The sequence below is a fragment of the Lolium perenne genome, chromosome 7 (assembly GCF_019359855.2).
Source record: "Lolium perenne isolate Kyuss_39 chromosome 7, Kyuss_2.0, whole genome shotgun sequence".
NCBI classification, from domain to species: Eukaryota; Viridiplantae; Streptophyta; class Magnoliopsida; order Poales; family Poaceae; genus Lolium; species Lolium perenne.
In genome coordinates, this window is record NC_067250.2 from 79,603,444 (window position 1) to 79,672,611 (window position 69,168).

The 69,168-nt window shown below is 43.3% G+C and overlaps 7 protein-coding genes and 1 non-coding gene across 11 annotated transcripts in view; 6 read left to right on the top strand and 2 right to left on the bottom strand.

Annotated features, from left to right (window-relative positions):
* The window catches only part of LOC127316924 (kinesin-like protein KIN-10B), a 5,554-nt gene extending 1,496 nt beyond the window's left edge, over positions 1-4,058 (top strand). The window contains exons 4-22 of the mRNA XM_051347404.1: positions 1-96; positions 182-381; positions 725-984; positions 1,061-1,159; positions 1,251-1,340; positions 1,423-1,456; positions 1,586-1,627; positions 1,707-1,757; positions 1,839-1,916; positions 1,993-2,034; positions 2,113-2,163; positions 2,254-2,334; positions 2,415-2,490; positions 2,570-2,850; positions 2,939-2,985; positions 3,063-3,084; positions 3,154-3,222; positions 3,325-3,366; positions 3,743-4,058. The exon at positions 1-96 is cut by the window's left edge and continues 94 nt beyond it. Coding sequence (XP_051203364.1) covers positions 1-96; positions 182-381; positions 725-984; positions 1,061-1,159; positions 1,251-1,340; positions 1,423-1,456; positions 1,586-1,627; positions 1,707-1,757; positions 1,839-1,916; positions 1,993-2,034; positions 2,113-2,163; positions 2,254-2,334; positions 2,415-2,490; positions 2,570-2,850; positions 2,939-2,985; positions 3,063-3,084; positions 3,154-3,222; positions 3,325-3,366; positions 3,743-3,778 — 1,697 coding nt within the window. The 3' untranslated portion in view covers positions 3,779-4,058. The remainder of the gene's footprint in view (positions 97-181; positions 382-724; positions 985-1,060; positions 1,160-1,250; positions 1,341-1,422; positions 1,457-1,585; positions 1,628-1,706; positions 1,758-1,838; positions 1,917-1,992; positions 2,035-2,112; positions 2,164-2,253; positions 2,335-2,414; positions 2,491-2,569; positions 2,851-2,938; positions 2,986-3,062; positions 3,085-3,153; positions 3,223-3,324; positions 3,367-3,742) is intronic.
* A 2,525-nt stretch (positions 4,059-6,583) lies between these two features.
* On the top strand, positions 6,584-12,021 carry LOC127316925 (chloride channel protein CLC-f). Its single transcript, XM_051347405.2, is given in 10 exon segments — positions 6,584-7,122; positions 8,331-8,733; positions 9,006-9,200; positions 10,032-10,486; positions 10,570-10,674; positions 10,770-10,997; positions 11,091-11,309; positions 11,410-11,642; positions 11,719-11,748; positions 11,750-12,021. Coding segments are annotated over 10 exon segments (2,226 nt in total). The 5' UTR covers positions 6,584-6,798; the 3' UTR covers positions 11,784-12,021.
* Positions 12,022-12,384: 363 nt separating this feature from the next.
* On the bottom strand, positions 12,385-16,492 carry LOC127316926 (probable WRKY transcription factor 2). Its single transcript, XM_051347406.1, has 6 exons — positions 16,059-16,492; positions 14,529-14,983; positions 14,090-14,260; positions 13,388-13,932; positions 13,123-13,305; positions 12,385-12,999 (listed from the first exon to the last, which is right to left on the bottom strand). Exons 2-6 carry the CDS (start codon positions 14,955-14,957, stop codon positions 12,474-12,476), a joined length of 1,854 nt encoding a protein of 617 aa, XP_051203366.1. The 5' UTR covers positions 14,958-14,983; positions 16,059-16,492; the 3' UTR covers positions 12,385-12,473.
* Positions 16,493-26,650: 10,158 nt separating this feature from the next.
* On the top strand, positions 26,651-26,846 carry LOC127318185 (U2 spliceosomal RNA). Its single transcript, XR_007861740.1, has one exon. It is a non-coding gene; the product is annotated as a U2 spliceosomal RNA (small nuclear RNA).
* Positions 26,847-27,927: 1,081 nt separating this feature from the next.
* On the top strand, positions 27,928-32,877 carry LOC127316923 (small ribosomal subunit protein mL103 (rPPR7)). Of its 3 annotated transcripts, none has more exons than XM_051347403.2 (4): positions 27,928-29,490; positions 29,829-29,901; positions 31,331-31,481; positions 32,337-32,877. In XM_051347403.2, the coding sequence occupies exon 1, from the start codon at positions 28,110-28,112 to the stop codon at positions 29,445-29,447; it is 1,338 nt and encodes a 445-aa protein (XP_051203363.1). In that variant the 5' UTR covers positions 27,928-28,109; the 3' UTR covers positions 29,448-29,490; positions 29,829-29,901; positions 31,331-31,481; positions 32,337-32,877. The 3 variants fall into 3 exon arrangements, with proteins under 3 accessions (XP_051203363.1, XP_051203360.1, XP_051203362.1); XM_051347400.2 differs by having other exon boundaries at positions 31,331-31,468; XM_051347402.2 differs by lacking the exon at positions 29,829-29,901 and having other exon boundaries at positions 31,331-31,468.
* Positions 32,878-33,703: 826 nt separating this feature from the next.
* On the top strand, positions 33,704-36,329 carry LOC127316922 (F-box protein At-B). Its single transcript, XM_051347399.2, has 4 exons — positions 33,704-33,956; positions 34,042-34,247; positions 34,472-34,571; positions 34,786-36,329. The coding sequence occupies exons 1-4, from the start codon at positions 33,744-33,746 to the stop codon at positions 36,124-36,126; spliced, it is 1,860 nt and encodes a 619-aa protein (XP_051203359.1). The 5' UTR covers positions 33,704-33,743; the 3' UTR covers positions 36,127-36,329.
* A 2,687-nt stretch (positions 36,330-39,016) lies between these two features.
* On the bottom strand, positions 39,017-43,484 carry LOC127316921 (COP9 signalosome complex subunit 6). Its single transcript, XM_051347398.2, has 9 exons — positions 43,026-43,484; positions 42,854-42,942; positions 41,340-41,433; positions 40,451-40,512; positions 40,266-40,344; positions 40,058-40,150; positions 39,789-39,889; positions 39,648-39,703; positions 39,017-39,430 (listed from the first exon to the last, which is right to left on the bottom strand). The coding sequence occupies exons 1-9, from the start codon at positions 43,390-43,392 to the stop codon at positions 39,346-39,348; spliced, it is 1,026 nt and encodes a 341-aa protein (XP_051203358.1). The 5' UTR covers positions 43,393-43,484; the 3' UTR covers positions 39,017-39,345.
* Positions 43,485-46,490: 3,006 nt separating this feature from the next.
* Positions 46,491-55,804, top strand: LOC127316919 (peroxisome biogenesis protein 5). Of its 2 annotated transcripts, XM_051347396.2 has the most exons (15): positions 46,491-46,737; positions 47,479-47,607; positions 47,678-47,840; positions 47,944-48,137; positions 48,361-48,693; positions 49,613-49,732; positions 50,499-50,669; positions 50,926-51,098; positions 51,331-51,577; positions 52,049-52,133; positions 52,514-52,623; positions 52,869-53,093; positions 54,642-54,707; positions 55,217-55,311; positions 55,403-55,804. In XM_051347396.2, the coding sequence occupies exons 1-15, from the start codon at positions 46,621-46,623 to the stop codon at positions 55,479-55,481; spliced, it is 2,307 nt and encodes a 768-aa protein (XP_051203356.1). In that variant the 5' UTR covers positions 46,491-46,620; the 3' UTR covers positions 55,482-55,804. The 2 variants fall into 2 exon arrangements, with proteins under 2 accessions (XP_051203356.1, XP_051203357.1); XM_051347397.1 differs by lacking the exon at positions 50,499-50,669.
* Positions 55,805-69,168: the final 13,364 nt, after the last annotated feature.

Here is a 69,168-nt window from a genome sequence, read left to right on the forward strand (position 1 = left end):
CTAGGGCGCACCAGGGGCTGATTATTCACATCTCTAGCTTTGATCAGGAAGGCAAAGAATGTGCTATAGCTAAGATGAACTTTCTCAACCTGACAGGTTTGTTCTTCTCATGCGTGCACCTCAGGCATTGGCTCACTCACGTATTCTCTGATAATGCCTTATGTTTTGGTTCTTGCATTAGGCTATGTAGATCCCAAGCAGAAGGGTAATGGTGGAGTGGCTGCTCCATCCAACAGTAACAAGACAATGTATGCCTTGATGAATGTAGTGAAAGCGCTGAATAGCAACCAGAGCTTTGTACCCTATAGGCAGAGCAAAGTTACTCGTATTTTGCAAGATTCTTTATGCAAGACGAGTGGGGCTGTGCTGATCGCATGTTTGGTAAGTTACTTAGCATCTCATATGACTTTATTTTGCTACGAGATGCACCAAAAATAAATTAATGGTGTTTTAATATTGCAAAGACCATGTGTCAACTTAGTCCTGAATGCAAGTTGTAGATATTTGTAAGAACTCCTTTTATTGAGAAGACAGGTGATTATGATCAATTCTTAGTTGCTAGCTGTAAACAGAAGACGTTGTACAAAATATGTTCAGCTACCATTACGTGTGGCTATTTTCTATGTTCTCCTTTATGTTATGCTATCCTACCTGTTGGAATTAATACATGCCAACTGTAACTACCCAATTTTAATCTACTTTTATCTCTTCATGGTCGATGCAGGATGAAATTTCCTGCCAAGATGCAGTTTCTACTCTTAGCTTGGCTGCTCGCTCGAGTCAAGTGGCCAATCAACAAAACAGCAGATCCATGAGTGGCACAAGTTCCAAAAAGAAAATTGTTAACTTATCTGCAAATCCCAAAAACTCATCAAGGCCATTCCTTACTTCTATACTCCAACCAAACCCTGTACTAAAGCATGATCAACCGCAATGGAATAACAGCGCGGCAAAAACATGTCGAACACCCATTGCCAATAAAAGGTTGCATTCTAATCTGGCTAATAACAGATTTGAGGTAGGCGCTTGTGTTAATAACATTTTTTTTATTCCTTACAAGGTCTCAGCCAATCATGCATTCAGCAAAAAAACCTGAAAGTGTGCTCCCTACTCAAATCAAAATGAAGCATAAGGATGCTAAACCCACAATGAGTGGAAGGTACCACTTCATTAAACCCGCAAAAGGCTGGTAATTTATTTGAGATTGGCTCTTGACTAAAATTGTGCGATTTTTATTTATGTCATGAAAGGTCTCAACCAATTGTGCGTTCAACAAAAAATCCGCTCTCTACTTCTATTAAAATGAAGCAAAAAGATGAAAATTCTAAAATGAGTGGAAGGTACGACACTATTCATTAACTCCAGAAAAATTCTTATGCACCCTCTATTATTATGCAAATAACTTGTGTTTTTGTTGTACAGTACCTTGTTATGTCCGAGCACCAATTCATCAAAGGTAAATACCTAAACATATCAGTTGATTGTTTGTTGCAATGTTCCAATGTTCCACGCAGGTAATATGCATGTGTTAAAGTTGCTATTATCATTTTTCTAACCAATAAATTCCGCTCTATGAACTTTCTAGGAAGATACGATGGTCGTTGCACCAGTTGCAGTAAAATTTGAGGTTAGTATGCAGATGCACCTGTGTGATTGGTTATTTGTAACTTACTTTTTTATACTGTTTCCACTGCATCATTCTGCAGGAGGTACAATCATCACAAGGCATTGAAATTCATGCTCCATCAACAGATGAGGTACTTTGGTTCTTTTTGGTAGTCACTAGATATATGATGACCTTATGAAAATAATGCTGTAATGTTTGGCGCAATATTCAGGGATTTGATAAAAGCGATGTTTTAGATATTGTATCATCTGAAATACAAAAGGTGGTCTCAAGTAGTATGGAGGAAGAGGTAAATGGCTGGAGAGTCATTATTCATAAGGTCAGCATATTTCTAACTAATCAATTCCACTCTATGAACTTTGTAGGAAGATGCGATAGTCGTTGCACCAGTTGCAGTAAAAGTCGAGGTTAGTATATGGATGCACTTGTGTGTGATTAGTTGTTAGTTACTTTATTTATACTGTTTCCACTGTATCATTCTGCAGGAGGTACAATTATCAAGAGGCATTGAAATCCAGGCTCCATCAACAGACGAGGTATTTTGGTTTCTTTTCGGTAGTGTAGCGTCACTAGATATATGTTGACCTTATGAATAATGATTGTGATATGTTCGATGCAATATGCAGAGATTTGATAAAGCAAGCAATACTTTAGATGATGTATCATTTAAAACACAAAAGGTGGTCTCAAGTAGTATGGAGGAAGAGGTACATGGCCCGGAGAGCTTTGTTTTAATAGTTATGTATTATGTATCATAAACAAATATCTTCCTTGTCTTTTTATTCAGGACTATTCGTTATCAGGTTTGCATGCAGCAAGTTCATGTACAGACTTGGGTGAGAGCTGTTCTTCTAATGTACCTGGTAAAACACAATTCTTAGTAATTTTTTTTTGGCAAGTTTCTAGATGTCCTGTTAGTTGACAATAGAACATGACCTCCAGATGTCCTTGTCGAGAAGACTCTGGTCAATGTTAATAAACAATCTCCAAAGCTTAGTGACCGCCTGAGAGAGATATCAAACTCATTGAAGCTTCTTAGCGCCCGTCCATTGAGCATAACAGCACAAAAAGTAGGCATGGAAACGCCACAAAAAGTAGGCATGGAATATGTCCAACCGATCAACAGAGATGTACCTGAACCAAAAACTCCTGTGAGGCACTTGAAGTATGAGCAAGGAGAAGATGCAAGTAACTCATTTAAGGCTCGCAGCACCGGGATCAAGGTTACTTGTTTATCACTTGCTTTGCACATCCTTAGCATACATACATGTTCATTGAGTTTTCTTGATGAACTCTATTTTTTTCACACAGAAATCCCTAGTTCAAGAGTGCTTGACTTTTCTGAACAGTGCTACTAAGTGAGTACAATCCAGACTTATCAACTATTTGAGTCTGTTGCTGCTTATCTAATTCATGTTTGTATATCCATTTGCAGGGAGGAATTAAAAAGCTTAAAGGTGTGCTCAGGATCTTTATAATTGCACATCAGATTAATTTTCTCTTACTAACTGTCTGTGAATGTCTAGGGCATTGGAGAAAAAAGGGCAAATTACATAATTGAGTTTCGTGAGAACTCACCGGAGCTATTTAAAGAGGTAGGCGTTATACCTTGATAGAAAGTTTTGACAAAAATTAATCAGTAACTATTATCAATAATATGACCAACTTAAGCCTCTCCTGTAATTTTGCTTTCACAGATAGATGATCTCACAGATATCCTTGGAATGAATAAAAAAGAGGTATCGAAGAATCACGACTTACATTGTTTTTTTCTGTAATGATATATGATCTATGTTGCCCCAGTTTTACTACTCCCTCCGATGCATAATAAGTGCCGTGGTTTTATTTCAAATTTGACTAAAAAATGAACTAAAGCAACGACACTTATTATAGATTGGATTAGTACTTCGACAAATGAGTACTTTGTGAGATTTTTCATCACATTGTCATTGTCTCATTGAAGAAATTACATGTAGATCTGTCATATAATGTATGTATTTTATTTGGTATTTTTAGCTAGACACAATGGTACAACAATTTCAGGTGTATTTAGCTGACAACTTCATAGAAAAAAAGTGATTTTACTGATTGGTAATATGTCATTGTTTTCACCAGATAAGACGGATGATGTCAGGGATCATTGACTCCTAGATCCATGATAACATGTACTGGAGTGGAGGGCTACTTTCTTCTAAATACTAAGTCAAGGGAATGACAGGTATATGAGCAGCGGCTGTTCTTGAGATTGCCACTGCCAGTCATACAGCTACAGAGCTTCTTTTTTCCTCTCCGTCTGAAGTGCAGATCTGTATATTTTGCTTTGGTTTCTTGTGTTGAGCGTGAGAGAATAAAGCTACTGAAGCATGTTGTTGCTTGGTCTCTGTATTCTGATTTGACGGTCCAAATCTCGCCATTTGAATTTGGTCGTTTCCGCGTTGATTTCCTATAAAATCCCTGAATGCGGTATATAAAGATTAGAGGAAAAACTCTAAACACCCGATCTCATGGACAAAGCAAAATAACCGACGGGTAGTGAAATGCTAGATTGCTTTCTTTTTTACCCTTGGCGATTGATCAAACATGTAAATCAATCGTCTCTCACGCTGGATTATTATCCAGAGCCGTCTGAACGGGGTAATAAGGGCTGGACGTTGAAACGTCCATGGAACATACACAAACTGTGAACATGAAAGTAGACGCAAGATGTAGAGGCTTTTTTAAACATGCAATCCACTTTATTTAACTAGAGAGTTCAGAATTACATCAAAGCATATAGGAGATTCTATTCTAAGAGCTTCCTTCGAGCACACTTGTGCTGCAAAATTTTAAATAGAGAAGTTTGAGCCTGGAAAGTTTGACTAATTGCCCTGAGCTCATTCAGAATGTGGACACCAATCCACTCTGTTTGCAAGATATCCTGGGATAGTCGACGTCTCGAAGCAGCCACTTGGGAGCTTTGCGAGGCCATGCATGAACCAAGTTGCAACACAGACCATCATTTTGGGCTAGGAATGCATGCAATGCTTGTGGGACTTGAAGCCAACACCGCTCACCGTCCGCCCCATGATGCCATCATATGCGCCGGTGAACTTGTTACATTATTGTACTATAGTGCTTGGACGCCCGTTCGATATTGCAATGAGTTTATACTTCAATCACTTTGTTGTATGGATGATAGTTCTTGAACTCATGGAAACGAGCATGAATACTTTTCCAATTTGCCGCCCCCTTTTGCCCCACTCCACATATTGGGTCTTGTCCAATGGTGAGCCACGCATCACATATTGGCTCATCTTGTTTGTTAGTGAATGAACAGGTCCTCTTGGCGTGGTGTGTTGCTTCCGAGTTCAATTGCTCAAGCTCGTCTTCAAAGCCCTCTTTGTCACCTTGCTCACCACCTTACACACCAGTTTGCTCACCATCATGCTCATGACCTTGCCCAAATCCTTGCGTACCATGCACCACACCTTCCATAACTTGCCGATGACTTTTGTCTATCTTCATTGATCATTTGTTGCATGAGCTCATTGTTGTAGTATGCCGAGATCGACGATGTTATACCGGCGAACACATCACATGCATCCGCCGCCATGGGCATCATCGACAGATGACCGAAAAGGTTTCGGTCATCATGTGTGCTGCACGCAATGGGAACGCGCACCATCCCCGACGAGTCACCTGGCGGCATCGGTGGCAACTTCCTTCTTCCCCTTCACCCTTGTGTGGAGATTTTGGCACTTCACCCTAGGGCTTCGGATCCTTTTTCAGCAACACCGAGAGGGCGAGCGTGTCCGCAAGGCATAGACAACTAGGGGAGAGGAGAAAGATTCCATGGTGGTCGGCGGCACACATGATTGGGAAAGTGTTTGGCGCATGATTGAGGAAGAAATTCTCCTCCACAAATTATAATGTGTTTTTTAGACCGAAGGTTCGAAATGAGTCCGGCTTTAAATTAACGAAGCCATCAACCGGCTAGAAGAGTATTATAACCAACCGCTGGGGTTACCAACTACATATGAACACACATAGCAACACCACAAATTATAATGTGTTTGGATATAGAGGTTTTGTTTGTGCATAGCAAGATATTCGAAGTGTTGAAATTAAAGTTTGAGTTGTTGAATTTGAAGATTGAACTATCGAAGAAGAAGGATTTGGTGCCGATGCGAGGACGTATTTTACATCGACTGTTGCGGCAGTGACGACGGTGTAAACTATCATGTGTTGTGAGTGGATGTTTTTCGTGAGGTGAAATTTTGGCAATGTGATGTAGTACCACTTTTTGGTGATGTGAATACACCATCTGCAAGAAGAGGCCAATCATGGAGTAGATGCGATCGGTTGCCTAATTCTGAACGTTTAGCATTTGACAGAGAACTTCATGGGCAACACACTCGTGGCGTGGTCGCCACAAGTTGTGCAAACCGGCCGGCTCCACCACTACGCTTCTCCACTTCAAGTGTGGACGTGCCAAACTCCTGAGCCATGACTAGGAACAGCGTGCCACTCTGGAACGTTTATCTTTCCAAATATGTTCATGAGATCATTTCCTTTCAAAATTGTATATAAGTTTGGTTAACAAGGCAAATCACGTTAAGATAACCAACATGTGGTTGAATGGTTGGAAGGGCAGTAACACCCTAGCCCACCAGAGTTCAAACCTCAGGTTTGAGACTTTTATGTCTCATAAAGGTGGAATATTGTTCAGTGGGAGGTGACGTCCCGTCGACAATGAAGAACCTGTGGTGACTTCGTCAATCTCAATATCCACCGAATCAAGTTTATGAACCAGTTTCTCGGAGGTGTTTATAGAGATGAGTGTATGTACGTATTTGTGAGTGTCTGCGTCTGTACTATTTTTCGCAAAAAAAAGTCAAATCGCGAGGTTCTTCAATTTTTACTACTCCTATATAACTCCATTTCTGCAAATATAGACATGCACGAGGGGCAACCTGAAAAACGAGCACGCGCACTTCCCTTTCCTTCCTCCTAACCCAACCTCCGCTCCGCTCACCCCACACACCCGTCTCCCCGCCTCGCCATCGCCAACCAACCGCCGACGAGATCACCGCCGCAAACCCCCACCCAGATCCGCCTCCACCCGACGGCCCCAAGCTTCGCACCCGCACTCCCCATGCGATCGCGCTGAGCTCGATCCCAGCTCGCGCGCCATGGCCGACAGCGACCTCGAGCCGCTGCGCCCCGGCGCCGCGGCGCTGCCGTCCTCCTCCGACCCCGGATCGCCCTACACGCCTCGAGGGAACCGCGTGCGCGAGCTGCTGCGGAATCTTGACCGCCGCCTCTCCAGCCGGGGCCGCCACGGCCACGCGGACGGCGCCGCGGCGTCCCCTTCGGCCGGGGAGGCGGGCACGCCCAGGCGGGAGGAGGAGAGCGACGAGCTCGGGGACGGCGCGCCGCCCGAGTGGGCGCTGCTGCTCGTCGGGTGCCTCCTCGGCCTCGCTACCGGCATCTGCGTCGCCGCGTTCAACCGCGGGGTAAGTGAGAGATCTGCGTGGAGAAAGAAACGTTTTTTTTTAAGTTCTGTTCTATTCTGTTGTTACACGAGATCGTATTCTACCGAGATCTCTAGGTTTTCCAAGTATGAAATTTACTCTCATCTTCTTATTGTGAATGTTTCCGGCAATCTGTTGTGCCAATCTGTTGCGACGATATAGGCTGGTGGTGGTGGATTTCCAGTGAACACTTGGGGTTTTGACTGTGAGTATACATTGGCATGCATTGTAGGGCGCTCATGTCGGTAGCGACACATACATTTGGTGGAAACTTAATAGCGTGATCTTCATGTGAAATCTGTGTGATGTTCAGACCATTATGTCGGACATGTTAGCGTATTGTTCTTCATGTGAAATGCGATGGTACAGCCTAGCTGGTACGATCACAGTCTCTGTTTAGTGCATGACTTGTGATGCTATGGGGTGAGCAGGGGCCAAGGAGCCATGTTCAGTACTTTTGTCTGAATGATGGTTTGCCGGTTTGATATGATTTTGTGCTATTTAGTGCCTTGTCACTGCTCATTTGGGACAACTCCTTGTGTTTGTCTGTACACTCTTTTTATGATGTGGCTTGATGAAAAGGCTACCTGAGTTGTTCTGGATTGATTAGGTTGTCGAGGCCTATTTGAGTTTTACTAAACCGCGTAGAAACCAGAAAAGTGTCTCCTTCTGATGAATTTGCGTGTTCTACCAGTGCATCTCATAATGTCTGTAGTTAAATTAATCGTCAGAGTGACTAGCCTTTCGTGTTCTTTTCAACTGCTATGTGATTGCAGAGCTTATGCTCTGTTTTAGTCTGATATTTTTCAAAAGCATTTGCTTTGGAGAGCTTCTGAGTAGGGGTGTGGTATATTGGGCGAATTCTGGTGTTATTTCAGATCCCCAATAGACTGATAGGCCATCTCCATTTTAAGATACACTGATACACTCAGTGTGACTCTAGTCACCTGCTTGCTTTCTCACCGTTTCTGTCGAGCCAGGTGGAGCTATTAATAATTAGTTTTCGCTGCAGGGCGGGCTTCAAATCTATCAAGCCTTAAAACCAAAGGAAAATGCTTGCTTTGGAAGAACATAGTCATTAAGTAGGAGCTATTCAATCAGAATTAGCTGTTTATTTTTTTTGAATTGAACTAAAAGGTTGGATCTTTTCTGATCGGTTTTTTTGATGAACTTATGTCTGCCCTTTTCAGGTGCATGTCATACATGAATGGGCATGGGCTGGAACTCCCACCGAGGGCGCTGCTTGGCTTCGCCTTCAGAGGCTTGCTGACACTTGGCATAGGATATTATTAATACCAGTGACTGGTGGAGTTGTTGTTGGTATGATGCATGGATTGCTGGAGATATTTGAACAGATAAAGCAATCATTATCATCTCAAAGGGAAGGTATTGATTTCATGGGTGCAATCTTTCCAACAATCAAGGCCATCCAAGCTGCAATTACTTTAGGGACAGGATGTTCATTGGGACCTGAAGGGCCAAGTGTTGATATTGGTAAATCTTGTGCAATTGGCTGTGCTGAAATGATGGAGAACAACAGGGAACGAAGGATTGCTCTTATTGCAGCAGGATCAGCTGCTGGAATTGCTTCAGGTATACCTAAGTAACTATATCTGTTCAAATTCTTCTCATGCCTCTGATAGAATTGAAATAAACGAGAAAGCCTGCTAAGATGCTGGTTGAAGTTAAACAAGAAAGTAAGATGCTACAATTTTGAAGCAAGTGGAACCACAAATCATCTCTGGGAACATTGTAAATCTTTGCTGTTGTGAAGAACTGAATCATTAGTTTGTTGTTAACAATACTCACACCGCTGATTCTCTTGTCCTATATTTCCCCTGACGCTTGTGTTTCTATGTGTTTAGGTTTCAATGCTGCAGTTGCTGGATGTTTTTTTGCTATTGAAACAGTATTGAGGCCCCTTCGAGCAGAGAACTCACCACCGTTTACCACTGCTATGATTATCTTGGCATCGGTTATATCATCAACTGTGTCCAATGTTTTGCTAGGGGAGAAGGCAGCTTTTATTGTCCCGACGTATGAAATAAAATCTGCTGCTGGTATTTTATCTTATTCCGAATTTGGTATTACAGAAAGGTAGCTTTTGCTTTGTCAGTAGATATGCATATGCTCTTATACTTACTATAGTAGGAACGCAGAGTGATCTGGTTTTCGTCTAGCACCCAGTTTCTGTTTTGTATTATTTCTTTGGAGATAATATCAGTTTATTTGGTCTGTGCACCGTGCATATATACAATGGTTTTGCTAGTTTAAGTAACTTTGACAGGGGTTATTATCTATGGTCAATCCTCTTTTCCAATTTGTATGCCACTAGCCCCTTTTGTTTGCAAATATGACATTTTATGTTTCGAACATCAACAGAGTACCTTTGCAACTCGGAAACATGTAAAATTGGAAAATACTAACATGTAAATTGGAAAATACTAACATGTAAATACTAATAATTGTAAAGCTATCCTGGATTAGGTATTAACTGACGATTTCATACCTTTCCAAAAGGCCCAAAACTGGGCATGGTTTATGTTCTGAATTATAAGGAGCATGTATTTACGCTTTACTTGTTTGTGTAGAGTGTAAAAAAAGCAGTAGTTGCAGCACTTTTTTGTTCTCAGTCTTCCATCTGTACAATTATCATGAAATGTGACACTTCCGTGCTTTAGTTGCTGATTTCTCTAATCCCTGCCATTAGCAGTGCCATTCTTTGTAAAAATCACACTCACTTTTAGCGCTTCCTGTTGCTGTGATATTTCTTGTCTTGCCATTAGACATTATATAACTTGTAACTATGATGTTTTTTCTAAGTTTTACCTGTTATGATGTTTAGATTTCAGTCAGCTAAGTATGAAACTGACGAAAGTTATATTCTGCAGAGCTACCACTCTACCTTATTCTAGGCATGCTTTGTGGGGTAGTTAGTGTGGTATTCAGGCAATTGGTCGTTTGGTTTACAAAGACTTTTGACTTGATAAGGAAAAAATTTGGTCTCCCTGCTGTGGTATGTCCAGCTTTAGGTGGTCTTGGAGCTGGTCTAATAGCTCTAAGATACCCTGGAATACTATACTGGGGTTTCACCAACGTTGATGAGATTTTACATACGGGAAAAAGTGCTTCAGCCCCTGGGATTTGGTTGTTAGCTCAGTTGGCTGCTGCAAAAGTTGTTGCGACTGCACTTTGCAAGGGTTCTGGTCTTGTTGGTGGCCTTTATGCCCCAAGCTTGATGATTGGTGCTGCTGTTGGTGCTGTTTTTGGAGGCTCAGCGGCACAATTGATAAACTCTATTATTCCGGGTAACACTGCGGTTGCACACCCTCAAGCTTACGCGCTGGTAAGTTTCATTTTTTTTTAATTAGGCTAGTAGGTTAAAGTTTGATATCACCAAAAATATGTTGACTTTTTTATTCTATTCAGGTTGGAATGGCTGCTACACTAGCCTCCGTTTGTTCGGTTCCATTGACATCTGTACTGCTACTCTTTGAACTGACAAAAGATTACAGAATTCTACTTCCTCTGATGGTAATGTTTCACCTGAGGCACTTGTTATTTTGCTGTAAAAGCATGCAACTTAATATCCGATGTAGCTTAAGTTCACATTTGTTTTCCATTAACAGGGAGCTGTCGGATTAGCAATATGGGTCCCATCTGTTTTAAGTCACTCCAGCAACAAAGAGATATTTGAGGCTACATCTCCTCGGCATGGTTATTCTACACTATTACCTCCTGCTGATAGGAATGAGACAGATGGAAGACGACAAGATGTAGATGATGTCGAACTTGCAATTCTTGAAGATGATTACTATGGTAGTAACAGTGAAGAAATGCTTCTCGATGAGCTGAAGGTTTAATAACTCAATTTCATTTTTTAGCTTTATGTGAATAAATTTGCAGAACTTTGCTGGGCATTTCGTAGTTTTCTAATAACAACTCTTCAGGTATCACGAGCAATGACGAAGCATTTTATTAAGGTTACACCTACAGTCACCATTAAGGAGGCAACATTGCTTATGCATGATAAGCAGCAAGGTTGTGTTCTCGTTTTAGACAATGAAGATTTTCTTGAAGGAATTGTTACAGTTGGTGACATTCGTCGTAAAGGATTTGAATCAAGTGAAGATGCTAACAGTACTGGGGGAAATTCACCTGTTTTGGATGTATGTAAATTCATAAATTTATAGTCTACAACTGAACTTACCATCTGATTACCATTTTCTAAGTCAGCATTACACATATTAACTTGGTGAACCTTTTCAGGTAAATTCTTCTCTTGTTACATCATGTCTCACACGAGGGTTTCAGTACCACGGCAATGAAAGAGGGCTGGTGACCTGCTTTCCGGATACAGATCTGAGCACAGCTAAGGTGCTCATGGAAGTCAAAGGTATCAAGCAACTTCCAGTGGTCAAACGGGGGGCTGGTCGTAGGAATGATGGCAGGCGTAAGGTCCTCGGTCTTCTTCATTACGAGTCAATAGGACGGTGCTTGAGGTAACAGTTTTAGGACTTGTAACTGGCTCAGAGCTCACTGTAAATGCTTTTGGTCTGAACTGTTATGCTTGTGCAGGGAGGAGCTTGAGCGGTGGAAGGCACTATATCAGAGAGAATTTCCAGCAGCCAGCAGCTAATTGACACTGAGCAGGGGGCACTGGACATGCAGAGCTCAAGTTTTGGCTGTACTTAGTGACGAAAATACCAAATACATTAAGTGGCATTTCAGCAGAACTAGTGACTTAGCGTTGTTAACTTGAACACCTCACTTAAATTGAGTCCCCTCGTCAAATGTAAAGTCGTCCTTGGGTTTGCCAGGATACACATTTTGTATCAATTACAGATATTATAAGACATGATGATTCTGGGTTCATGATCATTTACCGAGAACAGGTATTGTTGACCGTTTGCATGAAGTCTGGTTATGGTTGAAACTGTCAATGCTTTTTGTCATGTCTTTTGTTGTGGTAGTGTTTCTTGGGAACATTGCATTTGTGGCAGTAGAGTTGGTAGCGTGCTGCAAAACTGTACGTTGGTTAAAACTGCAATAACATTGACAGAAGAATCTACAGTTTTCTAGGATCCTGGATGGAATAAGTTGATCGACATAGGATCCTGACTGTTTGAACATCAAATCTATGCTCTAATTAAGCTATTTACCTGATCTTTTCTACGGAGTACCTAAAACCAACTGAGTTCTATGTATTCTTTAAAAAAATAATTGTTTCCCTGAAACAAAAAAAAGATAGCCACATGGAAGAGCATGAGAATAAAACCAAATTTGTTTCACATACATGGGGCCTTTTTTTTCATGTCTCATCTTCCTGCTGTTTACAGTTGATGATCCTGAGACAACCTGCCCATCAGCTGTTGGTAAGCTACCGGGCCATTTGCATTTGCTGCTGGCAAGACAGGCCGTGCCGCCGGATTCACGTTCGCCTCCCCTGTCTGCAGCACAGGCCTTGTGTAGCCCTGCATTGCCGGTGGACGGCCAGCCATCTGCACCGGCACCAAAATCCCCAAAGCCGGTACCGGAACCACCATGCCATTTGGAAGCATTCTGAAGGAGAAGCCGGCTGCTTGACCCAACTGACCAGGTGAGCCAAAAGCAGCAGCAGCGGCGCCGCCGAACGGGGCGAGGCTGCCTGGTGCCGGTTCTGGCCTCCGGTGAATGCCACTATTAGGCTGCGGCATGGCTGGTGGCACAACACCAGGCCCGGAGCTTGGATGCCTGACTGCTGGAACTTCATGGGTGTGCTTGCCCTCGTATGTCGTGATCACGGACTTCAGATCGTTCGACTCTCTCTCAACATGCTTGCGCACCGTACAGCCCGGGTGGGTGCATTTGTAGTAGCTCCTGCACACATTTGGATGGGTGTTTCTTCTTCATGTTTAAGTACTGTCCCACTAGAAGGTAAACATCTACGTTTGTTGCCTGCTGAAGGAATGAAATATAAATCGCAACGACAGTAGAACTGACCTTGGATTTGGATTTCCTTTAACAACTTTCTGCCCATACTTGCGCCAACGGTACCCATCGTCAAGGATGTCGACATCACTTGTGGTCTGCACAACGACGCGGGCCTCTCGAACAGCTGTCCACGTCAGAGCCGCTATGTCTATAGTATTGATAGCAGTGGCTGGAGTGGCAGAATCCATCTTTCTGAAATAAAATTCAAAAGAAGAACATTTGGTTTATCAGACTACAGCAGGCTTGTCTTAGATACTCGGTGGATTGGTCTAACCTTCTTTTGGATTTGGTCGCATCTTCATCCCCATCTTTTGGATTTTGGATTTGGTCGGCATCCTCACTTGAGGGTGTTGGCGAGATATCGATAGTTTCTCGGGCCTCTGTAACAGATGTGTCTACAGGTTCTTCCGTGTTGAGAGAAACAGATAGCTTTGTCCCAAGAACTTCACCATGCACATCCTGGAAGTGGTCATCTGGGACATTCTCTGGGCCACCTGGCCGGCTGTCGGGAGGCGGTAAAGGGTGATTGTGAGAACCTTTGTAGACTATTTCCGTTATATCACCATCTTGGCAGCGCTCCACCTTTTTCTTGACAGGGCAATTTTGGTGAGTGCATTTGTAGTAGCTCGTTGGATGGTCACTGTTCTTCACTTGCCTCTTTCCATATTTCCTCCAATTATATCCATCCTCAGCATGGGTAATTATCGGCGCTGAAGAATAGTCGCCATCTCTGTTTCCCTCGCCAACTTCTAGCTCTTTCTCGGGACGGTGATCCCTGTCGCTTGCTGATGGATCATTTTGATTAATAACACTGGAACCCTAGACATTGCGAATTTCGTCAGCTCAATGCATAACTGAACAAGAACTTGATTTTGCATGACAGACTTGCAAGAACAGGAAAACCAGATGTGCTGAATATAGTGGCAGCAAATAAGGGATAAGTCATAAGACAGTTAACTTTGAGCAGATCAATTACCTTGTCCAGAATTGAAGAACAAGGTGGTTTAGACCTCACAATGTGCTTAAAGGAGAAAGTATGATCATCGCATGATAGGTCTTGAGCTTTCTTATGGACTGACGGTGTTGTTGGTCTAGCATTAGTACGCATCAGAAATGGCAATTTGCCAGTGGTAGGAGAAGGTTGTGCCTGTAAAAATCATGACCACTTACAGAAGTTTCAGACAGTAAACACTACAAGAAGAGAAATAATTATATCCAAAAACAACAATAATAGACAATTTGGCTGCTAAGTAAGGAACTGAAAAAAATGCAAAATGCAATTCAAAGCCTATCATACCCAGAAGATAGCTAAAAAACGCAGTAGTTTGAATGTGATCATGTAATGACAAACGTATTTTCTGTAGGTGATCATTACACATAAATTGATATTGACTGAGGCAGGGATAGTAACATACAATGGCGTTGGGAAGAAACACCGGCGACTCAAGAAGTTCCCTTGGGCTCACGCCGGCTGGAATCATGATAGGAGAGCGAATTGATGCGGAATAACCGACACGGGAAGTGTCGATCTTGAGGCCACAAAAACCATTCTTTTCTGCAAGATTGTCATTATTTGGGCTTGATTCCTGAATAGAACCAAGCAGGTTTGGTTCAAAATGTAGAGGGGCCCTTTCAACTTGAGAAGATTCTCCCTGGCTCAAATCAACAAAAGCATTGCTCCTCTCGATTCCATCCTGGGGTTTGTCGCTGCCGCCGTCACCGAAAACATCAGAGAAAGCGTCAGAGCTGAGATCATCATTGAAAAGGCTCAACATTAGTGTCCTTGGGCTGGGTGTGGGAAGCATCCAATCCTCCATTACTGCTCCACGTCTGTTGCTGGTCATTGCGCTAACAACTGTAGAGTCTTAGGCTGAACAGGGAAAGAAAAATACACCGTTTCATTTGAGGCAGTGCATATTTATGGTAATAAAATCAAGAATAGAAGGAACAGTTTACATAGCAACTGCATCATCACAAATTCAAAATCTATGATAAGAAAGATCCCGGGTATTTAAGTACTACATACATATTCGGCTCGGTTAAAATACATCATTTGAGCTTATGAAATGAGCAAGCCAGAACATTGAACTATTGTGCTTGGTCCGACTAGAACCCTAAATTGTGAAACTGATCATATTGAACTCCAAGTTCCAAAGACCGTTTAAAATGAACCCTAGACTGGCTTTGAATTGTGGTTCAGTATTTGAGGCATTCAAAAAGGTAAATAAAATACGGTTGTAGGTAACACTAACCCACAAAAGAAATGTTCAGAAAGTACGGCTAGTTATGTCAAGTTAAATAAATTCAGAGAAATTTAGTTATCGTTTTAGTTTTTTTTTCGAGAATACACACTGGAAGGTGTATTAATCATATAGAAGGGATACCGAAGGGCATACACAAGTACACAACGCCGAAGAATGGATGTTCAGGCTGCAAACAGGAGGTGGCAACTCCTCTGCAAAGCTAGAACTACTCACCTACCTGCAAGTCTGCAACCAGAGTGGCAATGGCTCTGGGAAGGCAAAAGTATCAGTACGAAAAACTAGCTAAGCGTCACCTATCATGCTCCTCCTTAATCTTCACCTTGATCGTCTCTGCTGCCTCATTTGAGTTTTTTCTTATGGAACACAAAAGATCATATTGGTCGCTTAGATCAAAGTTTTATAAAAAGAAAATTAAAAACAAATCATGAATGCCATTGGACTCTAGAGACCGGGAACCAAATATTCAACTATAAATATGGAAAACTTTTTCTGTTATAAAAGACAAGAGGGATCAATTTGCCTCTTGTATATTCATCTCTTGGTACAAAATTCAGGTTGGACCAAAAGCACAGTAGTTCAGGGTTCAAAATGGACTTACTTGTTTTACCACAAAGCCCGTAATAGCTCGATCACACTGAGCAATCATAGAGAACGAATAAATAATTCCAAATGGGCACGCACCTTAAGTGGCTTGATCCCTTCTCCTCTTCTACCAGCAAAACCAAGAATATGAACAGAGGCAAGAAAAAATCTGGCAGAGAATAACGGGAATGGACGGGATCCGTGTGCGGCAGAACAAAGGGGAATCTGTTTGTTATTACGCCCTAAATCAGCAGGCTCACTGCTGAATACTGATAGGTGCTGTGTGTTCCTCTATCTGCGTGTTCTTGATTGTTTTTTTTTTTCCTCCGAGGGCGGAGATATAGGGGGCGGCGGAGAGAAGGGTCGAGAAGTTGGCTGGGGGAGGATAGGGGGCGGTGATGGGCTCGAAATTTCGTGCGCCGAGCTGCGGAGCTGCTGGCCGTGTCGTCTTCGCCGCTAAATTTGCCCCATCTCTTCTAGAAACCCAACATGTGCTCTGTACAACGGCCATTCCCGCGGATTATTGATCTTTTTATGGGGCTTGCCTGCCCTGGCACCTCCAACTAAAACACCTTTGTAATTTTCATGTAAAGTGTAAGACAAGAAGTTGTGCGCGCGTTTACAATTATTAGTACACAATAAAGATGATAAAATTGTCAATATTAGGGCTAATAAATAACAAAGTTTATGGATACATTTTACATCAATCAGTCAACTGCCGCCTCCTCCCACACCCGTTCATGGCACCTCCCCGCGTGTGCCTCCTGCACGGGCGCCTCCCCTAGCTCTAATATTGTAAGGGGACGAGAGGATGAGCATGACGCCACTCTGCGACATACATCATATCATCATGTTGCTCTGCTCGTTATCCATGACGCTCGACTTGTGTGTGTTGACCGATGAAATTAGCTGAGGTTCGTCGGAATTTTGGATGGTGCACTGGAAGTTGGCCGGATTTCGACAAGGTCCGCGACAAAACAGCGTCGACGCGTCCTGGAACTTTTCCCCGCCAATCGTTGACGGGTTTATAGGGCACCGGCAAAATTGCCTCCGAAGCTAGGAATACAAAGTTCTCGTGAAAAGATTCCTGGTGCCCTTTAACAAGTTCGCGAGTTAGCCGAGTTTCACATAATCTAGAATGAACTTTCTTTTTCAACCAGAACCTTAAAAATCAATTATTTTAAGAGTATAACCATTTTTAGGGATCTGTTAGAGATGCTATTGGACATGAGTAGTGCAAAAAAAAAGACATAATTTTTCCCATATTTCTTGCAGATACACCCGCACATTAGTTATAACTTTTTCCCCTAGCATCCAAAGTGATTTCATTTGCTATATCTATATGGCCAGCTATCCAAATAGGTTTTACCTTGTACCCATCCCGCGGCATTGGGAATATTTTTTGCAACCGGCTCAATGGTATGTATCCTAGGTTTAAACTATTTATTAGGGTTGGAGTGGTTGTTGTTATTTGGTTGCTATGACTATGTAGAAATGAGAATGTTTCAATAATAAAAATGCCTCTCTTATGCAGATCATCCATCGGTGCACATCTACAGTCTCTACAACGTGCATACCATTTATTTATGAAGGTGTCTACACGGTTGAAATGTACGGTGAAGGATATTTTTATACAACATAGATGTCAGCGTAATATATGAATTGGTCTCCCATCACCTTAAGCGCTCTTATTTTTATCCGTATCTCATTTATGTTTAGAGGGATATAGCACCCCCTCCATCTAAAAATAGACGTCTTAACTTTCGTATCTATAACTAAGATGTGTCTAGATACGGGCACTTACATTTAGACGGAGGTAGTACTTAAACTTTCAGGTAATAAACTGCTTTTGTAAAAAAAAAAAAAGTGATTTCAGGGGCCATATATGCATACGTTTCCTGCCAGGTTCTCGATTCCCACTTCTACGAACCACCCCAGATATAAAAGATCTGCTTACATTAGAAAGCAGTTCCATCCATTGTTCAGCTTGACACGTCACAATCTTTTTCGATCATGACCGCATGTGCTGTCCGTAGCCTGTACATACAGAGGATAACGGCGGCATGTCCTCTTCTTCCGGAGCTGATCCTAGATTTTGTCCCAACTCGACTCATATGCCAATCTCGGAGTACACAATGGCTTGCAACGCATCATGAGCTGACGACTCACTCGTCTCATCCCTCATCCTTTCGGAGTTCGGTCCATGCATCTGCCTCTTGCCTCGTCGCCATGCTACCAAGTCTAGACAGCAGTAAGGTATGGCAGTTTTTTAATTGAGCTAATTACATGTGCGGTACAACAACTTGCACCTCATGTGCAAATTAGTACAATAAGTTGTAAAATGGGAACCCGTGGTACAAGAACTTGTCATTCCAAATCAATTAAGTCTAATTGACCGAAACTGTGCCACGGTGTAGTTTGCTCCCGATATACAATCTTGCAAGCAGATCCCTGCGGTTGTTTATTTTCATTTTTTAGTCCTCCCACGTCTATGGCCCATGGGTAATGTACGGAAACCAACCGTGCTTTTACATATATTTAGTGTAGGTCCTTACCTTTTTGGCATAACTGAGCGAAACTATCGTGATTGGTATTCAGTTTCCTTTCTTCTCGTTCACGAAGTCGGCGGCCACGGTTGGGCTCGGGCGTCGTCCGCGGCGACGATTCCAGCGACATGCCGCCGCCGGACCTGCACTTCCGCGCGTGGAACGAGGACCCGCCGGAGTACGGTAAGTCACTCATCACCAGGAGCCTTCCGCCCAGCTCGTTTTTCATGTAATGTTTCCGCCGTGGTAGTCGCAGTATGATCGGCGGCGTTGTCCTCGATTTTGTGGCATGAGCAAGCAAAAAGGTGTTATTTTTTCACGTTTGTAGCAGCAGGTGAGTGTTTTCGTGGTGTTTGATGTCCAAATTGGGTATGTTTCGGTGGCATTGCCGTCGGATGTTCCGCCGCCGAGGCGGACAGAGACGAAGTCAGTTTGTAGATTTGGTCAGAGCAAGTGTTCGTCAGAGCTACTGCGGCGAGGGGTAGAAGATACGGCGAGCGTAATGTTTTGGTATAATCGTTGGTACCTCTGATGTCTTCGTTTGTTGCAGAAAATTTAGACAAAGACCTGTGTTTGTATGCAGTTTCAGTTAGTTCAGAGACCTGTACGAGCCGTAGCAGTTTCAGGCTCAGTTAGTTCAGAGACTGTGTGCTACAGGCTGCAGGCCGGGCCTGCACGATCGAAGTAGCAGATTTTCCCTAGCTAGTGTGATAACCTTGCTCAAGTTCAGATACGTCTGTTTCAGGCTTAGTTAGTTCAGAGATTGTTGATGTAATTAGACGTGTACACTGTAGCATCAACGTAGGTGTAGGTTTAGTTTGCATATTTATGTACAAATTGAAATTTTCACTTACACACTCTTCTACTAAGTGCTCATCTGCTCATTCAACACTGACTGGGACCTCATGTGTTAGTTATTCAGCCAATGAAATTTATATTTATAGTATTCGTTTGAGATATTCTTACTGTAAATTTTTTGGATGCAGGTGCTATTTCGAGATTGTTCACTGCTGAAGTAAACCACAATGGTTTTTTCTGTGGGTTAGGTGCCAATTTATCTTATGTGAGCGCAACATTGGATTTCATTGACTTTTGCTCATCTGAAAATTGGTCCATGAATGTGGTGGATGAAATTTTGAATATGGTTGGCTGTGAGAGGGATGGAAAATTGCATGTGTATTGGTGTTTGCCGGAGAAGGAAATATGTGATGGGCTACTTCCTTTGGAGACAGATGAAGACTGTGCTTCTATGCTCAATGTCATCAATACAGAGAAGTGTGTTGTTCTATTCATAGATCATACCAATTTTCTGAAGACTTTGAGAATTGATGCCATTCTTAGGAACAGAAGGGTGACGACTATGCCATCTGTGACCAACCCAGAGGCAGCAATGCCCGAACCTACTGAAAATGGAGGATTTGAAGCGAACCTACTGAAAATGGAGGATTTGAAGCATCAACTTCAGGTGTGGTTGTCTCAGATAAAAGGCAAGCAGAGGAAGGAGATCATGAGTTGGAGGACCATGAGAGAGAGATTATGCAGTCAGAGTAGGAGGATGATGATAGTGATAGTGAGTTCGAATTGTATGATAGTGATTGCAATGCAGAGTCGGGGGATGATGATCTATTTGCCGACAACATAGACAAAGATGTAAATGATAATAATGAACAAGAAGTGGTTGCTGAAATGGAGGATGAAGCCGCACTTGAGGATCATGATCTACATCTACTAAATGAAGAAAGGGAGCTTCTGAAGAAGAAGTTCAGTACATTTGATCCCATAATTGACATGGAGAATCATGTGTTCAAGGTTGGTCTTGTCTTCAGTTCTGTTGAGGAAGCAAGGAAGGCACTACTAGCATACACAGTCAGAGCAAGAAAAAAAATAAGAAAGACAAAGAACAATAGAAGTAGACTAGAAGCAGTTTGTGATGAAGGATGCCCATGGATGATAAAAATTGCAAAAGACACCAGGTGGGAGGGTGGATTTGGTGTGACAGCTTATGTAGGCAAGCATGACTGTGAGAGTGTGTGGGAGATGAGAGCACTAACTGCAAATTTCCTGAAGGAAAAATTCATGACTGAATTTAGGGACAACCAGAAGCTTGGACTTGCAAGTTTTGCTGCAAAAGTGACAAGAGAATACAACATGTGTCCAGATAGATGGAAGTTGAGCAGGGCAAGGAAATCTGCTCTTACAGAAATTCATGGTGATGAGGAGGAACAATTTTGCCAGCTACTAGATTATGGGCAAGAGCTTCGAAGGAGTAATCCTGGATCCAAATTCTTTGTCACTACAAACTCTGTGGGTGATCTTGGTACTGCAGAGCATAAGCAACATTTGGCCACAGTGTAGGATAACGTTGCATAGAAAACAAAAAATTTCCTACCGCGAACACGCAATCCAAGCCAAGATGCAATCTAGAAGACGGTAGCAACGAGGGGCTTATCGAGTCTCACCCTTGAAGAGATTCCAAAGCCTACAAGAGGAGGCTCTTGTTGCTGCGGTAGACGTTCACTTGCCGCTTGCAAAAGCGCGTAGAAGATCTTGATCACGATCGGTTCCGGCGCCACGAACGGGCAGCACCTCCGTACTCGGTCACACGTTCGGTTGTTGATGAAGACGACGTCTTTCTCCCCGTTCCAGTGGGCAGCGGAAGTAGTAGCTCCTCCTTGAATCCGGCAGCACGACGACGTGGTGGCGGTGGCGGTGGAGATTTCCGGCGGAGCTTCGCTAAGCATATGCGGGAGAAGTGGAGGAGGAGAAGAAGCTAGGGTTTGGGGAGAGAGGGGGGTTGGGCGCCGGCCCTCTAAGGGGTGCGGCCAAGGCTGAGCCAAAGAGTGGCTGCCCCCCTCCCTCTCCTCCTCATTATATAGGTGGAAGCCCCAAGAGTTCTAGTCCAAGTCTTCGAATAAGACCCCAACACTAAAACCTCCCATATGTAGGAAACCTACTCAAGGAGGGAGTCCTACCCAAGGTGGGACTCCCACCTTTCCTTGAGGTGGGGTGGCCGGCCACCTTTAGGTGGAGTCCACCTGGGACTCTTCCCTTTAGGGCTGGCCGGCCATGCTAGTGGAGTCTCTTCGGGACTCTACTTTCCAAAGTGCCATTCTTCCGGACTTTTCTAGAACCTTCTAGAACCTGCCATAAATGCACCGGATCATTTCCAAACTTGGAATATGACTTCCTATATATGAATCTTATTCTCCGGACCATTCCGGAACTCCTCGTGATGTCCGGGATCTCATCCGGGACTCCGAACAAATATTCGAACTCCATTCCATATTCAAGTTCTACCATTTCAACATCCAACTTTAAGTGTGTCACCCTACGGTTCGTGAACTATGCGGACATGGTTGAGTACTCACTCCGACCAATAACCAATAGCGGGATCTGGAGATCCATAATGGCTCCCACATATTCAACGATGACTTTAGTGATCGAATGAACCATTCACATACGATACCAATTCCCTTTGTCACGCGATATTTTACTTGTCCGAGGTTTGATCTTCGGTATCACTCTATACCTTGTTCAACCTCGTCTCGACAAGTACTCTTTACTAAATGCCGTGGTATGTGGTCTCTTATGAACTTATTCATATGCTTGCAAGACATTAGACGACATTCCACCGAGAGGGCCCAGAGTATATCTATCCGTCATCGGGATGGACAAATCCCACTGTTGATCCATATGCTTCAACTCATACTTTCCGGATACTTAATCCCACCTTTATAACCACCCATTTACGCAGTGGCGTTTGGTGTAATCAAAGTACCTTTCCGGTATAAGTGATTTACATGATCTCATGGTCATAAGGATTAGGTAACTATGTATCGAAAGCTTATAGCAAATAACTTAATGACGAGATCTTATGCTACGCTTAATTGGGTGTGTCCATTACATCATTCATATAATGATATAACCTTGTTATTAATAACATCCAATGTTCATGATTATGAAACTAATCATCCATTAATCAACAGGCTAGTTTAAGAGGCATACTAGGGACTTCTTTGTTGTCTACATATCACACATGTACTAATGTTTCGGTTAATACAATTATAGCATGATATATAAACATTTATCATAAAGATATAAATAATAACCACTTTATTATTGCCTCTAGGGCATATCTCCTTCACACAGTATATTGGAGTTACGATGCATGTAAGAGAGGATTTTTAGCAGGGTGTAGGCCACTTATCTGCATTGATGGTTGCCACATCAAAACAAGGTACAAAGGTGTGCTTCTGACAGCTGTTGGGATTGACCCAAATGATTGTATTTTCCCCATTGCATTTGGGTTGGCAGAAGTGGAATGTACAAGCAGTTGGGAATGGTTTCTCACCAATTTGAAGGAAGATTTAAACATAACCAACACATCACCATGGACTGTTATGAGTGATAAGCAGAAGGTAATTGTGCAAATGGATATTTAATATGTTGTATTGCTTTGTTTCCTACATTTGTTGGCAATAGGAAAATTAAATGTGAAAGTCATGTTGTTACAGGGGCTAATAAATGCAGTTCAGAAGATATGGCCAGACTCAGAACACAGATTTTGTGTTAGGCATCTGCTTCAAAACTTTCAGAAGGCTGGTCATAGAGGAGAAACTCTGAAAAATGATTTATGGGCCATTGCCAGGTCAACAAGTATTCCCAAATGGCAGAAACATATGGACAAGTTGTTGGCTGATAGTCCCTCTGCACATGAATGGGTGGAGCAACTTGTTCCTAATACATGGATAAAGGCTTTTTTTAAAGATTTCTCCAAATGTGACATGCTTCTCAACAATCATTCAGAGGTGTTTAACAGGTACTAAATAATTCGAGGTTATTTGTTTTGGTTCATGTGTTGCCTCTCATAGTTTTAATAATTAACTTGCTATTTGTTCTTGCACATTTGCAGTTATATAGTAGAAGCTAGAGAATTGCCTTTCTTATCCATGCTAGAATCAATTTTCTACAAGATTCTGCAAAGGATTGTTGGGAAGCAGAAGGATTCCAAAAAATGGACCGGAATAATATGTCCAAAAATAAAGAAGAAACTTGAAAAGTTCACTGAGTGGAGCAAAGAGTGTGGTGTCAAACCTGCAGGTAACTACTTGTACTTGGTCAGTACACATGAACATGAAAAAACTTTCAGTGTTGACATGAAAACAAGGACATGTGACTGCAAGAGATGGCAGTTAACTGGAATTCCATGTCACCATGTGATAGCATGTTGCAGAAATGACAAGATTAATCCTGAAAACTTAGTGCACAGTTGCTATACAGTTGACACCTACAAGAAAGCATATGCCTACAATTTAGCTCCACTTAGAGGCAGAGTTTTCTGGGAAAAAATGAATGGAGTGAAAATTCATCCACCATTGTACACAAAGGTTATGGGTAGGCCCAAGAAAAACAGGAAAAAGGCACCCGAGGAGAAAGTCAAGAAAGGTGTGACAATTTTAACAAAAGCTGGTGTGACTATGCACTGTTCTGTCTGTGGAAAGCCAAATCATAACAAAAAAGGACATGCCAAATTTGTTGAAAGGCAGCTCCAAGAACAATTAGAGATTCATGGTGACGATGGAGATATTGACATTCCAGAGATTCTAGAGGTAAATCAATAAAATGATTTATACATGTCACATTTTTCTTTTTATTGTTCTTGATTTATAGATGAAAATTTCCTTCTCCGTTTAATAATGCAGCATGTGACCCCTCACACTCCAGACCCTACTAGGGATCCTACACACCAAGTGGAAAGCATGGTTTATAAATTAGGGCAGGAGGTAATATTTACCGCATTATCATTGTTTATTACTTTCTGGAATCCTACATTTTGCATTATAATGTTCCTCTATTTTTCCAGGCAAGAGATAATGTGCCTATGTCAAGAGTACTTGGCCCTTTGCCAGAAAATGCATTTGTTGCAGTTGCAAGAGAAAGCATACCAGAGCCAGCTATTAGGGTGACCACTGCTTCTATTAGAGGCAACTTGAGGGGAAGAGGCAGAGGAAGAAGTTGCGCTACAAGAGAACCAGCAAAAAGGAAGGAACTAGCAGGAGAGGTTGGCAGTAGCAGGGGTAGAGGAAGAAGTTGTTCTACAAGAGAACCAACAAAAAGGAAGGAACTAGCACGAGAGGTTGGCAGCAGCAAAGGCAGAGGAACAACGAAAAGGAAGACTACTGTTGAAGCTGCTACAAGTGATGCACAGGAACAAGCAAAAACAAACAGAGGAGGTTACAACACAGGTCAAGGAAGTGTATATTACATGTTGTTTGGTGATGATGTACAACAACCAGGACCAACATCAGTGCCAGACCTGAATGATGAAGTGCTTCCTGACCTGAATGTGCAAGAGTTTGCACTAAGTCAAAACGCACCAGCTCATGATGATCCAGAGTAGGGTTGTGATTTTGATCATTTTCTTAGTTCAGTCATTCAGTTTGATGCTATTTAAGTGGCACTTTCATACTTTACATACTTGTGTTACAAATTACAATGAATCTCATTATAATGTGCTATTGTCACATTCCCTACTGTTGAACCTCATTTGCTATTATCACTGTTATAATTAGCTACTGTCACATTTCCTATTGTAATACAGTGAACCTCATTTCCTATTGTCACTGCTATAATATGGTACTGTTCAACAAAAGGTTATCCATTATATTCAACAGAAAACCATTCTGTTAATGTCACCGGTAATATTGTCATATATAAGTTTGACAAAGTGAATCAAGGGCAGAAAAAAATCAGCTCTCTCTAAAGAAGCTCATACATCAATGCAGATCACCAATTTTAAACAACAAAGCCCTGTAGCATGGCATTTTATTCAACACGAATGAGCCATTCTATTCATCAACAGGTACATTACAATGACAGTGAACTGTTGCTACTGCATGGAACACTACAAGCCCATTTATTTGACACAAACCCCCTAACAAGCAAGGCAGTAACTACATACAATAGTACAACTGTCGCTACTAAAACAAGAATAATCATCTCTCCCATGTCTCTACTTCTCATCTAATCCCTCTGAAATTTCTTCATTTTCTTCTTAGCTTCCTTCAGAACCTGCAAATCCATCTCCACTTCAGTCAGTTTGCTTGCTAACAAGCCTCCCCTGCAACTGCATCTACACTTGAGTCAGTTTGCTAACAAGGGTTGCTCTGGTACTGGTACTGCAGTTCGTCAACCACTGGAAGCTTCAACTTTACCTGAACAACAGAAAAAAATCATAAGAATCTTGGCAGTGTTCAATTGCATTCCAAAGTTCAGTTACACAGACAGAGATCAATGTAAGCTCACCGGTATTCCAGTAGCATCTCTTGTCATCGATGTCGCCTTAGACCAGTACAACTCAACAGTTACCCTCCACTCCTCGCCGTCGCTCATTCCGCCACCGCCGACGATCCAAGCGCCGGCTTCAGATTCAGACCTAAACGTGGTCGCCACCAACGCCATCACGCAACTGCTTCCTCGCCTCCGACGCCGTATCTGCTACCCTCACCGTTGAAACCGTATCCGCTACCCTCTCCGCCGTCGCCGACCGCCTAGCTCGCCGTCGTCGCACACGCCGTCTCCGTGGTCTAGTTATGATTGGGGACTCAGCCGTCCCCGTCGCTCTCTCAGAATCTGTTGACTAAACAAAGCAAGGACCCCATCGTAATGTTTAAAACAAGCAGAGAGGTTTCTGCAAGAATCGTGAGGAAAAGCAGCTCGCCCAGCGCCATCGTGGCATCACACGCGGCAGTTTCCGATAGGTTTTGACTTTTTTGATTCTGAAAATCAAGTTGTTGTACCGCGGTTCCCCATTTCGCAACTTATTGTACTAATCTGCACATGAGGTGCAAGTTGTTGTACTGCGCGTGTAATTAGCTCTTTTTAATTTTTTATTTTTGACCTGGTATGGCAGTTTCAGTGCCAGCCACGGTTACGAAAGTTTGAAAAAGGACAGAGCCAGATGGGCTTTAGCGTTAACTGGATCCAGAGTCCTGGGCTCTCACTTCCTGCCCAAGCCAAAGCAGCAGCACCCACGTCTCCGCCCGCTCGCCACAGCAGAGCGGTTTTAGTCCCACCTCGACTAGCGAGGAGCAGCGCGGCCGGGAGGAGTGCTATATAAGGAGCCGCGCCTCAGCATTGCAACTCATACCTTTCTCGGCCTTTTGGCTAAGATCAAGTGTAGTATCTGTTCTTATCAGGTTAATATCTGATATGTGGGCCATGTGCCCACAACGATATTAAATTTATTTTTTGTGGGGAGGGTCCACCACAGTGGCTTGCCGCTGGGGCCCTCGCGTGTCGCCTTGGCTTTGCACTACTGCCTGGGCCTGGCGCACCCCAACCAAATCAATAGTCAATCTTTCAAATTTTTTGTTCTGTGATCGTGAAGCTGATAGCTGAAGCAAAAAATGTTTAGAAGTAACTTACTCCTAAACATCTGCCGAGTTACAAAGAATCTTTGCCGAGTTTGACATGCATTTGGCTTGGAATCTGGTTAAGTCTGGATTGGCGCTAAGATCTCTTGTCAGGTGCCCACCAGAACTAAGTAAAATTACAAGAAAATACCACAATTAAAATGAATTCACAATTAAAACGAATTCAACATATCAGTACAGATTTTGTTAATTTTTTCAAATCAATACCATCTTAGCAGGAAGCAATAAATCAAGCAAAATTTTGGTAAACAAGGTATTAGTCATCGCAGCCCCAGTGTCAGAGCTGACGAGGCTTTACGATCGTCCCGCGGTACACATCTGTTGGAAGGAGAAGCTAAGATAGAGATGAGGCCCACCTGCCAGTCCCACTCCTTTTTTATTCTTTCCTCTCTCTATAGACGCAGGGGGGAGGACACACTGGCCATACGACTACGGCGTGGAGGAGGCGACGACGCTCCACTGCCGAGGCCTGCTACTGCCACACTCACGCTGATGCGGGCACTGGAGCGACGCGGGCGGTGGCGCGTGGGGTTTGCTGTAGCGGCCCGGGAGGCGACGCACGTGGACGCTGGACGGACGCGGGTGGCGGTGCGCAGGGGCACTAGACCGGCGTGGAGGGTGGGTGGGGTGGTGCTGGAGCGGCACAAGTTGGAACAACTCCGGTTTTTTACATGGAGCTCATCGATTCGAGAATAGCTCGGTCTTAACGACGAGGCCAGGTCCGAGAGTGAGGTCGCGATGGCTAGTACGCTGTTTATCAAATTTTCTCAATTTACTGCTGTTTATCAATGTACTGACTATCAAAGTAGTGATTTGATTTTTTTTTAACAAAACCGGTATTGACGTGTCGTATTCCTCCCAGTTGTGCTAGTTTCTTGTACTGTAAATTTGTTTTTGAGGGGAGAGGGAGGGTGTGCTAAGTTTCCTGTAATTTACTCATGAGAACTTCCAGCCGGCAATTGGCCCATGGGCCAAAAATAGTCCTTTGGACCGCACGGTGGCCGGTGGGTCGCGCCTCCACGCAGCCATCGTGGTGGAACTCTCTCCTCCACTCCCCCAGCTCGCCTCCGCCGCCGTCCACGGCGACCTCCACGCCGCCGTCATAACCTACCGCCACCCGCCCAACCTACCACCACCGCCGCCACCCGGCCCGGGATCGCGCGGATCAGATGCTATCCCTGGGCGCCCTGCGCAAGCTCTGCGCCGCCTTCGACGCCGTCGCGCTCACCGTCATCGCCGCCGGCCTCTCCCACCCGCGCTGCCGCCCCTTCTCCTCCCGCGCGCCCTCCCCGCCGCCGGACTTCCCCACCATTGCCGCCTGCCGCGCCGCGCTCGCCGCTTCCAACACCCGCCCCCAGCCCTCCTCCCCGCCCACCAATGCGGAAAGGCCCTCAGACTCCGACACCCCCGTGCTGGTCAGGATCAAGCGCGAGCGGGACCCAGTGCGACTCTACGACCTCTTCACCGCCAACGCGGACAACCGCGTGCTGGTGGAGAACCGGTTCGCCTTCGAGGACGCGGTGGGGCGGCTGGCAGGTGCTCGACGGAACGACCTCGTCGAGAAGATCCTCGAGCAGCACAGGGCGCTGCCGCAGGGGCGGCGGGAGGGGTTCGTGGTCCGGGTCATCGGCCTCTACGGGAAGGCCCGGATGCCGGAGCACGCGCTGCGGGCGTTCCGGGAGATGGAGCTGCACGGGTGCCCGCGCACCGCCAAGTCGCTCAACGCCACCATGAAGGTGCTGGCGCAGTCGCGGCGCTTCGACGACGTCCTGCAGCTGCTGGACGAGGCCTCCGCCACATACGGGGTCGCGCTGGACGCCGTCTCGTACAACACCGTGGTCAAGATGGCGTGCGACATGGGGGAGCTGCGCGCGGCGTACCGGGTCATGCAGGAGATGGAGAAGGAAGGGGTGCGGCCCGACGCCGTCACGTACACGACGCTCATGGCCGCGTTCTATAAGAGCGGCCAGCGCGAGGTCGGGGACGGCCTGTGGAACCTCATGCGGCTGAGGGGCTGCATGCCCACGCTCGCCAGTTACAATGTCAGGATCCAGTTCCTCATCAACAGGAGACGGGGCTGGCAGGCGAATGACCTGGTGCGGAAAATGTACGCAGCAGGCATAGGGCCGGATGAGATCACGTACAACTTGGTTATCAAGGGGTTCTTTCTGATGGGCGAGCATGAGATGGCGCAGACCGTCTTCGGTGCCATGCATGGGAGGGGATGCAAGCCGAATGATAGGGTTTACCAGACGATGGTGCATTACCTGTGTAAGCGGAGGGACTTCAACCTGGCGTTTAGGTTGTGTAAGGACAGCATGGAGAAGAACTGGTTCCCCAGTGTTGATACCATTCACCATCTGCTGCAAGGCCTCATGAAAATTAGAAAGGACAGGAATGCGCGAGAGATACTGAAGCTCGTTACGGAGAGACAACCTTCCTACTCAGCTGATGAAGTGAAGGCCTTCCAAGACATATTGTCTCATGGGAAGACTGGAAGAAGTTGACTGCCGGATGGGAAGTTTTGCTGTAAATCCGCCACATGTAACTGTAAGGCTGTTGTTGACATTGTCTCATTGATTTTGTTTTTGCGGACAAATTAGAATAATAGGTTGAAAAGGTTTTCAGTGCCTAAATTATTCTTTTTTTAGGAGACCTCAGATAGCATTTTGCTCAGCTGCTTAACTTATGTAAACCACAGGAAAATCTTTACCTGCAATGGAAAATCATGATCACTCTTAAGAAGAATTTGGGCTATATTCTGTCATAGGCTGATGCTTCCAAATTTCTTTACGTACTAGTACTAAAATTGTTTCAGCATAGTGAAATATAGAGGAGTTGTTGATGAATGTTGAAAAAAAAAAGAAATTACATGTGCTGTATTTCAGGTTATATTTGAGCAAAATCTGAGAAGTTGACTGCTGGATGGAAAGTTTTGCTGTAAATCCACCACATGTAACTGTAAGGCTGTTGTTAACATTGTTTCATTCGCTTTCTTAGAAAAAAATAGAATAAATAGATTCAATAGGTTTTCAGTGCTTGAATTATTCTTTAAGAGACCTCAGATAGCATTTACTCAGCTGTTTAACTTGTGTAAATCACAGGAGAACCTTCACATATAATGGAAAATCATGATCACTCTTAAGAAGAATTTGTGCTATGTTCTGTCATAGACTGAAGCTTCCAAATTTCTTAACAGACTTGCGTAAATCACAGGAGAACCTTCACATATAATGGCAAATCATGATCACTCTAAGAAGAATTTGTGTTATGTTTTGTCATAGAGTGAAGCTTCCAAATTTCTTAACAGACTACTCAAAATATTTTATCATTGTGTAAACATAGAGTGTTCATGAATATTGCAAAAAAGAAGACTACTCAAAATGCTGTATTTCAGGTTATGTTGGGCAAATCTAGGAGTTTTCTCTTTTTTTCTATACCAAATTCACCAATAGTACGATAGAAGATTGTCTATCTCTTGCTGCTTACTATCTGTAAGTGTTTCTCGCTTGAGATTGAGAATTTTTTGACATTATTGAAAAGACAAAGGCATTCACAATAAGCTAATTCATTCTGACCGTTTATTGATGAGCCATATGAAAGTTACATTAAGCTAAGTCATTTGGATTGTTTATTGATAAGCTATCTGGAAGTTATGCTAGTCTTCAAGTTCATGAACATGTTTTGTCTGAATGAGCAAAGGCCAACTTAACTGAAATGGATACCTAGCGTTACTCCACACAAGTAGTTCAAGTACCTTGCCAAAACAAATCAACATAATTGGATACAGTAAAATATTTTGGGATCTTAATTTCTTGCACCTAAAGTTTTGTCTTTTGTGCAACTTTCTTGCTGTTTATCAACTATGATTGGAAGATGTAGAAGTTTCAGTGAGCTGTATAAACATGATTGAAAAGATTCACTGGGGCAGTAGGCATGAGCTGTGCATGTTTTCTCTCAATGTTTCAGAGGGGTGAAATAGGTCCATTTTTCCTCAGTTTAGATCCCTGTTAGGCTTTTAACCATACTATTGCCACTTGAATTTAATTACGACCACATTGATTTACTTTGGTTGTGTTAGAAGGCTTCACATGAGTAATCTCAGGAGGGTAGTTCTGCGTTCTTGTGGTTTGTGCGATGTAAGTGAACAACTATGGCTACTCAATTTGTTCAAAAACAACCTAAAGTACCAATTTTAAATGTCTGGTCTTGAATCACAAACGAGTATATTTCTCAGTTTTAGATGATATTTCATCTCCGACAAAAAAAAAGTGATACATAAATAATGGTGAACATGACAATTTGACAGACATGTCTTGTTTAGGGATTCTTTCAGCTCAGTGTGAACTATATAAGTGATTGCTGCTGCAATGGTGTCTTTATTTTGCAGTTGGTACTCTCTCCATGCTTGATTGAAAGGAGAAGGCAGCATAGGAAATAATGATGAAAATACAGAACAGAAGTTGAGGGGAATGGGGTCGCATGGTCATTGAGCAGCATTGTTACCAGAACAATCGGAAGTCACAAGGTAGGAGAAAATGGTATTGCTAGGAACTGAGTCAGTTCTAGATATTTCTTCACTGTATATCTCAACAAACATGGTCATCTTGATATCCACTTCATAGAACTCTCTGTCTCTCGATTCAAATGAAGCAAAATCAATGGGGCTCCATTACCCTTCATATGTCTGTTTTTTTAAGATCATGTCAGTGTTAGCTCTTTGTCCAATATGTCGTCAATTTTAGCTGGTCTCTTTATTACCAATGGGCGCAGATCTTAGATAAATACAAGCATAGTTCCTCTTGCGTCTTCTCAATCTAGCAATGTAACATTAATCACCCATGCAAAGTATTAAAGCATGTTTGGTTGTCTACGGCGCTGCAGTTTTTCTGCTCTATGCATGGTTTTTGAGTTGCTGTATAGTTGCCGAGTCGTTTTCCAAAAATCACGGCAACTCGCGACTATACAGCGACTTATGGCGACTATACAACTCTTTTGGTCGACTATACAGCTTTTTTGGTCGACTGTACATGAGTCGCAGCCTCAGGCGACTCACTTTTGAGTCGCGAATCAAAAACCATGGCTCTATGACAGTAAACTCAAGTGTTTACCGTCTTCTGCCCTTTTTACAGGTAGACGTTTTGAAAAAACTCTATCAAGATTGTTGCTTGGCTCTTTGTCCAATATGTCGTTAATTTTAGCTGGTCTCTTAATTGCCAATGGGCACAGATCTTAGATAAATACAAGCGTAGTTCCTCTTGCGTCTTCTCAATCTAGCAATATAACATTGATCATTAATGCAAAGTATTAAATCACGTTTGGTTGTCTAGGGCGCTGCAGTTCTTTGCTCTAGGACAGTAAACTCAGGTGTTTACCATCTTCTGCCCTTTTTACAGGTAGACGTTTTGAAAAACTATATCAAGATTGTTGCTTGGAGCACTGGAGGGAAAACAAGCGTATGACTGATCGCGGTGAAGGGAACTTCCTGCCCAGATTACCAACAAATGGAGCAAGCTGCAAGTCACAGTTTGTGCTAACAACATAGTCAACCGCAAAAGATTTTTGTACCAACTGCAGGTTGGCATAGCCATATTGATACTCCCTCCGTCCGCAAATAAGTGTACATCTAGGTTTTGTGTTTAGTCAAACTTTTTAAACTTTGACCAAATATATAGGAAAAAATAGTAGCATTTATGACACTAATTTAGTATCCCGAGATTTGTTTTGAAATGTAGTTTCAAATTATACCAAAATCTCATTATATGTTGCTACTTTTTTTCCACGGTTGGTCAAAACTTAAAATGTTTGACTTAGTACAAAAGCTAGAAGTACACTTATTTGTGGACGGAGGGAGTAAGTTAGTATATCATGATGTATCTCACTACAGCTGTAAATTCTTGACATTCTTTGTCCGGTTCATGATCTCATTTGCAGGCACTATTGAAAGAAACAGTACTATGTTCCGTTCTCTCACTGGGAGATTTTCCCGTGTATTAGCCGGAAAGGCCTCCCACTGACATTATGTTGTATTCTCTTCATAAGTCGTAACTGCTAACTCAACGTGTCTGATATAAGTAGAGCAATATACATCAAGAAATAGCACTCTATGCACAGTTTACCACCCCAATTCCAGATATTCGATGAGTTGTCTCTCTTGGCGGAAAATGGCGTCCTTCTCCCTCCAGTCTCGTAAAATCTATGGTTTTGATACTGGCACAACCTTCTAATATAATTTTACCCACCACTTATATATTATAATATGTTCAGAAAAATGAAGAAAAACTAAAAATTCACGCATGTGGTTGCGAAGTGCCACATCTAAATTCACACATATTTAAAGATACTACTACCTCGGTTACATATTATAACCTGTTTTGGTAGACTAGTTTAGCCTACTAAAACATCTTATAATTCGGAACAGAGGAAGTAATAAGACGGAGTTTATTTCTTAGACTACATTTATTTTCACTAAATTGGTTAGAGTTTATTTTTTAGAACTTAGAAAGAGTTAGAAGTATAAGATGGAGGGAGTAATAAATGTCCTTTTACACATTATTATTGATGCTTTAAATGTTAAATAGCAGGCGCTCTTCGCAAAAAAAATAAAAATAGCAGGCGCTAATCTTTTTTTCAAGAACAGCAGGCACTAACTATAAGCCAAATAAATGAATGAACGGTAGACTGAGCTCTGATCCAGGCCCCACATGTCATAGACACATTGCGCCCCGGAGTCGTCGTGGTATATCCGGTGACGTTTCTCCCCGCATCTGCCTTCTAGGTCTGAAAGCAACCGGGAAGGGTCAATGGAGAAGAGACCCCGCGCCGGCGACGGCGGCGGCGGAGAGGCCTCCGGAAGCCTCGGAGGAGGCCTGGTAGACGTGCTACCCGAAGCGCTGCTGGTGGAGGTGGTTGGCCGGGTGGGGCTGGAGGCCGCCTGCTCCGCCGCCGCGTCCTGCCGCGCCCTCCGAGGCGCCGCCGGCGCCGCCTTGTCAGCCGTCACATCCCTAGACCTCTCGGTGAGCCTTCCATCCTCCTTCCCCCCTCTCTCGCGCTCCAGCCAGGTGGTTTCCCCTAAACGACCGGGTCTGGTCGTTCTTGCAGGTGTTCCCGCCCACGAATGCTATCGTGAACAGGATTCTTGACGGCAATGGCGCGCTCCGCAGCCTCACCGTAAATTGCAGCCTCCTCGACGACTCTGCAGCTGCCGCTATCGCAAAGGGGAGCCTCCGGGAGCTCGAGCTGCTGAAGTGCTCCTCGTTCACCCCGTACCTCTTTGCGGTAATTGGTGAGAGATGCGCCAATTTAAGGTGTGTTTTTTCAGCATTTGACAATTATATTTCTTGATGAGATTGAATTAGGCGCTATGAACTGCTGCCTGGCGTTATTGCTTATTTTCGTCTATGCCTCGAGTAGGTGTGATGGACATTTGGGATTTTCTTTTGTGCACCTTTATATCCTGTTCTGTAGAAATGATTGGTTTTGATTTTCATCCAAATCATGTGAAGTCTGAGCGTACTGTGTTTATATTCAGATCAATTAAACTGGAGGTGGCAGATTTAAACGGCAGTGAACATTTTGTGATCTGCCGTAAGTCCCTAGCACACATATTCAAAGGATGTGATTACTTAGAGGTGAGATATCTTTGCCACATATGAACATGATGTCCTCCTTAACTTAGAAAGATGACCACAGCAACATTGTGTATTTTGATAGTTCCTAGGTTGAGTATCTTTGAGTAGTAAAGCATATTGGGTAGCGAATATTAGCAATGGTGTTTCCATAATGAGCTGTTGGAAGATGTTGATTTGGTTGTGTGCTTAATCTGTTCTGAATCTGTCAATGCAGAATATTTCGCTGAAGTTTCCTCTGCGAACTCCAGGCTCTGTGGACTTCGATTCTTTGGTGTCTGCTATTCGTAGCACCACCAAGGTACTATTGCTACAGCCTGTGGCTAATTGGCAGGCAAAGAAACTCTTTCCCATAAGCCCTTCTCTGAAGACACCTTTCAGTGACAGTTTAGAATCACTCTCTTTAGTTCTCGACATCATAACAGACGAACTTGTTACCTTCATCACTGGAAGTCTCCCTCAGTTACTTGAGCTCTGCCTAGAGGACAACCCGGGGAGTGAAACAGATCTGGACACTGATCTGACCAATATTGGGCTACAAGCTCTTGGCATATGCCAGAATTTGACACATTTATCGCTGACGCGTGGTAAGCAGAGTTATTCGTCCACCTTCAGAAGGGTAAATGACTTCGGGATACTGATGCTTGCTGAAGGATGCAAGCAACTCCAAACCATTAGACTTGGTGGGTTTGCCAAAGTGAGAGATGCTGGATATGCAGCCCTTCTCCACTCATGCAAGGACTTGAAGAAATTTGAGGTTAGTACTGCCTCATGCTTGTCAGATTTGACATGCCTGGATCTTGATGAGGCAGCTACAAAGATTACTGAAGTGAGGTTGCTGTCTTGTAGTCTCTTGACCAGTGAAACAGCTATATCTCTCTCATCCTGCACCAACTTGGAGGTTCTTGATCTTTCGGGCTGCAGGAGCATCGCAGACGCTGGCCTGGTTTCCATCTCACAGCTTTCCAAGCTAACTCTATTGGACCTTGCTGGAGCTGACATTACCGATGCAGGTTTATCAGCACTCGGTAATGGGAGGTGCCCAATATCTTCCCTGTGCCTCAGAGGGTGCAGAAGGATCACCAACAATGGTATAGCTTCATTGCTGTTAGGGAGTGGCACCATCAACAAAACTTTGGTTGCACTGGACATTGGGAATATAGCGAGGATATCAGGTAGAGCTGTCACGGTGATTGCCAAGAACTGCGAGCAGATAAGCAGCCTGTGTCTTCGTAACTGCGTCCTCATCACTGATCCATGTCTCGAAACTCTGGGCTCAGTGCAGCACAACTCTGGTAAAAGCCCCCTAAGGATGCTTGATCTGTCGTACTGCTCTAGGCTGTCCCGCAGCTTCCTGAGGCTATTTGATCCGCTGTTTGACCCGCCACTGTTTCGAGGCCTACGGTGGCTCGGTATCGGGAAGAATGTGCTGGAACGTCGTGGCAACAGCCCGACCGTTGCAGAGATCCTGGAGCGCAAGCCAGGGTTGACAATATGTGCCAATAACTGCGAGATGGGCTGCAGGAACCAGTGCCATCCTGACGTTCGTACCCTGTAATGTGCATTCTCGGTAGACATCCTGGTTGTTGTTGAAATTATATGTTTCATTTTGTAACAGTGTTCTTAGCAGGTATTGATCTGTGTGTATCACTGAATATTTCTTAGGACAGGTATGTTGTCTTCTCATGTTGTATTGTAATGAACTGCTGGATCTGTGCTGAGAATTTGGGTAATTAAGCTTTCAGATGATAATTTTGGGAAGCATCAATGTTAGGATCCTGATGGATCTGAGGAGCTGGGATCAGCAAGAACAGAATTTGAGAAGATTTGGGAGATACACTAGGTAAATTGTAAGATATAAAAATTAGAGGAAATAAGAATTGGAAGATAAATTTGAGCTTTTACTTCTTGATTGACTACAACAGGAGGATACAATCCTAGTCTTATAAGGATGTAGCCAGCTTCAGTATGACATCATACTTGAAATACCTAAAATACACTCAGAACTACTTTCTTTTGCGGGGAATGGACCCTCACAGATACTGAACCACTAATAACCCCATATCCTATTACATAATAATCCTATTCCCTGGCATTCCTTCCCTGCAGAATGAATCGGAACATTGCAACAGATTTCTTGACGGGTACACTTAGAGTTAGAGTATAACTAAATGTTGATCTCAATCTCAGTGTGGGATTAATTTCATTACTGCTCATTGGTCAAGCTCATGGCCAAATGATGGAAATACACATAGTCGTGCTGCAACAAATATGTTAAGGGTCAACTCATCAATTGTATCGCTCAATTTGTATAGACCAACCCGTCTAATATATAGATCTATAAAGATCTAAACTTGCGCTTTTGCAAAGCTGCTTGGCATGACGGAACACTAAGCATATAAAGGGATGCCGACGGCTGTGGTAACGTCCATTGAGCGGATGTGGTCTTTTATATGTGGCGACGATGCGAGAAGAGGTGGGAAGAAAGCGCGAAAAAAGGTGAGAAGCCACGGGAAGAAAGTGCGGGAATTAGCGGTGGCGTGCGAACATCGGCGACGCGTGGAGGAGGCGCAACGCCGACATGACGTCTCGTCTACCCCTCCATCGCTATTAAGGCTGCAGTGTTTCGGTGTAAGTCAATGATGCTCGGACCCGCCACTCCTCCCCGCTTTTCTGTCCGGCACGGCTGCAGCGTTCCCTGTGGAGCAGAAATAGTCTCGGAGCACCGGACACCGTATTAGATCACGCCAGACGAAAAGACCTTTTGAGATGGCTGAGGATGTTAAAATAGCCGACGTGTCTCAAAAAACTTTGGTAGCCGATTTGAGGAACGCTCCTACAAACATGTGAGCTGCGGCAGCCGGCAGGGAATCGGTCTTGAGCACGAGGATGGCGGAACCAGAAACAACTCCGCTGCTCGCCCGCACAAAAGCTTCTTGGCGCTCTCGTTCCTCACGGCCATCATCTCGCATCCGGTTGCTTCTTCACTATCTTGATCCCTAGCTCTAAAGGTTGACACTCTTTCCTAAGTTGGACAATTTGCCATGTCTGAGTTATGTATGCTGTGTCTCAACTCTTACAAGTGAAGCTTACTAGTACGGAGTATTACAATACAGTAGGAACATGGTGTTTTTGCACCCGGGAGCAGAGCATATGCTTCTAGTATTTGAAATGAATTTTGAACATGTTATAAAATATGAGTATAAAATATTAAACAATTTTGACAAAAAAATGTCGCACATACATCTCGGTGTTCTATGTGTTTGCAAAATCGTTCCCGAAAAACTGATATTTTTCATGTTATTGTGTAAAAAAAGGCCAAATTTTGTGCTAAAAATAAGCTCTCCATAAGACATTTCTTTGTCCTTTTTATAGAAAACACAAAAAGTGTCGGTCTTCTACGAAACTTGGCATGCACACATTTTTACGAACAATTTTTTTATTCTGATCTTTTTAGGTCCGCATTTCTTTTGAAAAGACACAAATTAGGCAAAGTTTGGTTAAATTTCACTTAGCTTGAATTTTTTAAAAAATGCAAATGATATATGCAACTGAGTGTTTCTTATTCAAATAATAATAAAAGCATATTTCACGGAATTTATTGCTCCCTCTGTTCCGAATTCCTTGTCATAGATTTGTCTAGATACACATGTATTTAGTGTAATCTAGACAAATAAGTGACATCTAAGGCCTCGTTCGCTTGCAGCGGGTTAGATACACCTCGGATCTGAACCCTGCAGGGATTTGGGTGAACCCCAATCATCACCCTAATCCCCCCTAACCCCTATCTCCATATTCGCTGTAAATCCATGCTCCTGTTGCACATTCGGTTAATCCCAACTTCCCAGAAGCAAAATCAGGAAACACAGAGGGTAGGAAAAGCAAGCAGCAGTACACAATGAAAAATCAAGCAGCATGTATTAACACAGACGAAAGGGAGAGATGCTGGAGATTTGAAGTTGGCAGGTCGAGCGGCCAGGGCTTCAGTCCGAGGCTCCGAGCTCCATGGTGGCGTCGGTTTTGAGCAAGGGCACCGAGACTAGGGGAGGACCTCTCCTCCAGTTGGTTCCGCAACCTCCAACCTCTCCCTACCCAAGGGCGCCGCCGACCTCTCCGTCCCCAAGGGCGCTGCCGGCCACCGCTGTTGTTGCCCCCCCTCCCCTCCAATCACGAGAGGGTGGGGGAGAAAAGGCTTCCGTCTTTCTCGTACCGGCTCGGGGTAGATTCCGACGATTGTTTTCTCCCCCATGTAATCAACAAGTTTGGCGGGGTTCGGGCCGGGAACTCAGCCCGGGCAGGGCTAACCGAACGCACCTAACAGGCTGACAGGGTTTACTCCCCGGCCTGTCCATGGGGGGTTGGGCCACGAACCCGGCGGGGTAGGGACTAACCGAAGAAAGCCTAATTGGGGACACGGGGAGTAGTTTGGTTAAGCAAAACCAAGTCAATCAATAAACCAGGAAAATACCCAGATAGATTCAATTGAGCAGCATATATTTAGATAAACTTTACATGTCTAACTTACGGGACAAGAGGGATAAAGAACCACCCAGGCACAAAATCAACAATATCAACATGATTGCCGTGTCACTGACTGAACCAATAGAGGATAAGAATTAAGCTTGAAAAGTCCCAGGCACTGCCGGATAGAGTAACTAACGACCGCACGCACAAACTGCGTCTACATACCGAAAACTATTTTCCAAAAGCTCAGCAGATAACCAGCAGTGAGGCATTCACAGATAACAAGAGCATCAGAAACACGGCAGGAAAGGATCTACATGAAAGCACCCCGTCCTCCTCTCCTTGCAGTGGTTCTCTCATAAGTAGTGTTGAACTTCTCGACCAACTCATTCATTGTGCTGCAAGCCAACAAGGAGTATTATCACCATCAACATCAATATAGGTGCAAGTGCAGTCTGGAACCAGAACTATGATCTGAGTAAACATAAGAATACAATATGCAGAAAAGGAACTGTATCTGAGAAACTGTACAGGTAAAATTCTTTTCATATTTTGTTGCACATGCAATATTCTTCCTTATTATCAATAAGTTTCTTTGAAGAAACAGAGGCATACCTTGAACAGTTGGTGAACATTGCAAGGTAAGTCATGAGGAGGGTGTCATTGTATTCCTGAGAACAAAGAGATATCATCATACCATAAGATGCAAAGTTAAGTTATAGAGCTAATACACAACAAAATGGAGCATTAGCTTACAGTCAAGAAGTCGTCTTGGAATTTCTCCGATTCCATAGCTGGTAGTCTCCTGACAAGGCTTGAGACTTGCCTAAGAAGTGAATTATCCAGTGGAATATCACCTGCAGTGACAGAAAAGGCTTGGTACAATTGACATGTACTCATATAAATAGTTAAAAGACACCAAAATTGTTGGCAACTAAGCTGAGAGACTTTAAAGCACATGGATGAACATCAGCCATATTTTGGAGAAAAGATTTACAACATTAGATCGGTGGCAAAAGACAGACCCTTTTGCATGGAACCAAGGTATTGCTGGATGACACGAACCCGGCTGTTGAGCATCTTGATGGCACTGTGTATTCCTGTAAGATGAGCAGCCACTGCTCAAACATATATGTTAGTATTATGTGTTCGAAAATGATACCTTGCGTGGTAGAAAGTACTGCACAGCCCTGAACTATAATAATTTAAAATGAGTTAAGCAAAAATCCTTACACTGAGTTGCTGCAGAGCTACCATCAGATGGTTTGAGATGGGCAACATGATCTACAGATATCCTCTCTGCCTCTACAGTCTGAAACCAAACATATGTTTGACAAGTGTTAATACAATAGTACAGAACTAGAAAAACAAATTCATAGCTAGATCAACACGGAGATTAGTGAAGGAAAAAAACCAACCTCAATTGTGTAATTTGATCTGACAAAGATGAGCTGCGGACCACCATCGATAACATGCAACTCTAGAAATAATAGAAAAGGTGATATATTAAGGAATTGGCAGCCCATATGGAGAAACTGAACCAAGATAAGAACGTCGTGCAATAAATAAGCTCCAAAAGTAGTTACAGAAATATCAGTAACAATAATATTGAGGGCTACCCATACTATGCTACTGATGGCTACAAACTGTTATTTATATATTGAAAGACAATAATCATAAAGAAGTGCAAATCTGATGTGCACTCAATACAAGACACCTATAAAAACATTGAAGTTGTATTGTTGTGGACATGGCCAGCCAGGCCAGTGCACAACAGCAGGAAATGGCTCAAGGAATCCAAAACCAGCAACAGCCACCAGAGCTCGTAATCCAGGAGAATTAGGAAGTGAACACCACCGTTAATAAGAATAGTATGTTAGACATTTGGTTGACCAAAAGGGCTACAGTCAGCATAGAATAAGAGTTGAATCACAGGTAACTTGGTTGAGCCATTCCTATATAGGTAATGTACCTCCAGAGAATTAGCGAGATAGAATATATGAACTGGATTTTCTTTTAAGTTTCTTAAGGGTGAAGTTAGGAAGATATTTCTTCATCTATTTGCTACCTCCCAAAGCCCTCAGTCTTTTTTTTTTGTGTGGAGAACTGCTAGTGTTCTCATTATTCTCGTTCCAATCTATCCGTATCTTCCACTTCCAAAACACTAATTTCAGTTCAAGCCATTCCATCTGGCTATCCTTTGTACGGGAATCACATCATAGATAAGACAATCCACAGTAGAACCAAGAAACAAGTCAACTGCAACACACCGAATGACTATACAAACTGTAGATCACATTCACGTACCACTCTCATATATTGTCACAGGGAGATCCTTCTGGGAGTGGTTGATTGCAGGATTCAAGAGAAGATAAACAGGGCTTTCATTAATGTCCATCAGCTGGATAATAGAAAAAAAAACCGTTACAGAGAGGCGAAGACATTAAATATAGCATATCATATCCATGTTGATAAAAAATATTCCTGCTAAAATTAAATTGCCAGTATGGTCTCCAACTTTCCATTTTTTGGGTGTGCACTTGAACACAGCTCACCACAGCATGCTAGAGTTTGACTAGCTATTCACCATCGCAACATAAGTAATACTGCCAGTGTTCCAAATTAAGTGTTGTGGCTTTGGTTAAATTTAGTATAGATACGGATGTATCTGGATGCGATTCAGTGTGTAGATTCACTTAATTTAGAACGGAGGGAGTATCTTATCGCTGACCGCGACATTAACCATTTTGACATACAACATATAGTAAAAAAGATTGCACATCTACGGTTAATTTGATGCAGTTTCAAAGGCAACACTGGTTCATCGATGTAGCATAAAAGTATGCAACAGTTGTAGCCTTTATTTTCAGGCTCGACTGAGAACAGGTGCAGTGTGCAACTTGCACAAAAGACAAACGAATCTATCTATGTAAACCAAGGATTACAAGTCGCTGAGTCGCAACTTGCCGCTGGGGTACCGACTCACAGACTAGTGGTGACTAGTCTCGACTAGCGCTAGACTTGTCGACGTGTAGTCGAGCTGTAACTACTAAAAAGATACTAATTAAATAGGCTACTGATAGTAGTATACTACAATATATTTATGGCATAGGGTAGTGGCGAGTAACCTAATACCGTGACAATCACGTCCAGTGGGCAGGGCCTCCACTTCTGTGGTGACATAGCCGAGCTGGCGGCTGCCAGGTGAGAGACAGCACAAGGGAAAAGGTGGCCAGAGGAAAGGCAGCTGGGCAGGATGGGTCTGTTTCGGTCTGGAGGGGTATGGTTTCACGGGCAGGCCTTTTTGTCCCAGCCGAGAAGCCGCTTGACTCAAAAACAGAGACTAGTCGTGATTTGTCGTCAACAAGTCGTGTTGCTCCAGGTTGTCGACATTGAGGTTGTGACAGGCCGACAAGCCGCGACAAGTCGAGCGACTCATAATCCTTGATGTAAACAAATATATCCTAAAGGCTACAATTGAACCTCATCAGAAGCCTAGCAGGGGAATTGGTTTACAGATAGCAATATGTAGCCGTCAACTGCTCCACACCCACTATAACACAACAACATGAGAACTCCCAACCTTACATATGCATGTCGACTTTCCAAATAAATATAAATTATGGTGTATGCACTGTAATAATACAAATTATGGTGCCCCCCACTCTCTTCTACCTCCAATTTCACATGCCAGCAATAAAAAACAGTAAATCACACCAAATCACAGATACTTTTTTTTTTGCAACAAGAGCAAACAGCAAGCACATTGTCATCAGTCTTAATGATTAGGAACTTGAAGACAAGAGATCCCAAGTACTCACAGCCTTGTGGACAAGCATGTCGGTGTCCTGCACATCGCTTCCGGTCGAGTACCAGCCCAGCACATAGAAATCAGGGAAGACCTTCTTATCTGCAGAGCGCACAACCGCACCAATCAGAAATAATTCCGCTGGCAAGCGCCAGCAAACCCTAAAATCGCACGGGTCGGCTTACAGAGCTCGAGCTTCTTCTCGAGGAAGGCGCGCTCGAGCGTGCCGGTGACGGGGTCGATGACGAGCTCGAAGCTGTTGAAGATCTCGACGGTGCGGCCGCGCTGCACCCCGATCACGCACCCGAAGACCCTGGGCGGGACCGCGGGCTCCGAGGAGGGCGCGTCGGCGGAGCAGGAGGCCTGCGCCTTGCCCGCCGAGGCGGGCTCCGCGGAGAAGGCGGCCTGCGCCTTGACGCGGGTGTAGTGGTCGGAGACGTTCACGATGACGAGCGGGTGGAGCTTGAAGGTGAGGCCGCTGCTGGCGGTGGCGGCGGCGGCGGCGGCGGGGGCCGGCTGGGCGGCCGCCGCTGCGTCGGAGGGCGCCGACATCGTCGGGGGAGAAGACGGGCGGTTACCCTAGGTGCGTGGCGCCGGCGGCGAGGTGGGCGACGGCGGTCTGCGATGGGGGTTTTTGCGGTGTGCTTTTGGTGTGTTTGTTTGCCTAGGTTTCGGCCTTGTATACGGGCGTGGTCTCCTGTTGGGTCCGGATTGGGTAACCTGGGCTCGATGGGCTCAAAGTATTGGCCCACGTAAACTAGGCTGGCAAGTACTAGTATTAGAGTCATACTCAATTCCCTAGTTTTCTTTTTGAAAATGACAAGTGAGAAAAAAAAGTATGGAGCAAGAAAAAAGTATTTTTTTTCACTTTTTAAATTGAAATGATATTTCTCTGGTCATGATACCACAATGAAAGGCCTTCTATGCCACATACCTTCCCTCTCTAAACGACCCATTAAAAATTTCAATACAAACATTTTTCTCCAATATGGGTTGAAATCCAATAGCTGATTTTAAAAAGTAAAATCAAACAATCAAATTCTCTACTATCTAACTCTATCGGGGGCACTGTAACCTTCCATTGTGATGGCTGTAAAGAAAGACTAGTATGTCTTGGCGCTCGTCCGTGGTCAAAGTGAGTTATGAGATATAGTAGAGTAAGTTTAGATTATTATTTTTTACTTTTGAATGAATCCAGAAGCAGGATTCATCTGAGCTTTCTTGTACAAGTAATGTAAGCTAATGAAAAAGTAGAAATGCTTTAATTAGATACTAAATATGGTCCTTTGAACCTAACATCTATGTATAAACACAAGCACCTGGCCATGTATCTTAACATCGCTCGCACATGCATATGCTATCCTAAGAGGTGTAGATCACAACCGACAGGTAACCCATAGTAGGACTGAAAATAGATGAAGGGCCAAAAAACATACCCATTCTACCGAAATTGCATAATAGAGAGGAAAACCAAGACATTCGACATGTTGGAAGCAGCTAACCAGACAAAGTGAAAATATGAAGGCCAATGTTAATTGCATGGTACAAAATGTTTATTTACTGAAGAGCTAAGGCTATCTATAACCATACCTACAAGTGTGATTGTACATTCCGTTAACAAGTTGCCATGAGTTGTATGGGGACTCATCTGTGGTGCCCGAGCTCTTGAAGTTGGGTGGTGGTAAGGTTATGTCTCCTTCCGTTGATGAAGTGAGGCATGTGGTTCCTTCTGGTGTTGGAGTTGCTAAGTCAAGTTTGCTGGCAACGGTGCCCGGAGGTGTTGTTGCTAGAGAGGTTTGCGATTTTCTCGCCACCTTAGCTGCTACCTACCCTGGATCCGCAGTAGACTGATGGGTGCCTCCAATATCATGGCATGTCTTTGTCGGCGCAGTGTTGGTGTGTCGTGGTTGGAGTTCGTTCGTGTAGGCTTGTCGTCCTTTCTGTTGGCTAGTGTGGGTGCGCCCTGTTGTTTCGGGTCGTTGTTACGGTTGGTTGTAAGTGTGGACGCGGTTTGCGTGGGTTTGGCCATGTTGTAGGTTTTCGCTCGGTTTTCTCCTAAAAACTGAGCACTCTCTTCTTAATTAATGGATGAGGCAAAGCTTTTGCCTCCGTTTAAAAAAAAAAGCTTGGTTGACCGCTTTCATTTATGGCAACTATTTTCAATCCCTGCTTAGAAATAGCAACGTAGAGCTGTCTATGGGAAAATATCAGCTTTGGCGAATACATAGTCATCGCATAGCAAAGGAAAACTGAGCACTAATGATATTGTAGTGTAAAAGACATGAAAACTAGGTAATGGTAGCCTTACAGTGTAAAAGGTCACCTCGAGAGGGTTGGATTTACAACGAGCTTGGACCGTTCCCCTCCTCCCGCTACAGTAGAGGTAGGCGATTTCTGAAACCCCCTTCTGCTTCCACCTCGCCGCCGGCGATTCGTGTGATTCCCCACCCTCCGGCGGCCGCCCCGGCGGCGGGAGGATGGGGAATCGCCGGATCCCGGTGTGTACATAGTGTAGGTAGCAGTAGGTTGCTAGCCGGCGGCGCTGGGGAGTTGGTGGCGTGGCCGGAGTGGCTTTTGCAGGCGGTGGTCCTCTCCTTCGCGGTCGGTGCTCCGGTGGAGGCCAGCGGCGGATCTGCCGTCTTTGCTTCGCTCGTGTCTCGTCGGAGGCGTGGTGCGTCTCGTCCCCGTGCCGGGGGCCGTGTGGTGGAGGCTCCGGCTTTTGAAGATCTTGAAGGTTCGGGTGGTGTTGAACAAGATGGCGGCGGCGTCTGTCGCGCAGGGTGGAGGTGCTTGCGCACCGAGGAGCGTCGACTTCCGCGTCGTGAAGGGGATCCTCCCAGTCCAAGCGTTCGGAGGAGTTGCGGCGGGTTTCGCCGGCGTGGTGGCTTGCTCGATGAGGACGACGAAGCCAGAGCTCAGAGGGGTGTCTTTGTAATTTTTCAGTTTTCTGAGCTTGTCTGTAAGACTCTTGTTTAATGCATTCTGGTCCTTCTTCGCAAAAAAAAAAAAAGGTCACCTCGAGAACAAAGCATTAAGAACTATTCGGAACTAGTATAATCTATGCTCCTAAATATAAGACGTTGTGACGGTTCAAATTGAACTTTCAAAAGATCTTATATTTAGGAACGAAGGGTATCTTTGTTACTCCAAGATAACTCAACTAACATAAAAACATAATTTTTTTATATATGAAAATTTTACACACTTTTATTTGTAATACTCCATGTTTTGTTGTCATCAAATTGCAAGAAAAGCGTGACGAAAACCAACCTGAGGTTGCTGAGGTTGGGTGGTTAGGATGGCGGTTGTACCTCCAGCTCACCATAGTTCAAACCCTAGATTTGACATCTGTGTGTCTCATAAAGTTGGAATATTCATTTAGTGGGAGGCAACGTTCCCATCGACATCGAAATGCCTATGGTGACTTCGTCAATTTCAAAATTCAATCCGCCGACTCAATCTTCCAAGGGTACTCATAGAGGTATAGTGTACGTGTGTGCGTTCATAGTGGTAAGTGTATGCGCGTGTATGTAAGCGTTTGTTTTAAAAAAAGCCTGACAGAAAAATCCCTGTTTTTTCTTACGTGTGAACGAAAAAACCTGTACATAAAAAATCAGGCGCGACGCGACCTGGACTTATCGGGTCCAACACCAACAGCTTACTCCTCCTGCCCCACACCCGCCGCAGCCCGCAGCGCAGCACGACTCCTCCCACATCTCCTCCGTCCGACCGCCTCCCGTCGCCGGCGATCGGAGCACCGCCCCCCGCTGCCGGCGGGAGATGGGGACGCGCCACCTCATCACCGGCCAGAACAACTGCGCCCCCGACGGGGCCTCCTCCTCCAACCCATTCGGCGCCCTCGCCAACGCGCTCCTCGGCCAGTCCAACAAGGCGGAGGTAAATAAACCCTACCCGTATCTCAGCCTCTCGAGCTCACATGATTAATCCCTGCTGCTGCGGTGATGCCTGGACCTGGATCAATTGGCGTTCTTTAGGTTTTTACATGCTACTTCTGCTGTGCGAGGCTAGTGCGCGCTGTATCCGAAGTCTGTATATGCGTTGACCGATATGGTCGATTCGTGGGTTGTGCTTTGGCATGTCTCTGATTGTGTGGTGTGTGGGTTTGGACTGTCTAGACGGGCCAGAGCGACTAATTGTTCAAGGTTATATCTTTATGTTCGTTCCCCTTTAACTTACTATGAAACCGTGTTCAAGGTTATGGCGAGATACTTGAGTGATTTGTAAATTTCAAGCTGCAAATTAGTTTGTTTTATTATCGGCAGGCTCCTCTTGCTCCCGTGCCATGCTGTCATATCCTTAAAAAAAGGAAAGAAGCGAGTAGGGTTAAAAGAGTTCAACACACTACAATTCTAACCTATAAGTATGCCCATGTCACCAGTTTTAAGTCTTCCGTGAATTTATTTCTCTGAGAATTTCTGATTGGCCTACTAATTATGAAATTACTGGTCATCTGTCATATATGAAGGCGTTTTTTTGGCCCGACCAGTTTCCATATTCCTTTGTTAATAATATGCGTGGATTGAATTGGACATACGGGATGGTGAAAATCAAAATGTATTGAAAAATCATAAGCTGAACTCCAAGAAAAAAATGTTTATAAACATTTTCTTTCTGCAGTCACTAAAGGGGCTTCCTGGCGCTTCGGCTAATGTTCCGACTACGTCTGACTATGGCACAGCCGCTCCGCTGTCTACCATCCCGGGTTCTGAGAATGAGTTCAGGCAAGATCAACGACCATTTGCACGGGTAATGCTGATTCTGAACACTGTCCTTTGTCTGCTTTTGGCCTTTCCTAACTGTAATCGAGCACTTGCAGGTTACTGACTTCACTCGCGGGGGTCCTGCTAATGATTGGGTAGAATCTTTTCGTCCTCCGGGGCAGTCTGCATTTGGAGGGCCGGATGCAAGCTTTGCGGAGTTTGATCAAATTTATAACAATGCAGGCCCTACCTTTGGACCAGTTGGACCAGCCTTGGATGGTAGATTTCTGTGTCATAGCCTTTCTGTTTGCTGAATTGTTGTCTTTTCAGCACATGGTACCTGAATACAGCACATCCCGCTGACTCCTAACGTATGTTCTAGGTCCACCACAAAGGGTCTTATCTGGTGTCCTGCATTCATTTCTTTCAAGTGGCCGAGCTGGTGTGCCATTTCAACCTGTCCCAATACCAGTTCTTGGTTTGTCTGAAGGTGACAAACAATGTATACGTGATCGTAGCTGCATAATGGCACGCCATATTTTGGCTGATCAACCTGAAGAATATATACAAGCACAGGTTAACTTGCAATCTTCCTACCTTTTGTGACTATGGAGACTGCCTTAGACCATACCAAGTTGTTCAAGCACTTAGTTCTTTCCTTTTTTCCATTAGATTAGCACGTAGCTTCCTTTTAACTTGCTTCACATTCTAAGTTCTGTGTGCTGTTTATGTTTTTTTTTTATCAATGTTTCTTAGGAAAAAATATGTTCCTGAATATAACACTTATTATTTATATCAGGTAAACACATTGCTGCATTCTCTTGATATTGACAATAGTTATCGAACGAAAAATCCCCTGCATGGGCCATATCCAGAGATGGAGGAGTACTGGAATCAATCCCAAAGTGCTTTGCGATCTGGCCCAATGCACAATGCTGCAAATAATTGGGCTGCTGAGTTCGGCAAGCAAAATAATAACCCTGAGGGTTGGGTTACTGAGTTCGGCAAGCAAAACAACAATCCTGAGGGTTGGATTACTGAGTTCGGCAAGCAAAATAATAATCCTGAGGGTTGGGCACGCTCGTTTGAGCAGCAATATGGTCCCAATGGTTGGGCCTCTGAGTTTGAACAGGTCAGAGCCTTATAAATACCCATGGCATTTTCACACGCATCAATTCAGAAGCATTTTCTTTGTTATTCATACTAATCATTTGAGCACACAAGACATCCTAGAAACAAGTTTGACCATGCTGAAGATATCGTTTGACCTTAGGCCCATACACCTATGCTGTAATTGCTGCAGTTTTATCTGAGTAATACTTTCATTATTATATCAGATAGGATCTGAATTTGGATACTGACTTTTCTTCTGGATGTATCTTTGTCCATACGATTCTATATCATAATTGAAGGCTTAATATTCAATTGAATATGGTCCAGTAAATGATGATATCTGGCTGTCCATGTAACCAAATGCAATTCTGAATTTTATTTGTATCCACCATGTGCCTAAATCTGCAGTATTCTTGAGTATGTTCCACTTGTAATAATAATATTATGTTAACCTTGTAGAATTATTTCTTTTCTTTTTCTTGAGTAAATAGCAAATATCCAAGAGGAAACGCAATCCAAGAAAAAAACAGTAAGATAATGGATCCAAGTTTGTATGAGAAAGATATGCAGGTTTTGTATGCCAGCTACGGCTACCTGATTGTATTCTGATCTTTCCTCAACTCTACCCGTTAAGCTAGATATTATGATATCTTTGAGTACTTCAGTATATTGCATTTGGAAATAAATCTAGAATAGTCTCATGTAAATATAGATTTTTCTTTTACTTCATGTGGTTATTCTAGAAAGGTGACAAAAGATCAAATTCTTTGAACATGTGTCAACTATTGACTAGATTTATTTAGTGAACAAAGCTAAGACTTGTAATTTTACGAATGATAATCTCTGTACTTGTCATATTTCGATATCCTTCTGCAGCAATGTATTCGTTTATGTGATACCTGGCTTAAATTGTGCCGTGTGCTTTTATTTTGTTTCAGCATCAGTCTCAGATGGCCATGGGTCAGATGGGAGGGGCGAACATGGCGAATCTTGCAGCTATGCAGCAATCCCGTATGCTTGCAGAAACATTATCAAGTAACAATGACCCAAAGTTTCAGGTATATAGGATGACCTGACTTGTTCCATATAATTTTGTTTTGTTTGCACATTGTGTTTACCCGTAGTGAAAATTTGCTTGAACCATAACTCATCCATACTTATTTGTAGCCTAGGTGTCGATTTATGTACATGGCTTACTTTTTTTTTTCTTCACAAGGAACTATCCTGCTCGTTTATATCTGCAGTGATATGATTGCATCTTGATATGTTAGGCTAAACGTAAATATTCTTGAACAAGTCCAGCATGCCTTAATTACAATGAATCCTCCAAAAATCAGAGCAGACCTCCTAAAATAGGACGTTGCTTTCCAAGTGATAGAGGAGAGCCTGTATTGGATATGCAGAGATGACCTAGAATTTGCTGATAACTGATGCATTGTGTACTCATATCAGTGTACGATGCCACTATTGATTATCGTGTCATATCTTCTTATCTGTTCTCCAACAGTTCTGTTTATGCCAAAAATGCTATTTTTTGCAGTGGCAAGTTGAATGATATTAAATCCTATTTATTTACTATCTATGTTATGCCAGATACTCTACGGGCACACTCTATTTCATTTCATGTTTCAAACGCAAATGTTGTGGATAATGGATTATGTATTCACGTGAACTCTTTCTTAAGTCTGTCTCTTACCAATAATACGAATGTTTCTAGACATTAAGTCAACCAACTGTATTTCTTCTACCCTTGTTATGCTATAGCATATAGGGAAAGCGTGATCATCCTGTCTTAAGCACCTGATGATACTTTTTTTTTGGAAGAATTCAAAATTCTTCCAGTTTGTTTCAAAGATGAGCCGTGGTGAACTTATTATAGAAGATAATGAAGTAAAACAAGGTTCAGCATCCCAATCCAGTGGCTGGGCTGATGAATTTCAAACACAGTACAATGCTAATGCCAACACTTGGGCAGATCAGTTTGCGCATGAAGAGGTAATACCAGAGAGCTGGATGCATGTAAATAATTGTATGGCGTGCTAAATGGGGGGTTAGTACCAGAGAGATGGATGTCTGTAAATCAATGTATGGCGTACTTAATTGGATTCTAGCTTTCTGCGGGCAATGTAAATAAAATAGGAAACTGGTTTATCATGGTATTGTATTATTATGTAGCAATATCACACTGACTCATCTTTCACACTTTATATCTGCTAGGCTCTGATCATTTTGCCTCATGATATTTCTCCAGCTTTCACAAGGCGCAGATAAGTGGGTTAATGAGTTCTCTAGTGAACAAAATCAGGGTGGGCTCAATGAGAAGTGGGTTGATGAGTTCTCCAAATTGCATGTGGATGATGAGTGGGCAGAGGAGTTCAGTGGAGGGGCTTTTGGTGAAAGCTCTGCTGATCCATGGGCAGACGAGTAAGTACAAGTCCCCTTGTTTCTCCATGTCTTTGCTAATAGTATTAACATTGAGTCGACCTCTGTTGCTTCTTTCTTGATAGGTTGTCTGACCAATCTTTATGTCAGATTACCAAAAATCTTAGGGTTTGGTTAATATTGACTAAGGCTAATTTATTTCTACTGTTATGTTCTGGTTTACAGAAGCCCTTATGCATAGGCCGTTAACTATTATTGTGCAAATTGCTTGTAGGTTTCAGAACCAATTGTCAGCTTCCAAACAAAGTTCGGGTGCTGCTCGAGGGGTTTATGTTTTCTCTGAGATGAATCCATATGTTGGTCACCCTAATCCAATGCAGGAAGGACAGGAGCTCTTTCGGAAGGGTCTCTTAAGTGAAGCTGCTCTTGCTTTAGAGGCTGAAGTTTTGAAGAATCCTGAAAATGCTGAAGGTTGGAGGTTGCTTGGAGTAACACATGCCGAAAATGACGATGACCAACAGGTAATTGTGCCTCGCTCATTAATGTTCGATGTTGTGACATTTTCTGATATTCACATGCCAAGTATTAGAGTACATGTTTGGCATTATCGTCGTACTGATTGATCTCATTATGGTAATCCAGCATGGATGTATTGGTTGTGTTTGTGCATCACGATTATTCAAGACTGAGCTTTAGTTATATCATCTTCGAGAATGTCGTTTTACCAAGTCTGAAAGGCCAATGCCCCATATTCAGGGTGTCTGAATTCGACAGTTGTTACGTGATTTTTCTGATGCATTATGCTCATTCTTGTGACTAGTGAAGCAAACCATACTCTAGTGAAGTTTTGTATACCTTGCAAGATCTACATATGAATATCTACAAAATATAAAAATACTTGCAAATTCTGAAAACCATAAGATCTATGGGCTGGGCTCCATGCTTCTTTGCTTAAGGAGTCTGCAACTTTTTAACTTGTTTCTTTCTTTCAGGCCATTGCAGCAATGCTGCGGGCACAGGAGGCTAATCCTACAAACCTGGAAGTTCTTCTTGCTCTTGGTGTCAGTCACACAAACGGTGGGTGTTATTTATGAAAGTAATTCAGTATCCTGCTTAATCTGCTGATGCTCTTATAAGAAATGAAGTGATAGAAATTGGGATTGGGAGTAAACAGGTATCTGCTTTGTGCCAGATATTTTTACCAGGAACTGTAGATGACTGAACTAATCAATCTTCCAGATTTTTTCTTTTCTTTTCTGTAATAGTTAAAGAAAGCTTTTCCATGCTCCAAGCCTTCTCTCTAGTGTTTAATAATTGTGCTCATATCATGTTCTAATATAATATACCAAAGCTCTATTAAAGCATGGGATTTGAAGAATAGGACTTTTAAATGTACATACTTTATATTTGTATATACTAACATGAGAGGATTTATTTCTTCTATGCTATTGCTGCAGAGTTGGAGCAGGGAGAAGCATTGAGATATCTTTCGAGGTGGCTTCAGAATCATCCAAAATATGGGGGTCTTGCCCCTCAAAACCAAATTGATTCACCTTATGGTCCAGATGTAAGTGAGTGCTTTATATTTCATAATGTGGATGTTAAGTTTAATGTATTTGTTAAATCCTTCCGTCTCCAGCTTCCAAATGGTATTATGTATAACTATCTCAGTTTTGTGATCTAGCACTCTGTTGACTAAATTATTTTACCTTTCAGCAAGGTATATTATTAGCCGCGACCATGTGTAATGTTCAATTTGTTTTCTGATGTTACTAAAATATTATTTTGGCATACTAAAATACTTTCCACCAGGTTGTTAGATTGTTCAATGAAGCTGCTCAGATGTCGCCTGAGGATGCTGATGTTCATATAGTTCTGGGTGTCTTGTACAATTTATCAAGAGAATATGATAAAGCTATAGCTTCATTTAAGACGGCATTACAGCTGAAACCACAAGACTATTCTCTCTGGAACAAGCTTGGTGCAACCCAAGCAAATAGCATCCAGAGTGCTGATGCTGTGCTGGCATATCAGCAGGTAATTAGTTGTTGGAACATGCTTGAACTTACAAATTTGGTGAAAGTTTTGTCCTGTTTATTAGTGTATTTATATGCTTGGTTTAAGAAGTATAGCATTTTAATTATATCATGAGCTCCGGCTATTCCTTCTGAAGGAATATTCTGGCAGTTGCACTCGCTTATGTGCAAACTGCAAAAACTAACACTATGATCTCTTGTCTGACAGAAATCATTTCAATATGTGATGTCTCTATACATCAATATATGTTTGACTTGTTGAAATGATTAATCAATGGACAGATTGACACATGGGAACTAATGTCGAATTCACAAAGTTGGGCTTGTATCTCCTGTGGAAATGTCGATAAAGTTTCTGCATCAGTGACAGCAACATTGTGTTTGCTTCAATAGTTCAAGTTTTTCACGAAAACGCAAAAGACTTGCGTTTCGATGCATTGATAGATAGAAAGAAAGGTTATATGTACATGTCCATGAGAGGACGAACACCCCGCAGTACAACTCGACCCAAGAAAGGAGACCTAGTCTAGGGGAGGATCTGGCGGACACCCCGGGCTCCCGCGTTCGCCCACTGTCGCGCTTCAGTCATGATGTCGCCGAGCAGGGAAGGCATCGAAGGCTGTGCGTTGTCAAAGATCGCAGCATTCCTGTGCTTCCAGATCCACCACGCCGTGAGCATGATGATCGACGAAGTACCTTTACGCAACTGGCGAGGGGCGGTACGCACCACCAGCGACCACCACTCCGCGAAGTCCCCCTCCGACGAAGGAGGTCCAGCGGTGGATCGGATCCATGAGAGGACCTCGAACCAGACCGTCCTGGAGAATGAACACCCAGTGAGAAGGTGTGTCATAGTCTCCTCGGATTGGTCACAGAGCGGGCATCTGGGCGCATGTGGCAGACCACGTCGCGCCAGCCTTTCACCCGTCCAGCACCTGTCAAGGCAGGCCAACCATATGAAAAATTTCACCCTAGGGGGCGCCCAGGATCTCCAATTCAGCTCCCAAGATGGTGAGGTGATCCCCCCCTGAAAGAGGGCCTCATAGCAAGAATGGGAGGTGTATTGGCCATCCGTCGTCCAAACCCAAGTCGTCGTATCCTGTTCCTCCGAAAGCTGGACGTCCCTTAGCCTGCTCCATAATTGCACATATTGCCATAGTGCAAGGGCAGTAGGTGCTCCAGCCATGTCGGGGATCCAGGTGCGGTCTACCAGTGCCTGACGCACCGTACGCACCTTCAATAGTTCAAGTTACATGCTAGAATATCCGATGGGATGTAATCAGATCATTTGTAATGCGAAGTGATGCCATTAATTTGTTATCCCATCCTACAAACACATGTTTTTTGCAGCCTTCACTTATTTTATTAGTAAAAAGTGTATGACCTCCAAACCATCTTAGTATGCATTACAGAAAATACTATAGAGTAATGAGTAGCATGTCTTCATTATTATTGTTGTTGATTGTGGTGTACAAATACCCTAGAGTTTATTTAAGGAGTGCAAGCGTAGTGCCTGGAACTAATTCCAAATTGTCTGTTCTTATTTTAGGCTCTAGACTTGAAGCCCAACTATGTCCGTGCATGGGCTAATATGGGGATCAGCTACGCCAACCAGGTAATTCTTGTGAAGCACAACCATCAGTTGCTTATTTTACTGGCTGTGCGATTGCATTTTTCACAAATACCTTGTGATGCGAAATAAGAAAACACATACTGAGTTAACATTATTTGACTGGTCCACTGACATGCTTGCTATCATTATATAAGTGAGTTTGCATGCTTTTACTTTTAGTATTAAAGTGGTCGTGTCTTGTTATCACATTTTCTCATCAGTATCATGAAAATTCTGGGTATTTTTTGTACAATGAGTTACCATAATGTTTATAAAGGTGATGTGAACTATTCCTCTGTTCCAAAGTATAAGACGTTTTGGTAGGCTGATATTTTGGGACGGAGGTACTACTAATTTACCAACTTCTGAATGATGAACACTGAAATTTATCTATATCTAGTGATGTGATAACAGCCTCAAACACAAATGGTCATTTATTATGATAATAAATAATGATTTTCCACGTATAACTCCTCTTGTGATGGTTGTTTTCTAAGCTGCTTTCTATGCAGGGTCTGTATGAGGATTCTATTCGATACTATGTAAGGGCGGTTTCCATGAATCCAAAAGCTGACAATGCCTGGCAGTACTTGAGAATTTCTCTAGGGTATGTCTTGTTCGATTGTTTTATATCCATGTGAACATGAATGTTTTCTTAATGATTTTAACTTACTAACATGTTTTCCCGTTCCAATCAGTAATGCTTCACGCAGTGATATGATTGCTGCATGTGATTCCCGCAACCTTGACGTCCTTCAGAAAGAGTTTCCTCTCTGAGTCCTACATTAGGCTCTCATCATGAAAAGGAAGCAGGAGACTAGCAAAATGAGATGTTTCCCTTGTCTGCAAATTCTGGACTGGGAAGAAAAAACAAGCGCAAATTGGCGGTCATGTGTTTCTGTATTCTTCTGTTTACTAAAGTTAACTGATCTTCCGTCTACCAACATGTGGAATGTATAGAAAGCCAGATTAGCAGCCAGTTTGTAGATGTAAAATCCCACGGCAGAAACAATGGCTGTGACCGGGGGACGAAATATGTAATTGTATACAAGAGGCATAATAAAAAGAATAAAAAGTGGTCATACAAAGAAATTCTTGGATGGAACATGTTCTTCAATTGTTGTGGACAATGAGATGATGGGTAGCAGTTTTTGCGTTATTAATGAAAAAGAAGATAATACTGGTGAATGGATCGTAGTGAACAAGAGGGGGGAAGCTCAAATGTAGGTTTGAGTTCAAAACAAGTCTGAGGGGTAAAGGAGGGGTCTGGATAATTTAGGCAGTTTGGTGAGTCATTTCCGTCAAATCCGGTTTGGGTCCGGTCAGACCGGGCCTGGGGGGGGGGGGGGGGGTGTGAATGGCGCTACGTCAAGTTTTAGCCTTTTTCAATTTTAGCGCAACAGAAGGTAAATGTGATAGCTTAGCGATAGCGGTGTTCCTACAATGATCCTAGGACAAGTGCAACACGTAAAGGAATCAACAAGATAGTAAGAGTAAGGAGCGAGACAACCGGGGGCGCGGACACGAGACGAGGTTTGTTTCCCGCAGTTTCTTCCACAATAGGAAGTACGTCTGCGTTGAGGAGGTGCTAGTCTCACACAAGAGATTAGACGGCCACACCACGAAGGAAGGCCTCACCTTCTTCCTCGAGAGAGCTCCACGAAGGTGCTCTCCCTCTTCCACTAAGGCACCGGTCGAGGCGGTGATTCCTTCACAAGGTTGGGGCGAGCTCCACACACAAGGATGCTCCCAACACCCTATGGAGCTAGTACATCACCAAGCTAGCCTCCATAGCTGCACATCTCCAATGCTCCACCATAGGGACCCTTCTCCAATGCTCCACCATAGGAACCCTTCTCCAATGCTCCACCATAGGAACCCTACCACCAAGATCCACTAAGGAATAGCTAGTATTGGCGAACTTTCTCTCGGTAGAATGATAGATCGGGGTCTCCTCCACCACTCCTCAAAGTATGAGCAAGTTTTGTTGGATGGATGGGGAGATCCCCTCACTTTGAGCTCAGCAACAATGGAGGAGAGAGAAAGAGAGAAGAGCTAAATCGGGCTGGAGAAGAAGGGGCCATTTTATAGGTCCCTCCAAATCCAACCGTTATGTGCTGTTTTTGCCTAAGCGGTACTACCGCTTCCCGCTCTGAGTTCGAATCCCCACAGAACTTGTCCACGTGGACACATAGCGGTACTACCGCTCGCGGTACCGCTCGAGGTACCGCAACAGGGTCCAAACCTTACTGGACTCGAAGCGGTACCGGAGCGGTACCACACCGGTACTGCCGTAACGTGTTACGGTACTTGAGCGGTACCGTGGGCGGTACTACCGCTTGCAAGCGGTACTACCGCTCAAGGTACCGTGAAGGTACCGTAACCTGTTCTGTGGGACAATCTCATGTGCAATCCTCAGAGCGGTAGCTCAGGGCGGTACCAGTAGGGGTAGCGGTACTACCGCTCCTGGTACCGGTAGTACCGCTATGGCTAAAACAGCTTTTTCCTCTTTTCCTCTCCTACCATGTTACCTCGCAACACACACAAAACCAGAAAGCCTAAGAACTACGCTTCGGTCTTCTGATCATAATGTGTCCGGCGAGGGCACCGTACACCTTGCAAACCTATCAATGACAAACTTTGTGCACGGTTAGAATTGTTCGAATGTTGTTATCAAACACACAAAACAAGGGATATAGATCTTGCTCTTACAATCTCCCCCTTTTTGGTGTTTGATGACAACACACGAATTTGCAATAATTCATAGGATATTATGATAAGGTATTTGGTTTGCAAGAGTAGACGAAGCTCCCCCTAGATGTGTGCATATTTAGAATATGCATTTGTATACAAATGCACACATCCTAGAGAGAAACTCCCCCTAGATTCTACAAACCAAGCACAAGTGCTAAGGAGAACATATGACAAGATCATGTAGCACAAGCACACTATGGAGGTAAGTATAAGTGCATATAGGAGAGTTTGGGTGAAACTTTTCATACCTTTGCCTTGAGAAAACCCAAACTCATAATAATGAAAGCCTCCATAGAATTGATGTAGCCAATCAAAGGATAAATAGTGAAGACCATTAAGCTACGAACGATTAAGTCTTAATACAAACCGGGGGATCGGGAGATCCACAAATAGAGTAGCAAGCACACATACGAATAAAGTTCCAAATAACTAGGGGAAGGTTTGATGCCAAGGCCGAAAGAACCAAAACGAAGCACCAAGCCCTTGGCATCCCCATGCAAATTCCCGTCCTAATAGATCAACTTCTCCCCCTTTGGCATCGAGACACCAAAAAGGGAGAAGGAGCATACTAACGCCCCAAGGGAATCACTCGTCATCATCATCCTCGTCGTCGTCATCTTCATTCTCGTCACCCTCATCCTCAACGTCCTCCTCCTCTTCATCTTCGCCTTCATCATCGTCTTCCTCTTGAGCAAGGCCCTTGCCATGAGGTGGCTCGGGGATGGAGTCCTCGGAGCTTGACCAAACGAGCTTCGACTTCCACTCAACGGGAGGAGTGATGTTGTCCTCGGAGCCCTCGGAGACAGGAAGCTGCATGTGCCTCATCATCGCCTTTTGGCGTTGGCGGATCTTCTTGTTGTCGTGATGAGCTTGATACATCCTATCTTCAAGGTCCCTCTTGAAGCAAAAGGACTTCTTGAGGCGAGCGGTGAGCTTGGCGAAGAGGCCCTTGGTCTTGATGGAGTTGGGCACGTAGTCGGAGTCATCACTATCGGCTTCGTCTTCGTCCTTGTCCTTGGGAGCTCCCTTGCCGTACCTTGGAAGGTCATGGTTCTTGACAAGAGGACTCTTCTCCTTATGAATAGTGATGTTGGGGCGGCATTGCTCAAGAAGATCTCCACGGCCCACTTGATCCCACTTTAGGCAAATGAGCCTCATAATGTAGGGTGCATATTGAGGAAGCTTGCGAAGAAAGGCACAGTCACGCATCTCATGCCAAATATAGTCCATGCCGTCCAGCTGCTTGCCGCGGCCCCTCAACTCATGAGTGCGCACAAGAAGGTTTACAAGAAACCCGTGCACTTCATCATGGTTTGTGTGCTTGGGGTTGATGGTGCTGCGGTAGATGTGATTCATGATGTCATAGACGGGGAGGAGGTTGTAAGCACTCCCACACAACATCCTTCCGGGAATGTAGAGGTTGGTCATCTTCTCTTTGGCCATTGGCTTGGGCTGTAGGTGGATCTTGAAGACGTTGGTGTGATAGCCGTGAAGCTCATATCCAATGCCTCTAGCAAACTCCTCCCACGTGGCCTCCATCACATGCTCCCTAGTCATCCATTTCAACGAGCGAAAGCCTCCTTCATCCTCAAGGAATACAGCAGTGGCATAGAATTGACATATCACTTCCTTGGAGTAGTTGTGAGAGAAGGTCATCAGAGGTGTCAGCCCTTGTTCATCACAAATCTCAAGAGCTTCTCCAAAATACTCGAGGTTGGAGTTGAGCTTATCCATGCTGATGGAGTATTGGGGGCAACAGTTGAATTCCTTGGCCCCATAGACTTCGTTGTAGATCCTTTCCTGATTGACATGATGGAAGTAGGGATTGGGGCATTGACGGGCATTCCTTGGTAATAAATACGGATTGGCCCCTCGTATTTCCAAGAATTGGGCTTTCTTGACATCAACCATTGATTTCTGAGGGCCTTGGGAGGTTCTAGCTGCTGCCTCCCTCTGTCTCTTGGTGGTTCTTGTCGGTACAATTTCCTCTTGCTCGTCTTCATCTCGATGATGACGAGAGGGTGGCTTGACCTTGCCACCACGGGTCCTAGGTGCTCCGGTGAATAACAAGGTTTGGGAGGGAATAGGGGATAAGTGCACAAGCCATGAATTTAAGGATCAAAGAGGACACTAACAAACAACATTGGTGAAACTAGCCAGAGCGGTAGTACCGCAATTTCGAACTGGTAGTACCGCTTGGACCGGTAGTACCGCCCGTGAACGAGCGGTACTACCGCTCAAGCTCAGTGATGTCTACGCCCCCTCCTTTTCCTGTAGACAGTGTTGGGCCTCCAAGAGCAGAGGTTTGTAGAACAGCAGCAAGTTTTCCCTTAAGTGGATCACCCAAGGTTTATCGAACTCAGGGAGGAAGAGGTCAAATATATCCCTCTCATGCAACCCTGCAACCACAAAGCAAGAAGTCTCTTGTGTCCCCAACACACCTAATAGGTGCACTAGTTCGGCGAAGAGATAGTGAAATACAGGTGGTATGAATATATATGAGCAGTGGCAACGGCACCAGAAAAGTGCTTTGCCCAGGACAGTAAACAAGCAGTAGTAACGCAGCAGTAGTAATGCAAAGAAAACAAGAAACAAGCAGCGATAGCAGAATTTAGGAACAAGGCCTAGGGATCAGACTTTCACTAGTGGACACTCTCAACATTGATCACATAACAGAATAGATAAATGCATACTCTACACTCTTGTTGGATGATGAACACCATTGCGTAGGATTACACGAACCCTCAATGCCGGAGTTAACAAGCTCCACAATTCAATGTTCATATTTAAATAACCTTAGAGTGCATGAAAGATCAATTCGACTAAACCAAGTACTAACATAGTATGCACACTGTCACCTTCACACTATGTAGGAGGAATAGATCACATCAATACCATCATAGCAATAGTTAACTTCATAATCTACAAGAGATCATAATCATAGCATACGCCAAGTACTAACACGGATGCACACACTGTCATCATTACACCGTGCAGGAGGAATAAAACTACTTTAATAACATTGCTAGAGTAGCACATAGATAAATTGTGATACAAAACATATTGCAATCATAAAGAGATATAAATAAGCACTTCACTATGCCATTCATAACAGTGAATAAGTATTCTGTGAAATATAGCCTAAGAGACCCACACGGTGCACACACTGTCACCTTTACACACGTGGGACAAGGAGTCTCCGGAGATCACATAAGTAAAATTCACTTGACTAGCATAATGACATCTAGATTACAAGCATCATCATATGAATCTCAATCATCTAAGGCAGCTCATGAGATTATTGTATTGAAGTACATAGGAGAGAGATGAACCACATAGCTACCGGTACAGCCCCGAGCCTCGATGGAGAACTACTCCCTCCTCATGGGAGCAGCAGCGGTGATGAAGATGTCGGTGGAGATGGCAGCGGTGATGAAGATGGCGGTGGAGACGGCGATGGAGATGGCTCCGGGGGCAATTCCCCGTCCCGGCGGCGTGCCGGAACAGAGTTCTGTCGCCCGAATTGGAGTTTCGCGATGGCGGCGGCGCCCCTGGAGTCTTTCTGGAGTTTCATCAATTGGTACTGCGTTTTTAGGTCGAAAGGGGTTATATAGGCGAAGAGGCGGCGCAGGAGGGCTGACAGGGTGGCCTCACCCTAGGCCGGCGCGGCCAGGGTCTGGCCCGCGCGGCCCTATGGTGTGGGGCCCCCCTGGCTCCTCTCCGACTCTTCTTCGGTGTTCAGGAGCCTTCCGGGAAAAATAGGAGGTTTGGCGTTGATTTCGTCCAATTCCGAGAATATTGCCCGAACAGCCTTTCTGGAACCAAAAACAGCAGAAAACAAAGAATCGGCCTTTCGGCATCTCGTCAATAGGTTAGTTCCGGAAAACGCATAATAATGACATAAAGTGTGAACAAAACATGTCGGTATTGTCATAAAACAAGCATGGAACATCAGAAATTATAGATACGTTGGAGACGTATCAGCATCCCCAAGCTTAGTTCCTACTCGTCCTCGAGTAGGTAAACGATAAAAGATAATTTCTGAGGTGACATGCTACCAACATAATCTTAATCATACTATTGTAAAGCATATGAGATGAATGCAGCGATTGGAAACAACGTAAATGCAATGAGTAAACAATTGAATCATATAGCAAAGACTTTTCATGAATAGTACTTTCAAGATAAGCATCAATAAGTCTTGCATAAGGGTTAACTCATAAAGCAATAAATTCATAGTAGAGACATTGAAGCAACACAAAGGAAGATGAAGTTTCAGCGGTTGCTTTCAACTTATAACATGTATATCTCATGGATAATTGTCAATGCAAAGCAATATAACAAATGCAATATGCAAATATGTAAGAATCAATGCAAAGTTCACACAAGTGTTTGCTTCTTGAGGTGGAGAGAAATAGGTGAACTGACTCAACATAAAAGTAAAAGAATGGTCCTTCAAAGAGGAAAGCATCGATTGCTATATTTGTGCTAGAGCTTTTATTTTGAAAACATAAAGAGAGCATAAAAATAAAGTTTTGAGAGGTGTATGTTGTTGTCAACGAATGGTAGCGGGTACTCTAACCCCCTTGCCAGACAAACCTTCAAAGAGCGGCTCCCATTTTATTTTTGTGTGGCACTCCTTCCAACCTTTCTTTCACAAACCATGGCTAACCGAATCCTCGGGTGCCTGCCAACAATCTCATACCATGAAGGAGTGCCTTTTTATTTTAGTTTTATTATGATGACACTCCTCCCAACCTTTGCTTACACAAGCCATGGCTAACCGAATCCTTCGGGTGCCGTCCAACAATCACATACCATGGAGGAGTGTCTATTTTTGTTAATTAATTTGGGACTGGGAATCCCATTGCTAGCTCTTTTTGCAAAATTATTGGATAAGCGGATGAAGCCACTAGTCCATTGGTGAAAGTTGCCCAACAAGATTGAAAGATAAACACCACTACTTCCTCATGAGCTATAAAACATTGACACAAATCAGAGATGATAAATTTTGAATTGTTTAAAGGTAGCACTCAAGCAATTTACTTTGGAATGGCGGGAAATACCATGTAGTAGGTAGGTATGGTGGACACAAATGGCATAGTAGTTGGCTCAAGGATTTTGGATGCATGAGAAGTATTCCCTCTCGATACAAGGTTTAGGCTAGCAAGGTTGTTTGAAGCAAACACAAGTATGAACTAGTACAGCAAAACTCACATAAAAGACATATTACAAGCATTATAAGACTATACATCGTCTTCCTTGTTGTTCAAACACCTTACTAGAAATTATCTAGACCTTAGAGAGACCAATTATGCAAACCAAATTTTAGCATGCTTTATGTATTTCTTCACTAATATGTGCAAAGTATATGATGCAAGAGCTTAAACATGAGCACAACAATTGCCAAGTATCACATTACCCAAGACATTATAGCAATTACTACATGTAGCATTTTCCAATTCCAACCATATAACAATTTAACGAAGAGGAAACTTCGCCATGAATATTATGATCTAAGAACACATGTGTTCATACGAACCAGGGGAACGTGTCTCTCTCCCACACAAGCATGATGTAATCCAATTTATTCAAACACAAACAAAAACAAAAGCACACAGACGCTCCAAGTAAAGTACATAAGATGTGACCGAATAAAAATATAGTTTCAAGAGAAGGAACCTGATAATTTTGTCGATGAAGAAGGGGATGCCTTGGAAATCCCCAAGCTTAGATGCTTGAGTCTTCTTGAAATATGCAGGGATGAATCACCGGGGCATCCCCAAGCTTAGACTTTTCACTCTTCTTGATCATAGTATATCATCCTCCTCTCTTGACCCTTGAAAACTTCCTCCACACCAAACTCAAAGCAAACTCATTAGAGGGTTAGTGCAGAATAAAAATTAACATGTTCAGAGGTGACACAATCATTCTTAACACTTCTGGACATTGCATAAAGCTACTGGACATTAATGGATCAAAGAAATTCATCCAACATAGCAAAAGAGGCAATGCGAAATAAAAGGCAGAATCTGTCAAAACAGAACAGTTCGTAAAGACGAATTTTAAAATGGCACCATACTTGCTCAAATGAAAATGCCCAAATTTAATGAAAGTTGCGTACATATCTGAGGATCACGCACGTAAATTGGCATATTTTTCTGAGGTACCTACAGAGAGGCAGATCGGAATTCGTGACAGCAAAGAAATCTGAAACTGCGCAGTAATCCAAATCTAGTATGAACTTTTCTATCAAAGACTTTACTTGGCACAACAAAACACTAAACTAAGATAAGGAGATGTTGCTACAGTAGTAAACAACTTCCAAGACACAAATATAAAACAAAGTACTGTAGCAAAATAACACATGGGTTATCTCCCAAGAAGTTCTTTCTTTATAGCCATTAAGATGGGCTCAGCAGTTTTGGTGATGCACTCGCAAGAAATAGTATTTGAAGCAAAAGAGAGCTTCAAGAGGCAAATTCAAAACACATTTAAGCCTAACATGCTTCCTATGCAAAGGAATCTTGTACACAAATGAATTCATGAAGAACAAAGTGACAAGCATAAGAGGATAAAACACGAGTAACTTCAAGATTCTCAACATAAAGAGGGGAAACTTAATATTAGTAAGATGCATATAACCATATTTCCCTCTCTCATAATAACTTTCAGTAGCATCATTGATGAAATCCACAATATACCCATCACTTAAAACATTCTTATCGTGGTTCATATGCATAGAAGTATCATTAATTTTGGCATAAGGAGAGTTCTTTTCATTAATAGTAATTGGAGCAGGATTATTATCAAGAATTTGAACATGGTAAACAAGTTGCATATTAAGGGAATTGTTTTTGGTAACCCAATCATGACTATGACAAGTTTCATAAGGGTAGTTAGAACCTATATCATAGCATTCTTTATAATAATCTTTAGAGATCGGAGGCACAGTGTCATCATAAGAAATAGAATAGTTATCTTTCACAATCGGTTTATCTGTGTCCACACCATTATTGTTATTAGAAGGAGATGTATCAAGAACATAATGACCAGTAGCTAAAGGATTTTCAAACACCTCTTCCCCAAGCTTAGAGCTTTCTATATCATTATGGGAGGAAGCATGGATAGCACTGACACTATGACAATTATTATCATCATTATTTTCAGAATTAATTTCCCAGAGATTTGCAATATCAAAAGTAGTGTGCTCATTCAAATCATGATTGCTAATGTATGTAAAGGGCATAGGAAGATCATCGTATTCAGATTTAGTATCACAATAATCGTTAGGAGCAACATACTTACGGTTACCTATCGTTATCTCATATACGCGGGGATATGCTGTTACCTCTTTCTTTTTATTCCCCTTATTCTTCTTCTTCTTCTTCTTCTTCGTTCCTTTTTTCTTCTTCTTCTCTTCCTTCTCCTCGTTCCCTTCTTTAGGAGGAAGAGGCTTGAAGGGTGGCTTGTCCACATAACCTGATTTACTTTCAGAAACAATAGAAGAAACTTGGGAGGATCCCTCCTTTTCATTAATTAGTTGAAAACACACAGCGGTCCTATCATATTTTGGCAAGGTGTCATCTTCTAAAATATTTTGTATGTAGGTATTTGTATGGCTATTATCAATGCAATAAGAAAAACACCCATGCAGGACATCATCAATATCAAGATCACTCATATGTAACAAAGAGATTTTTCTCGACAGTTCTTCACACCCCAAAAATAAAGTAAGTTCATCATGCTGATTAGGAGTAATTTCATCATCACAATACAAATTTGTAGCACTCATTGGGTTCAAATTATCATTGGAGGAGCATTGAAAATTAAAATGACCCACTTCATGGCAAACTTCACAAATAAAAGGATAGAGGGCACAAACTTTTTTACCAAGATCATCTAGAGCCCTAAACCACTTTCTAGTTTTTTCATTAGCATGATGGATACAATATTCATCTTTGATTTGATTAATTCCACAAGGTCTATGTATTCCACAAAAATTAACATGCTTATAGGAAATAGCATTCTTAGGAGTTTGAGCATGCTTATTGCAATAATTAACAACAATTTCATTCTTCATGCAAGCCTCTTTAAAAGGTTCATGATATTTTTCAAAATTCTTTTTAGGTAATTCAAAATGAGAAGCAAAGGCTTTATAAAGATTTGCAGCAACTTGAGAGTCAAGACCATAAGTAGCACTCATATTTCGAAATTTATCGGTATCCATAAAAGCTTCAATGCATTCATAATCATAATTTATACCTGACTCTTTACCTTTGTCGTTCTCCCATCCTTCAGCGTTGTCCTCAATCCGATCAAGAAGATCCCACCTAGCTTCAACCTCCTTGCTTGTGAAAGATCCCTCCGAACATGCGTCCAGATAGTCCTTATGTTGTCCTGAAAGCCTCGCATAAAAATTGTTAACAATAACATTACGGGGGAGCTCATGAATGGGACATTTGAGCATTAGTGATTTCAATCTCCCCCACGCTTGAGAAATACTCTCTCCATCACGAGGATAAAAGTTATAAATATAATTCCTATCAATATGCACTTCATGAGGAGGATAAAATTTAGAATAAAAGAGAGATGCAATTTCCTCCCAACCAAGAGAATGACTATTCTCCAACAATTTATACCAATGCGCCGCTTTACCAGACAGCGAAACAGAGAATAGCTTCTTCCTCACTTCATCCATAGAGATACCTGCACACTTGAATAACCCGCATAATTCATGCAAAAACAGTAAATGATCTCTAGGGTGAACAGTTCCATCCCCTTTATAGTGGTTATCCATAACACATTCAATAATTTTCATAGGTATTTTATACGGAATACTTTCAATAGGTGCATTTAAAATATCACAAGCATCATTAGAGTTATTGCATATGGGAGATAAAGTATTATCAGAGCAAATTTTCTCCCTAAAGATGGGAAGCTAAAAAGATCACAAAAACTAGCTTCCCCAAGCTTAGACTTCTCCATAGCATTAGCAGTAATTGCATTCATACTAATAACATCGCTACTAGCATGCAAATAAGGTTCCATAGGTTTTTTAATTTTCGCACCAAACAATTCTAAATCAGGAAAAAGATTAAAAAGCTCACCAATTTTTTTGTTGTTTTCCATTATGCCTAACTAGCGAAAAATAAAAACAAGAAACAAAAAGATGCAATTGCAGAATCTAAAGGAAATAGCTTCGAGTACTTACAACGGCGAAAATAGCTTAGTAGCCGAGATCCGGAGTGTGAGTACCTTTTACCTTTCCTCCCCGGCAACGGCGCCAGAAAATAGCTTGATGTCTACGCCCCCTCCTTTTCCTGTAGACAGTGTTGGGCCTCCAAGAGCAGAGGTTTGTAGAACAGCAGCAAGTTTTCCCTTAAGTGGATCACCCAAGGTTTATCGAACTCAGGGAGGAAGAGGTCAAAGATATCCCTCTCATGCAACCCTGCAACCACAAAGCAAGAAGTCTCTTGTGTCCCCAACACACCTAATAGGTGCACTAGTTCGGCGAAGAGATAGTGAAATACAGGTGGTATGAATATATATGAGCAGTGGCAACGGCACCAGAAAAGTGCTTTGCCCAGGACAGTAAACAAGCAGTAGTAACGCAGCAGTAGTAATGCAGTAAAACAGTAAACAAGCAGCGATAGCAGAATTTAGGAACAAGGCCTAGGGATCAGACTTTCACTAGTGGACACTCTCAACATTGATCACATAACAGAATAGATAAATGCATACTCTACACTCTTGTTGGATGATGAACACCATTGCGTAGGATTACACGAACCCTCAATGCCGGAGTTAACAAGCTCCACAATTCAATGTTCATATTTAAATAACCTTAGAGTGCATGAAAGATCAATTCGACTAAACCAAGTACTAACATAGTATGCACACTGTCACCTTCACACTATGTAGGAGGAATAGATCACATCAATACCATCATAGCAATAGTTAACTTCATAATCTACAAGAGATCATAATCATAGCATACGCCAAGTACTAACACGGATGCACACACTGTCACCATTACACCGTGCAGGAGGAATAAAACTACTTTAATAACATTGCTAGAGTAGCACATAGATAAATTGTGATACAAAACATATTGCAATCATAAAGAGATATAAATAAGCACTTCACTATGCCATTCATAACAGTGAATAAGTATTCTGTGAAATATAGCCTAAGAGACCCACACGGTGCACACACTGTCACCTTTACACACGTGGGACAAGGAGTCTCCGGAGATCACATAAGTAAAATTCACTTGACTAGCATAATGACATCTAGATTACAAGCATCATCATATGAATCTCAATCATGTAAGGCAGCTCATGAGATTATTGTATTGAAGTACATAGGAGAGAGATGAACCACATAGCTACCGGTACAGCCCCGAGCCTCGATGGAGAACTACTCCCTCCTCATGGGAGCAGCAGCGGTGATGAAGATGGCGGTGGAGATGGCAGCGGTGATGAAGATGGCGGTGGAGACGGCGGTGGAGATGGCTCCGGGGGCAATTCCCCGTCCCGGCGGCGTGCCGGAACAGAGTTCTGTCCCCCGAATTGGAGTTTCACGATGGCGGCGGCACCCCTGGAGTCTTTCTGGAGTTTCGTCAATTGGTACTGCGTTTTTAGGTCGAAAGGGGTTATATAGGCGAAGAGGCGGCGCAGGAGGGCTGACAGGGTGGCCTCACCCTAGGCCGGCGCGGCTAGGGTCTGGCCCGCGCGGCCCTATGGTGTGGGGCCCCCTGGCTCCTCTCCGGCTCTTCTTCGGTGTTCAGGAGCCTTCCGGGAAAAATAGGAGGTTTGGCGTTGATTTCGTCCAATTCCGAGAATATTGCCCGAACAGCCTTTCTAGAACCAAAAACAGCAGAAAATAGCAACTGGCCTTTCGGCATCTCGTCAATAGGTTAGTTCCGGAAAACGCATAATAATGACATAAAGTGTGAACAAAACATGTCGGTATTGTCATAAAACAAGCATGGAACATCAGAAATTATAGATACGTTGGAGACGTATCACTCAGCACATCTAGATCGAGATTGAGGACATGGCAAAGTAGATCCTAGTGTCACACATTGTTGCTAGCTAGTATCCCCGCACATGTAGAGCTTCCAAGAGAGCTTCTCCACCATAAATCTCCATCAAACCCTAGCCTATGCATCTAGGGAGTTCAACACACCCTAGAGAGAGAGATTAGGGTTCATACCGGAGGACATGGCGGAGAAGAAGGTGGGGAAGCTTCTCCACGGAGGAGATTTGGCCGGCGGCGGCTGGAGGGGGAGATCGGGGCCGGTCTCCTCGAGGTCTTGAGGTTGGGGGCTCCTTTGGCTCGAGGTGGGCAGGGGTTTGTGATGATTTGGGGGAAAAACGACCTGCCCGATACCTCTAGTCAAAAAACACAAGCGGTAATACCGCTCGTAAAAGCGGTAGTACCGCTTACCGGTACTTACCCGGTACCTAGGGCGGTAGTACCGTTCTGAGGATAATGTTCAGTTTCGTCAGATAACTGCCTCAAAGCGGTAGTACCGGCCTGGGAAGCGGTAGTACCGGCCTCCAAACTCAAAGACACTCAGATTTTGGTGTAGACTTGTGCTTTTAGACTGAGTTGGCTCGAGAGATAGATGATGGCTTAGGATTAGATGACGAAACTGTTAAGGTACTACCCAACCAAGCTTGCAAGAATCAAATCAAGAAAA

What these genes read in the sequence shown, in the direction of transcription:
- LOC127316926 (XM_051347406.1), bottom strand. Translation starts at nt 14,957, where the DNA reads ATGACCAGCAACAGACGTGGAGCAGTAATGGAGGATTGGATGCTTCCC. An exon ending in TGTTTCTTCCCAACGCCATT is followed by an intron (nt 14,261 to 14,528) that starts GTATGTTACTAT and finishes TGATTTTTACAG; the next exon opens with GCACAACCTTCTCCTACCAC. An exon ending in AAAGGAAATCCAAATCCAAG is followed by an intron (nt 13,000 to 13,122) that starts GTCAGTTCTACT and finishes AAATGTGTGCAG; the next exon opens with GAGCTACTACAAATGCACCC.
- LOC127316921 (XM_051347398.2), bottom strand. Translation starts at nt 43,392, where the DNA reads ATGTCGGCGCCCTCCGACGCAGCGGCGGCCGCCCAGCCGGCCCCCGCC. An exon ending in TCCAAGACGACTTCTTGACT is followed by an intron (nt 39,704 to 39,788) that starts GTAAGCTAATGC and finishes CTTTGTTCTCAG; the next exon opens with GAATACAATGACACCCTCCT. An exon ending in ATGTTCACCAACTGTTCAAG is followed by an intron (nt 39,431 to 39,647) that starts GTATGCCTCTGT and finishes GTTGGCTTGCAG; the next exon opens with CACAATGAATGAGTTGGTCG.
- LOC127316919 (XM_051347396.2), top strand. Translation starts at nt 46,621, where the DNA reads ATGGGGACGCGCCACCTCATCACCGGCCAGAACAACTGCGCCCCCGAC. An exon ending in AGTTGGACCAGCCTTGGATG is followed by an intron (nt 47,841 to 47,943) that starts GTAGATTTCTGT and finishes CGTATGTTCTAG; the next exon opens with GTCCACCACAAAGGGTCTTA. An exon ending in ATCAGTTTGCGCATGAAGAG is followed by an intron (nt 50,670 to 50,925) that starts GTAATACCAGAG and finishes ATATTTCTCCAG; the next exon opens with CTTTCACAAGGCGCAGATAA.
- LOC127316922 (XM_051347399.2), top strand. Translation starts at nt 33,744, where the DNA reads ATGGAGAAGAGACCCCGCGCCGGCGACGGCGGCGGCGGAGAGGCCTCC. An exon ending in TCACATCCCTAGACCTCTCG is followed by an intron (nt 33,957 to 34,041) that starts GTGAGCCTTCCA and finishes TCGTTCTTGCAG; the next exon opens with GTGTTCCCGCCCACGAATGC. An exon ending in AAGGATGTGATTACTTAGAG is followed by an intron (nt 34,572 to 34,785) that starts GTGAGATATCTT and finishes CTGTCAATGCAG; the next exon opens with AATATTTCGCTGAAGTTTCC.
- LOC127316923 (XM_051347403.2), top strand. Translation starts at nt 28,110, where the DNA reads ATGCTATCCCTGGGCGCCCTGCGCAAGCTCTGCGCCGCCTTCGACGCC.